The sequence below is a fragment of the Gossypium hirsutum genome, chromosome A06 (genome assembly GCF_007990345.1).
Source record: "Gossypium hirsutum isolate 1008001.06 chromosome A06, Gossypium_hirsutum_v2.1, whole genome shotgun sequence".
NCBI lineage: Eukaryota > Viridiplantae > Streptophyta > Magnoliopsida > Malvales > Malvaceae > Gossypium > Gossypium hirsutum.
Genome location: NC_053429.1, coordinates 116,429,551 through 116,501,479, shown reverse-complemented (window position 1 = coordinate 116,501,479; position 71,929 = coordinate 116,429,551). Strand labels below are relative to the sequence as shown.

At 31.8% G+C, this 71,929-nt stretch overlaps 5 protein-coding genes, 2 long non-coding RNA genes and 1 pseudogene across 9 annotated transcripts; 3 read left to right on the top strand and 5 right to left on the bottom strand.

Annotated features, from left to right (window-relative positions):
* The first annotated feature begins 3,002 nt into the window (after positions 1–3,002).
* On the top strand, positions 3,003–5,046 carry LOC107961983 (probable serine/threonine-protein kinase PBL23). Its single transcript, XM_016898180.2, has 5 exons — positions 3,003–3,308; positions 3,485–3,663; positions 3,779–3,965; positions 4,049–4,440; positions 4,521–5,046. The coding sequence occupies exons 1-5, from the start codon at positions 3,167–3,169 to the stop codon at positions 4,782–4,784; spliced, it is 1,164 nt and encodes a 387-aa protein (XP_016753669.1). The 5' UTR covers positions 3,003–3,166; the 3' UTR covers positions 4,785–5,046.
* A 125-nt stretch (positions 5,047–5,171) lies between these two features.
* Positions 5,172–5,818, bottom strand: LOC107961984 (uncharacterized). Its single transcript, XM_016898181.2, has one exon. It carries the CDS (start codon positions 5,713–5,715, stop codon positions 5,329–5,331), a length of 387 nt encoding a protein of 128 aa, XP_016753670.1. The 5' UTR covers positions 5,716–5,818; the 3' UTR covers positions 5,172–5,328.
* A 9,316-nt stretch (positions 5,819–15,134) lies between these two features.
* Positions 15,135–23,035, bottom strand: LOC107961982 (phospholipase A I). 2 transcript variants are annotated; one of them, XM_016898177.2, is made up of 18 exons: positions 22,258–23,035; positions 21,856–22,003; positions 21,612–21,690; positions 21,371–21,524; positions 21,075–21,287; positions 20,744–20,989; positions 20,514–20,676; positions 20,175–20,435; positions 19,970–20,091; positions 19,258–19,419; positions 18,426–18,618; positions 18,212–18,348; positions 17,764–17,902; positions 17,378–17,584; positions 16,819–17,293; positions 16,517–16,733; positions 16,326–16,415; positions 15,135–15,810 (listed from the first exon to the last, which is right to left on the bottom strand). In XM_016898177.2, exons 1-18 carry the CDS (start codon positions 22,771–22,773, stop codon positions 15,373–15,375), a joined length of 3,960 nt encoding a protein of 1,319 aa, XP_016753666.1. In that variant the 5' UTR covers positions 22,774–23,035; the 3' UTR covers positions 15,135–15,372. The 2 variants fall into 2 exon arrangements, with proteins under 2 accessions (XP_016753666.1, XP_016753667.1); XM_016898178.2 differs by having other exon boundaries at positions 21,612–21,687.
* Positions 23,036–23,625: 590 nt separating this feature from the next.
* On the bottom strand, positions 23,626–26,267 carry LOC107961981 (N6-mAMP deaminase). 2 transcript variants are annotated; one of them, XM_016898176.2, is made up of 11 exons: positions 26,084–26,267; positions 25,901–25,971; positions 25,549–25,640; positions 25,413–25,472; positions 25,132–25,335; positions 24,976–25,052; positions 24,822–24,891; positions 24,605–24,718; positions 24,381–24,447; positions 24,117–24,221; positions 23,626–24,036 (listed from the first exon to the last, which is right to left on the bottom strand). In XM_016898176.2, the coding sequence occupies exons 1-11, from the start codon at positions 26,173–26,175 to the stop codon at positions 23,912–23,914; spliced, it is 1,077 nt and encodes a 358-aa protein (XP_016753665.1). In that variant the 5' UTR covers positions 26,176–26,267; the 3' UTR covers positions 23,626–23,911. The 2 variants fall into 2 exon arrangements, with proteins under 2 accessions (XP_016753665.1, XP_040971894.1); XM_041115960.1 differs by having other exon boundaries at positions 26,104–26,258.
* Positions 26,268–39,277: 13,010 nt separating this feature from the next.
* On the bottom strand, positions 39,278–41,215 carry LOC107961980 (cytochrome P450 77A4-like; annotated as a pseudogene).
* A 2,739-nt stretch (positions 41,216–43,954) lies between these two features.
* On the top strand, positions 43,955–45,298 carry LOC107961979 (uncharacterized). The gene is made up of 3 exons (XR_001701493.2): positions 43,955–44,001; positions 44,094–44,162; positions 44,584–45,298. It is a non-coding gene; the product is annotated as an uncharacterized lncRNA (long non-coding RNA).
* A 972-nt stretch (positions 45,299–46,270) lies between these two features.
* On the top strand, positions 46,271–47,609 carry LOC121230707 (uncharacterized). Its single transcript, XR_005928835.1, has 2 exons — positions 46,271–46,416; positions 47,424–47,609. It is a non-coding gene; the product is annotated as an uncharacterized lncRNA (long non-coding RNA).
* A 7,453-nt stretch (positions 47,610–55,062) lies between these two features.
* On the bottom strand, positions 55,063–61,965 carry LOC107961978 (beta-glucosidase 46). Its single transcript, XM_016898174.2, has 12 exons — positions 61,667–61,965; positions 61,517–61,583; positions 61,370–61,428; positions 58,113–58,188; positions 57,940–58,014; positions 57,765–57,852; positions 57,420–57,672; positions 57,209–57,324; positions 56,860–57,115; positions 56,055–56,157; positions 55,865–55,973; positions 55,063–55,717 (listed from the first exon to the last, which is right to left on the bottom strand). Exons 4-12 carry the CDS (start codon positions 58,171–58,173, stop codon positions 55,492–55,494), a joined length of 1,287 nt encoding a protein of 428 aa, XP_016753663.1. The 5' UTR covers positions 58,174–58,188; positions 61,370–61,428; positions 61,517–61,583; positions 61,667–61,965; the 3' UTR covers positions 55,063–55,491.
* Between the last annotated feature and the right edge of the window lie 9,964 nt (positions 61,966–71,929).

Sequence of the window (71,929 nt, the reverse complement as noted above, 5' to 3'; positions counted from 1 at the left end):
CTATTTTCCTAGAAAGAAACAACAAAATGATGCTTGGGTTCAAGAGAAATTCCCATATTCCTTTCTACTAACTTTTGGACTTCGAGATAGACTCTGTCGACACTTTGGAAATGACCATATTAATCTTAGGCTCATTATTAAATTCATTACACTCTAAAGTGAGGACTAAGCTTTGGGGGCTTTTATTTTCTTGGCCCGAATTTAAGACAGTGGCAAAATCCTTGTTGGATGAGCCTAATGATGCAGATGCCATATAATGTCCTTTTTTTTTTCATTTTTGGTCAAGGTTTTCGGCCCAATAGAATTGTTAATTGATTGGCATGCCTTAACCGAATCTGAACTGGATGGTGTAGAAGTTATCATATTACTTAATGAAATCTGACTTTGGGTTTTAACATGGATAACTTTCAATTTTTCCTCAATCTGTTTAGAAAGAGATTCCTTTTCAACAAGAGAACTGCCATAATTAACAATCCCATTTTGTTGACCACTACCATGATTCGTGGGATTTGGAATATGATTTTCCAAGATTTCATCTTCATCATCTTGTAAATCACGCAATACATTGAACCTAGACGCATGTTGGTTCATCGATTGCCACACTCCTTTCACTGTTTTAGAATTCCATTCATCTTTCCATTTTTGGCGCTCAAAAAGCATCCACGGCCCATACTTCTCTTGAGTTGCCTAATAATCTAGATTGGGACAAGAAGGAGTTAGTACAGAGACATTTTAAGAATTTTCTTGTTGATCAATTGCAACCTTCATGACAGTATATGCTTCTTATTATGCCTATACAAACCATAGAAAAATCAAACATTAGGAAAAGACTCGTATTCAATCTATTGAACTCTATCATCAATTTTGATCTTGGAAATAAGAGGCTTATTGAGGTCTGAAAACACTGTTAGCTTGTTGAACTGAACTAAAAAACTATTATCTATATTATCATTTAGTCGAACGACTGGACCAATCTTCTCACCAATGACTTTAACCAATTTCTTCTTATAGATATATCTTGGGAGACTCAGAAAGCGTATCCAAGCAACAACATTATGTGGATACGGTTGTATTATTGAAAAATTTTGTGCCCATGGTTGTATCGTCAAATATTGTCCAAAGATCACCTACAAACCCTTAGTCAAAGCTTTAGTATAGTCTTCTATTGGTCGAAACTTCACTAAGAAATAATTATTCTCTACATCCATCAATTTCAGAGGTTGAGAAGGTTTCCGAAGGGAAAATAGTTTGCTAGAAAGCATATTAGACCTTATCTTCCTTCCCAATAACTTGACGATAACTGATAAAACCATGCTTTTCCTTAGGATATAATGAATATGATTAGAAAATTGAATCAATGGCATACCATCCTCTTTGCCTGTGATGATATCTCCATCAAGCAGTTCGAAGTCATCGTCATTATTGAGGGTGCTTGAATCTTTGTTCTCCCCTCCTTTTTTACCAATTAATGTATCCTTGAACGATCCTCTATTCGTATCTAATCTAGCAGTAGGGGAATCAACAATTATCACCTTGTCTCCATCCACGATATCTTTTCTAAAACGAACTTTCTCGGTGGCTTTGTTTACTGCTGACTAGATAGAAAAATTTGAATATTCTCCTATTATACCTATTATATGTTTTATAAAGATTGAATTTTAAATGCACAAAAAAAAAACACTTGATAGTAGTGGTTTTCAAGGTTACATTTTTACACATCCGTAGCGTAGTTGGACAAGTGGTGGAGTAGAGTATGTCAAAATTGTGGACTGTTGGTGGATTTGGTAACATACACTCTTGCTCAATTACCATCTATATATTGCATAAATAACTAGAATACAAAATATAAAAAAAAAATTGTTAAAATTTAAAAGGATTGTTTTTTACACATGAGCGGGGTGAGTAATGTAGGCACACAAGACCTTAGGTCCCTTGGTTAAATAATACAATTACATATTTAAATTTTAGGCCTATTTAAAGATTAACCCTTAATTAAATAAAAATTAAAATTTTGGCCCAACTAAAATTAATATTTTAATAAGTCATTTTACACAATTTTTAACTTTCCTCCCAAAATTTTTAAAATTTATCTTAGTCCCCTAAGATGAAATTCCTAATTTCGCTCTATACATCATATCTAAGTTTCTATACAATAGGTACACACATATTTATAATTCGATCAATATATTTTAAATACACTCCGTATTATATTTGAACTGACATTTAATACATTATATTATAAATAGATAGATCGATGAAAAAACTTGATTGAGACGATATTGATATTTTAAGAAATCTTTTAAAACTTTTTAAAATTCAATAATCACTTTATAATTATACCATAGTTCAAAGTGTCTAGTGAAGTACCATAAAATTACTTTTAATTTTTGTAAGAACAAAAAAAAATAATTTGTTAAATCTTAAATTTTAATATTTATAAATATATACTCTGAAACTCAATTTTTTAAAGAAATTATAGGCATTTCAAATTTAAAAAAAAATTAAAATCTTACAGCTGAATTCTACTGGGAATAAAATGAACACTATTTTTTTTCTCAAAACTAGTGTAAATTAGGATAAAAAAAACTGGAATATCAGTGCAAGAAAATTAAAATATTTTATAGTAAATGGATAATTCTCAAATTCATCTTCCTATTTATAGCATAGTTTTTTTTTCTCTTTTTATTGTATTAAATAACCAAAATTATGGAATGGAATATTTGTTGGAAAATTTTAAAAAGTGTTAAATGGAATTAAAATCCTACACTTTCTTTCGACCAACCTATTAAAGCAATTTTAACTAATTTTTCCCTTTATTTTTCTTGTTGGGACTGATCTTTATCCACGACTTAAATTAAAACAACTAAATTTAGCTAACTGAAACTGATATATTTACTAACCAAGTTGATAAATCGGTGATAAATAGAATTAAATTTTTAAATATATATATATACTTGGCCATTTGCTATATATGAACAAAGCAAAAATTCAGTTTCTTCTATATTTGTTTGCTTGGATCAAAAATCAAACTACCCTTTTTCCTGTTTTCCTTTAATTTTTTTTGGAGCATAGGGTTTTCATAGAATTCTTGCAAGGTTGTTTTTGGTCTTTGGCAAGAATTCTAACAAAGGGTAAATCAAAGAAGATAAAAAGAAAAAAAAAAGACATGAGCTGGTTGTCTTGTTGTAGGTCGGATGCGCATCACCGCAATGTTGCCTGTAAGAAGAAAACCGTCGGCGTCGGTGGTAATGACAACAACAATGGCAAATCATTGAGGTCTTTCATGCATACTTTGTCTCTCAAAACAGGTACATATTTTTGTACCTACCATGTTATGTTTTTCATAGTTTTCATTCTTTTATAACGTTCTGCAATAGGAATCTTGTTCATGTTACATACATATATATGTATTTATATAGTATCCCTTGAATATAACCATACCGGATGTTCATACCTGAATGTTGCTATGTTAATGAATGTGCAGATGGAGGCAAGCAGAAGCTAGATGAAGAAATTCAGAAAATCAGGAAAGCTAAAGTTTCGGCTCGTATCTTCACATTTCGAGAACTAGTTGTTGCAACAGATAACTTCAATCCTGATTGTCTGATAGGCGAAGGCGGATTCGGCCGGGTTTACCAAGGATACATAGAATCCATTGATCAAGTATATATATGAATGAAACTGTTGTTGGTGACTACATTTAGCATGCATTTTTTTTAAAAAAAATGATGTACTAAATTTAAGCTCTTTTTTTTTTTTTTTGATAATTTTCATTTAGGTTGTTGCGGTGAAGCAACTTGATAGGAATGGATTGCAAGGAAGCAGAGAATTCTTCTCAGAGGTTCTAATGTTAAGCCTGGTTCAACATCCCAACCTTGTCAATCTGATAGGATATTGTGCTGATGGGGATCAAAGGATTTTAGTTTATGAATATATGCCTAATGGTTCCTTGGATCATCTTCTTGGTATGTTATACATGATTAAGCACCCAATATTGTTCTTGTCTGTAAAACTGTGTGTATTCTGATTATGTTATCTGTTTATTCAGATTTACCTCCTGGCCAGCAGCCATTGGACTGGAACACAAGGATGAAGATAGCTGTAGGAGCAGCCAAAGGACTAGAGTACCTACATGACTTTGCCGATCCACCGATAATTTTCCGCGATTTTAAAGCGTCCAACATCTTACTAGATGCCAACTTTAATCCGAAGCTGTCTGATTTTGGACTTGCAAAGTTAGGACCAACAGAAGGGAAGGAACATGTTTCAACAAGGGTGATGGGGACCTATGGTTATTGTGCTCCGGAATATGCGATGACAGGGAAGCTGACCGTGAAATCTGATGTTTACAGTTTCGGTGTGGTGTTTCTGGAGATAATCTCGGGGAGGAGAGCTATTGATCTCGAAAGACCGACCGAAGAACAGAACCTGGTTGCTTGGGTATGCTCATGTAACAAAGCTCCATTGATTTCTTTGATTCAAACTTGGCACTTAATCTAATATTATTGTAAATCTGGTAGGCCGAGCCATTGTTCAAAGACAGGCAGAAGTTCGAATTAATGGTGGATCCCCTGCTCAAAGGGAATTACCCTATAAAAGGTCTTTGTCAAGCTCTTGCAGTTGCAGCAATGTGCCTTCAGGAGGAAGCCGAGAGTCGGCCGTTGATTGCTGATGTCGTGACAGCCATCGAGTTCCTTGCCAGGCCAAAAGACACTGAAAACAATTATGAAGATTCACAAAGAAGCGGTCGCTTGCACGATAAATCCGCGCGAGAAGAAATGTGAGTGAGAGCGTGAATTGTAGATGCCGTAGCTCGGTTCGGCAACGTCGAATTTTGGAACAATCGCATAACCGGAGCAGCTAAAAATCGGGACCAAAACTATCAATCTACAAAGTCATTATGATGATGTTTGTGCAATGAATCAGTCAGCTATTTGCTTTCAGGCCGTAATGGTTTGAATAGCAATTGGTGTTTTATTGTATTCGTAGCCATTTCAGTTGACTTTGAGTGTACTGTTGTCGATGAAATTAAATGCCATTTTGATAGGGGATGCTCTTAAAGACCACAGGACATTGTAGACATCATTCATTAAGACCTGGATAGATTTGCACGATAGGTAACAATATTTTCATGAAAGATGTAATAAAAAAGCATCAAGAGACAAGAAACATAATAAAAAACCAAGTTTAAATTCTTAAAATTTCAAAAGCTAAAAATCCAGAAGCTCAACTAAATAACAGATTATTAACAATATTTGTTGAAGCTCTAGGCTTGAACCAGCTTAGGACAGCGAGAAACCCAAAGGCTGACCCGTCCAACAAGATGGACTAAACATGAAAGTTGTGGACATCATTTTGAAGGATCCTGTAATTGAAACCAGGGATCCTGTTAAACTGTTCCTTTTCGGCAACTTCTATTGCAGAACACATGCTTGGCAAGAACCCAGTGTTGCCTTTTCGTTTCTTCCTTTTCCAACCAGTAATCAAGAACCAGAAACCAGGCCTTGAATGGCCAGTTCTGCAATCCATATCCACCATATGGGCATGGGGTTTCCATGACCCACCTCGTCCTTCTAGCTCAAACTTGGTGAAGTACTCGATTTCCTTCTTGAGGAGTGATCCTACAGTACCCCTAGTGCCAATTGCAATAGGAGCTGAAGCAGCCATTTTGTGAGGGTAAAAATTGGGGTGTTTGAAGCTGGTTTTATACTGCATTTTGATGTTGGTTTTTAAAGTGGGTAATGGAGGATTTTAGGTGGAGAAGGTGGTGGGGTCAAATGGTAAGGTAACTTGGATTTTAGAGCATCTCATCAGTCTGACCTTAAAAAAGCAAGCTTTTATGGAAATAACTTTAATAAAGTGGAGAGCATGAGTTTCTGCATAATTGGAGCGTAGGATAGGGCTAAACACCATCATTTCCCTTGTGTTTTGCAATGAAAGCATGCAATGCTTGTTTCCCGGACAGTTCTTTGACCCCTTAAATCCATGTCCTCCCTGTACTTATTTAATTCATTATAAATATAATTACACTTCCACCTACTTAAATGGTGTCTCAGAACGACTAACATAAGAAAAAGATCTGATCATACTATGACCCTCCAATAGCAAGTATGTGCCTCTCATGCGGAGCCTATTAACCGCGCTCCTCAACTCTACACCAACATGATATAACAACTTGGTTTCATGAAGGGAGTATTTTGGGTGACAAATCTTCAAATCATTATAATTTTGAGGGGTTCCTACATACGATAATATTAAATACATATCTTAAATTTCGAATTTTTTTTTTCTGATACCAGAGTTTAGGGAGAAAGTAAGGTTGTAATTATAGGTCGGGTCTGGTCGGGTCTAAAAGTTTGTTCAAGTTTGGTCCGGATAAAAATCTTAAAATTCGAGTTCAGTCTGGCCTACCCATATTAATTTTTTTTATATAATTTTTAAATATTATATAATACATTAAAAAAACTAAAAACATTCATTCAAATAAATATTTCCCGACAAATTGAAATTAAATTTTAAAAAATATGTCTACTTTGTAATGCCCCTAACCCGAATCCATCATTGGAATAGAGTTACGGAGCATTACCGAAGTTACTAATTTATTTATCAGATATTTCATTTCATTTGAAGTTCATATTTGGAACCAATTAAAATCAAACATATTGTCCCTTAGCTTACTTATTTTTCTCGATATGTTGTAATTGAATTTATTACTCATCTCAATTTACTTAATTTCCTTGTATCAACGTATCAAATATAATCACATATTTACATGTCATGACAAATATCAGTCTCTTGCCATTTCTTCATAAACATAAATCAAGTAATTCATTATATCGATATTTCATGCATTTAAAAATACAATTCAAGTTACACTAACTTACCTCGTTGCTTGTTCATGTTTATAATTTTATTAATCCGATATCTTTTCTTTTCCACATTCAAGTCTCGTATTCGAGTCATCCGGATCTTTATAAATAAATTTGATCGTCGTTTTCATTTATTTCATGTTCTAATACATTCAATTAATGCTCTAAACAAAATTACTATTTTACCCCTAAACTTTTAATTAATGACGATTTCATCCTTAGGCTAAAAAAATAAAATTCTTGCAATTTAATCCTTATTTTCAGTTTTTATTCTCATACAAATTGATAACAACCTATGAATTCTATAAAATATCAGAATTTTCCATAATTTCAACACTTTTCAATTTAATCCTTAAAACATGTTTTTTCCCGATCTTGAGCTAAATTAATAATTTCATTCAATTTTTTAATTTTAAATAATAAAATAATCCATTTCATGCAAATTGGTTATTTCTAACATTTTTACAAAATTACCCATAAAGTTTTACTTTTATTCAATTTAGTTCCTAAGCATAAAACATACAAATTAGCCATGCTAGCTGGATATTCATACATATTTTCCTCCTCCTCCTCTCCATTCCACTTCCTTAATTTATATAACATGCTACAAGTAAAATTATCAATAATTTCACTTTTTACATAAATGTATATTCAAAACTGTCCATTTGTGTTATAGTCACTAAATTATTTATATCTTGAGCTACACAACTCGAAATTAAGATCCGCTAATTTTAAATGAAACTAGACTTCTCCATTCCACTTCCTTAATTTATATAACATGCTACAAGTAAAATTATCAATAATTTCACTTTTTACATAAATGTATATTCAAAACTGTCCATTTGTGTTATAGTCACTAAATTATTTATATCTTGAGCTACACAACTCGAAATTAAGATCCGCTAATTTTAAATGAAACTAGACTTGAGTATATTCTTATCATAAAATTTTCAGAATTTTTGGTTTAGCCAATAAGTACAGTTTATTCTTTAAATCACCCTTATTCTGCTGTCTGATAGTTCCGACCCTTCTTTACTAAAAATTAATTATCTGATTGTACGGGATTGGGATGATGTTCTCGTTTGTTTCTATTGAAAATAGACTCATTCAAGATTTTAAACATATAACTTTAATGACCTAATTATTTTTATCTAATTTTTTATGATTTTTCAAAGTCAGAACAGGGGAACCCGAAATCATTCTGACCTTGTCTCACAAAATTTGTTATATCTCATGATTCACAATTTCATTGCTTACACGGTTTCTTCTATAAGAAACTAGACTTAATAAGATTTAATTTAATATTTTATTCATTCTCTAATTCGATTTCTATAATTTTTGGTGATTTTTGAAAATTAGACTACTGCTGCTACCCAAAACTGTTTTAGTGCAAAATGTTAATTATTAAGTTTATAACACCCTTATTTCCTTTATCTACAATATTTCCCACCACTTTCTCTTATTTCTCTCACTAATATATCAAGAACATAGAACCATATATAAGAAAACTCTACTTTAGCTTCATTTCCATGCTTTTTCAATAATATCAAACTTAAAAATACATGGAAATCTTGATGTTCTTACCTTGTCTTATTATTTCCAATCTTTAACTTGATTTTCTCTCTCCTCCAACTTCTATTTCTTGAATTTAACTTGATATTCTAGCTCCCCATAGTCTTCTTGTCATCTTTCTCTCTTGATGGCTACAAATTCTTTTGATTTCTAAGTAAAAATGATAGATTTTTTATGAAAGGATCAAATTGTAAAGAAAAGAAAGTTTCTTTCTTTCTTTTCTCTTCATACGTTTGGGCGCATGGGAAAATGATGATGATTCTTCATCTTTCTTTCCTTATATATACTAAATAAAATAATTAATAAAATAATAAAATATCATTTAAAAATTAAATTAAAATATTAATAAACTAATATTTATTTATTTATTTAATCTAAAATATGTCAAACATCATCGTTGCTTTCTAAATTTCTCTCTCTTCCAATTGACCATTTTGCCCTTTGTGATCTTTTAAAATTCCATTCTTGAGTCATCATTTAATTTGGTAAAATTACAATTTAGTCCCTCATAATTCTTCACCTATTCAATTTGGTCCTAATTTATCAATTTTCCTTGGTTTCTAGATCATTCCACCTTAAAATATTTGCACTATTGGTCCTTCAACTTTTTCATATTTACACTTCAACCCCTTAAATTTTAAGTATTTACTCTTGGGAAGCAAAACTTTTCTCACTTTTACAATTTAGTCCTTTCTTGAATTAATATGTTATAATATACTTCCCAATGACATAACTCAAATTTCCTCTTCTTGTCACTTTATTTCCTTATTTTACTATATAAAGGATAATATCTTACTGTAAAAATTTTCGGGGTGTTACATACTTAAATAACACTAAGATAGATGAAACTTAACAAACAAATGTCTCTAAAATAATAACAAAATTAATAATAAAATAAGCGTTATACAATATTCAAACAATAAGAACAAAATAGCAGTAACATAATAGTGAAATGGTAGCAAAATAGGGAGAAAACAACAAGAAAATAACATTAAAACAACAAAAAAAAATAGCAGTTTTTTTTTCATTTATCATTTTGTGAATTCGGGCCAGGCTGGACTCGAGCAAAAAATGCCTTATTCGAAGCCTGATCCGTTTTTTAAACGAGTCTTATTTTTTTGCCCTAGCCCATTTATACAATTCTCCTTAATTTATAAGAAATTGAGACTTGCTAACATACTATATCAATTACATTCAATCTTCCCATGAAACCAACAAGACAATAAGCATAAAAAAATATCTCCGATGAGCTTAGGATATGTAACACTCTGAAGTTTGGGCTAGAAGAATTAAAGTTTGCAAGTGAGTCGTTGGTTGCTGATAGATTTTTATGTTTTCTTTTGCGTTTGATAAACAACAATGAGCCTAGTGATTTGGTGGTTAGATGTTCAATTTACTTTGGTATTATGTTTGAATCCTTTGTGTGCAAAGTGAAATTTTATTTTGATTTTTGGATCCAATTTTAAAGGAAATATGATAAGTTAAAATTTTGTTAAATTTTATTTTATTTAGTTGTGGTTTTAATTTATTTTTATTAAAAAAAACAATAAAAACAAAACAATTCCATAATTTCTCTCACGTTACCCTAATTTTCTCCCTCATCAATTTCTCTCTTTTCACAATTCAATTTCATATCGGCTCTTTTTGTCACCATCTTCCTTAATCTTTGATTTTACCCAATTGTTCCACAGTTTTTATAATCCAAAGTTAATCATTTGAGCCGCCTCATTTGTTCTCTAGTTTTCATTAAATCAAGTGTTTAAAAGAGTGCAGTGTAAGTGTTGTTCTTCTTGGTTTTATATTGGTTTCTTTAATTCTTTTATATTGGTATGATCACAATTCTTACAGATTAAGTATGGTTGTAAAATTGAGTTTTCAGATTGATTTAATTGAGGTGCTGTAACGACTCGATAGTTAGGGGTGACAGAAAGTGAGGTTCAGAACTCTATTTCCCTAAATCGAACTCATAAATATTTAATAAAAATATTTACGAAATTAGTTTAGTAGTGAATTATTTTTTGGATAAGTAATTGCATGAATTAGGAACTATTATGGTATAAGGATTTAAAAGTTAAATTATAGAATGAAATAAATTAAAGGGACTAAAATAGTAAATATACATTTACTTAGTGGTAGTGGACGGCATTAATGATATGTGTTATGTTATAATAAATAAATAACATGAAATGTATGTATATTATATAATAATAATAATAGAAAATATAATAAAAGAAATGATAAGAAAGTGGAAAGAGATGAATGCATGCAAAAAAAAGAGAAAGAAAGAAAAGAAGGAGAAGCTTACGGCATTAAGGGGTCTTTAACTTTCAAACTTAAATTGGTTATTCAATTTAATCTCTTTTCTTATAAATTTTACGTTTTTAGAATCTCGGTACTTAGAGTTACTCAACTCATATTATAATTTTTAGTATTGTTTAATCTTTTAGATGTTGTCATTGTTGAATAGTTTAAGTATTAGGGGTTAAATTGATAAATTTTTAAGTTAGATGTGGAAAAGGACTAAATTGTGGAATTATTGTAAATTTTGAGTAATAGAGACAAAATTGAGAAAAATTCAAAATTAAGGGGAGAATTGAAAATAGGGAACTAAATTTAACTTAGAGTGAAATTAATATAAAAAATTGAGGTTAAATATGAATATTAAATTTCATCTCGGTTGAGGGACTAAATTGAGGATTAAGCAAAATATAGTAGAAAAAAATAAAATTTTTGTGAATTGAGTGGTATGTTATTAATTAATTGTAATTATTTTATTCCTTAGCAAACGTCGTTCTGGAATCCTCGAATAAGAAGGGAGAAGACAAGGTCGACGTCGAGTAGTTCGGAATATACTGTTTGTGTTTCTATAATCCGAAATTAAGTTATAAACTATTACACAGTACATTTTTATGTATAGTGAGCATTTGAAGTGAGTACTTTTGTACTTTGAGATTGAATCGAATTCATAGTTGATTTGAAATGGACTGATTTTGTATATTATGAAATGTATTAATTATGTGAATATTGAATTGACTATATATGATAATGTAAATATATATGAAATTGAGACCTTTGTTGTATTGAAAAGTAAAATGAAACCCTATTAACTGTTTTGGATTGAGTCGGATATAGATGACATGCCATAAGATAGAAAAAGTTCAGCGATTTCTTCGACCTCGAGTCGATAAGGCACTGAGTGCCAAACTGGTGTGTTGGTTGAATTTGTATATCCATCCGAGTTCGAGTCATGTTAATAGGGAAAATAAATTATAAAATCGATGTGTTTGATATTGAAATGACATGGTTGAGAAATGAAAATGAGATGTGAAATGAAATATGAAATGGTATATTGTTGTGAATATCGATTGAATTATGAGAAATGAAATCATAAATTGGAAGTAGAGATGAAATATGCCATTGAATGGATTGGTTTCTCAAATGCCATATGAAATACTATTGCCATGTACTAAATTTGTGAACTCTATTGATTGTGAATAAAGAATAAGTAAGTTGGCATTATGAAATATTGTTGCATTCTTACATTTTAATTGCTTATATCAAGTTTAAATTGTTTAGATTTTAGAAATACCACAAGTTATACTCAGCATGCGGTTTTATTTTCCGTACGCATGTTAGGTACTTTTCAGCTTACCATTGACTCAACATCCAATAATGATCCCGAGCTTAAGTGTGGTGATGTTTTAAATTGTAATGGCATGTACCTAGGAAGTCTTTGGTTAATAGTTGGCTTGATGATGTGATGTTATTTTGGGTTGAAGTGAAATAATGATTACTCGTATATATGGTTGTGGTAGAAGTTAGGTTATGGTATGTGTTTTTAACTTAAAGCTTGATAGCCTAAGTATCTAAGTGTTAGTTCAATATTGGTAAAATTTGTATGGATGAAAGTCTTGAATGGATGATGCCTTGTTGATGTGTTTGAATATATAAAATGTGGTACCAATGAGGATACATTGGTTAGGCATTTAAGATGGTTGTTTTGGTATGATTTGAGCATGTTTAATTGTGTTTTGAATAGGCTAAATGACTGGTGAATTGATTGTTTGGTTTCAATTCCTTAAAAACTTTATTCTCATGCTGCTGCCTAGTACCAGATTTTTATATAATCACAAACACTATACACACGTATTCCACAATTATATAATATAATATTTAAAAAAAAAAACTTAAAATTACTATACTCTCATTCTACCAAATATTAATCCATATATTTATTGGGTAAACTATACAAATAGTCATCCAATTACATTCATGTTTCTGTTTTGATCACTCAACTTTAAAAAATTTCAATTTAGGTATTAACATTTGAATTTGTTCCTGTTTTGGTCATCCGCACGAGATTTTTTTTAATTGGTATAATAACAAATTTAGTCCTCAATAGTTACATATTGTTTCAATTTGATCCTTTTTTAAATAATTCAATAAATTTAATCCTTTACATTTATAAATTCTCTCAACTAACGAGTCATTTTCTAAGCCAATTTCTGATACCAATATGTTTATCTTGAAACTTTATTTCTTTTCTCTTTTTTTTTCATTAGTTTTCTTCTAAATATAATATTCTATAACTCTTTGATTTGATTGATAAAATCATTTAATTTTTAATAAGAAAAAAAATGTGAAATAATTATTTGAATTACCTTTTCTTATATTAATAATAATTTGTTTTAATTTTATAGACTGATTAAGAGCTTATCATGTGTTTGTTATGAATATTTTATTATTAAGTAAATGTCCATCAAGATTAATATAAGTTTGATGTACTTTAGAACTCTAATATTCAGTAGAAGCAGGGTTTTATATCATTATACTTCTTATTCCCATAACTATAGACTTTGGATAAACATTCTAAATCATTCTCATTGATCAATAAAAATACGTTTTTTCTTTTGCTCTCTTATTTCTCTTGCTTTTGCTCTCTCTATTATTTTATTTCATAACAATTTTCTATTTATTTTAAAATTTTAAATCCAAAATAAGCAATACGCATTACTAATAATCTGATTTTAGTGTAAAATTATTTACCAAGTTAATTAAAAATTGAAATTATACGAATTAGAGTGAAAATTTATTTTTCAAAAATATTAAATTGTTTATAGAATTTTATTATCTATTATATTTTTAAAATTTGTATTTTTTTTATTTTTAATGGTATTTAGTTAATTTTTAACACTAACTTCTTAAAAATATAAACAAAAATAGTTATGTACCGAATTGGATAATTTCAAATTTTCAAATTTTAGTCTTGATCAAATAGAAGTAGTAGTTAATTCTACTATTAGTCTTGTATTATGCTTAAAATGTAAATTTAGTCCATGTTCTTCAATTGTATCGTTCTTAGTTCTTATATTTTTGAAATTTCAAAATTTTAATCCCGATGCAAATGATATTCATTAAATCTATTAATGAATTTTTTTTTATGAGTAATATGATGAAATAGCATGCTGATATATACATGTGGTAGTATGTTAGCTATATCAAATTTTGAAAACAACAAAATTTAATTTAATGAGTTTAATAATTATTATTTGGTTAAGACTAAAATTTGTAGAGAAATTAAAGGATGAAATTAAAATCCAAAAACTAAATTCACAATTTACATAATTAAAAAAAGAAAAACCGTGTAAAGTGAATTAAGGCCAAAAATTCACTTTCTCTCCCTCTCTGGATTAGTGATAGAAAAAGTGATGAATGAAAAAGAAAGAAAGAAAAAAAGGGGTTATAGTGTGACCAACAACTCAATTATAAGAAAACTGAAAAAGGCATTCGAAAAGCAAATTCAGTTTGGATCAGTGTTGTGTTGATGATCCGACCGCCAGACAATGGTGCCAATCTCACGCGCTATCCACGCCTTTACAGTTGGCTAATCGAATATAAATCTATGCCCAATAAGCAATTTATATAATAATAAGACATATTTGATTATTTATTTAGTATGTGGGTGAGATGCAAAGAGAATATACAAATCTTTTTAATATTATTAGTTAGATCATCATTTCCTTATATTAATCTTTGATTTAATAGATATTATTTACAGAGTTAGTTATGCATAATAACATGATCTAAATATTTGATCAATTTTTTTTCTTAAATCTTTAATATTAAAAAAATACAAATATTAAACCATAAATATTTATTATTTGAATCCGCATATATATATATTTCAAAAATTGATATTTACTCTCCATTAATTTTTATAATAATTTAACTGTCAATAATTTTTTATATTTGCTATAATAAATTAGCTTTTATACCAAAGCATGTTAAGATAACACTTAAATAAATATTTAAAATTTTATATAGTGTATATGTTGACTGTAATTATATTCTCTAAATTTGATAAATTCAATTATCAAAACTATTAAAATTTATTACTTCAACATCTAAATAAATTTATGTACATTACAAATTACATATAAAATTCAATTTCAAAAAAAAATGATGAGGTGTAATTTATTTAAAAAACATTTTAAGAAAATTCTTAATGATACTTGAAAATAATACATGATTATCTAAATAGTATATATAACGTGTTTCATTTTTCATTTCTTTTTTGATAGAATATAATATATTTAAAAGGCTATTTTAATCAATCACTTTTAACAATTTTAAGGTTGAGCCTTGTACATATATGAATCTGCTTTATTTTGCAGAATTCAATCCCATTACCTATTAAAAAAATAAATTTCTATATTAAAAAAAAGAAAGAAAAGAGAATTGTAAATGTTTACACTCTTTGTTCATGCAATGAATGGTTGACAACAAACGTTTAATTATAAACCTCAAAACTGATTGGTGCCCCCCACATTGTCTAATTATTCATGCACACCCTATACTCTTTTTATCTCCCTCTCCCTCTCTCTCTTTCTTTGCTTTCTTATTATAATGTTTATGGGATTTATTTCACATCCTATTTTACATTGGGAAGGTGACAACAATACCTCAGCTTCCGATTAGAGGCAAGTGCAGTTTTTAGTGCAACGTCAACTCTGGCGCCTTCCCGAAATATCAAGTCATACACCTGACACACGAACCTTGATAGTTCCTCTTCTTCATCGCCAAAACCTGTACAATGCTCCTCATTCTTCTCCATGTCACTATCCCAGTCACTCACCGGACTGATAGTTTCCACCTCAACCTCTTCATCTTCCGCATCTTCTTCACCAATCTCAAACTTCCCATTTTCCAGAACGTTATACTCTCCTGATATATTAACTGACACATCATGAGGCTCAGCTGCAGGGCATATAACAGCTTTGGCCCCCGAGTCTAGAAAGGCCTTGATCAAATTTGCATTGGGACCGTAAGTTCCCGTGCAGATTATGATCCTATCCCTCCAAGCTCCAACCTAGCATTATTCAACGAAGTATCAGCCACACAAAACCAAATCAACTTTTCATGCAGGAATTGCACTTCATGTAAATAAAATAAAACATGTTAACAAAGATTTTGGGTGTCACTGAAAGGGAGTGGGCTTGTTAAATATGATGACACCACAGCCCTAAGTTGACATGGAAAACATCAACAATGAATGCCATTTGGAGGTTTATACAAAATAGTATCCTTGTTGTCTTGGTAATGCATTTCTATTAATTCAAGATTGGAGTCAATGATTAGAGGTATTTGAAGTTATTCTTATGTTTGGCACAATCACCTAGATCAATAGAAGGTTAAGCAACTGAAACAAAGAAAATTAAACTAATCCTGTGAATGCAATATTGCCCTAAGAAGACAAGCAGCTCAGGTTAACGATCAAAGTGAAGAGTTAAAAACTGGGAGAAAAAATAAATCAGCCATAACATTCGTCAGGTATCATGTACTTTGATGCTCAAATCTGATAATCAAACGAGAGACACTACGTACCATCCAACGAACATCATCAGGTGTCAAGTGCAAAGAAGGGACTGTGCGGCGAAACATGTATGCCCCAATTTCAATATCATCTTCCATGACCTTTAAGAGTTGTCAAGAAAATAGAAATAGAAGTTCATTAGATTTGATAACATCAAACTAACAAAAAACAAACTGAAAGCAAATGACAGACGAATGCACACTTGGGTTTGGCGTCCAATATATCTATGGCCAATCTTTCCAACTTGGAAGTATGGTTTACAACGGACCAAATCAGCAATAGTTGTAATATTGGCAAAAGGTGATACACACTTTTGACGCTGGCTCTGTAACACCGACAACATGCTCAACTTAACGCTTTGTAGAAACTTATCAGCCAGTTCTCCAGGTTCAGCCACAACAAACACGTCATTTTGCCAACTAGAGAAAAGAAGCATCTAGCAGGTTAGCATGGGGCAAAAGATACACTCAAAAGTAATTAGGCAAAAGAAAGGATCATTTAGACCTTAAAACCGAACCAACAGTGTCATTTTGAAGGGCCAAATGTATAATGCCCACTTGTGGTAGATTCTGTAACTTCTCATGCAATGACCGTACAGGTAAAGAGAGCTGCCTGGGTGCAGAAGGGGATGTAGGGGGTGATATAGCTATCTTTACAGATTGTAATCCATCCAAGCTTAAAGGTGGGACTGTGTCAATTCGGCCAAGCCTCTGCAGGCCAGTATCAGTACTGAATAAAAGAGGGCTTGAAGGGAAACTTCCAGTGATCAGAGGAGAGGTAAATGGTGTTGGAAATGTTGTAGCTGGTAATGCCTTCGAAAGTCCAGATATATCATGCAAAAGAGATAATCTAATTCCATTTCGTGCACAAAATGACTCCAGTGCCCGAGCATGGTGCACAATTCTTCCTGAATCAGGACTATGCAAAGCTTCAACAAGTAGAACATTTCGCCTCCAGCCTAAAGAAGGGCTATTCTCATCTACCAATGCAAAATAAATTAAAAAGATTCAGCAGAGCATCCAGAAAGCTAGAACACATGAAAATTATTGAAAAGGACTACTACCTGCATCTGATGCCTTTGCCTTGGCAAAATGTTGAGATTTCAAATTCTCTGTCCACTTCTCGTCATGTGCAAAGGGTAGAATAAGTCTTTCGCATGCATTCTTGAAGGACTCAGAATTGTTCTCGATGTAGTCCTTTACACAAGCTTCCAACTTCAGCCAAACTGTTGGATCAGTCTCATCAAGCTCCATGTCACAACGTTCATCAACTGCAAGGGCAACCATATAAAATAATGAAGACTTCCTAATTATTCCACTACAAAGATATTGCAAAAGGATGAATTCCTAGATGAAATTTAAAAGAAAAAATGGTTGGAAGAAGCAACTGATGGAGACATAAAATGGGGTTGAAACTTCCAACCCTCATCAAGGAACCAAGACTCAATACCTGGATTAAACCGAAAATATTGAATCTCAGGAAGCATAGGTACCAAAGTACTCAAAGCTTCCTCAGTTCGGTCCACAGAGCATGCACTCTCAATCAGAACTTGCCCAGTATCTAGATATCGCCAACCACCTTTTCGTGCCTACAACAGAATAATCCAGGGTATGATGTAATGGATCTTAAACCTCAATATGATCAGCTATTGAAAAGGTCAATAGAAAATTAAAAATCTCTAGATTTTTTTCTCCAATTAGCCAAAATATCAGAACCACTTAGAAACATATTAAACTTGGAACATGATACAAAGCGCTTGTGGACTGTCCTGTTATTTTGCATGAATTTACAGAATGAGGATTTGCACTTCAAATGGTCATGGTACTAGGAATAGTTTTACGGTCAATTGAAACCAGAAACCACTTGGATGGGGACAAACACAAAATAAAGCAGTTACCTTTGTAGGCACAGTACCACAGCCAATTGAAACTATACAGTCAATTTTTGTATCTGGCCACAAAAGTTGTGCTTCTCTTATTGAGAAGATAGTTGGATTGTTTGCCACTATAGCACCATCTTGCCAGCGGTTTACATCTATATAAAAGGTAAAAATATAAAGGTTAAGTTCAAACATTCTTAATAAAATAGTTAAGCAAGCAGAAGAAAAATACCATCTGAGAAGTCATCAAGATAATATGGGGCAGCAGAAGAAGCTCTTATAGCTTGCCATATATGGTGTTTACAACTTCCAATAAAAGCACTTCGTTTGTAGCCAACTTGAGCACCTGTAGTTGGAGATCCTAGAGTGGTAATTCCAGCACTTTCTGATATCGAAAGAGGCACCTCGGGGGTTCCCACAGGATACTGCACATTAAGAAATTTATAAATGTATAAACTCACTCTTAGAGCTGCCAAGATATTACCAAAATAGATTATAACCCTATGTTTGGATTGGACTAAGGGGAGGGAAAGGAAAGTAGACTAAGGGAAAATGAGGACCTTTCCCCTGTTTGGATAAATATTTTTGTTTAAATAAGGGAAAGTACGGGAAATTGAGTATTCCTTGCTTTCCCTTGAAGTACAATTTTTGTTTACCCCAATTTGGAGAACAAGCTAGGGAAAGGAAAGTGAAAAAAAAGAAAGAAATATATAAAATACCTATTTTATTATCTTCATGTTTTCATAAACTTAAAAAGGTTATAATTGGAAAAAATTATTATAGTAAATCCTTTCCTTTCCGCTCTTTAACCAAACAAAGATTGTTAAAATTCCTTTGCTTTCCTTTGCTTTACTAATTTAAGCTATCAAAACAAGATACACATGTATCTTTTCCTTTACTTTCCTTAACCTTTCTGTCTTTTGCTTTCCCTTTCCTTCCTTTCCTTTATTACACTTATCCAAACATAGTGTAAATTGTTCTACATAAATCTACATGAGCAATAATACATGAACCCAATTAGAGTTCATATTGCATGATAGAGAACGGAAATCTTGACCACAAACCTGATAATTGCGGAATATAAAAGGCTGAGCTGGCATAACGCTCACCAAAGTAGACACTACAAAAACTTTCGGAATGTTTTTCACAGCAGATTCAATTAGTAGGTCACCATCCTCATCAGCACACATTTCCTTTAGCAACCTTTCAAACTGATCTGCACTGTGCTGCAATACTCTATGTTATACTATACAGTTAAAGCAAATAATACTTTGAAAAGTAAAACAGATAGGCCCATTTAAATTACTGATTTAAGTATAGCAAAACACCTTCAAAATGATGATAAGAACAATGCAATAAGCAGATGTGATTGTGAAGTCTTATTGATTAAAGGAAATATATAGAATGAGCAACCCTAAATAAATTATAGTAAATCCTCTGAAAATATCTTGGAGAAACACAAAATTTCTCATTTGCTTGAGTTATACTTTCAAATAGTTTAATACCCCTTCATGCATAAATAGACATACATTTTCAACCACGTTGCTACTATTCTTCATTTTTCTTTAAGTATCCCAGTCAACCACATGGGCATGAAAATATAATCCTCCAAGGATCCACCAAATATATGGAAAAACATAAAAAAGAAATCTGACCATTTCCATATCCAACACTCACACCCCAGTCCAAGCAACATAGTTTTCAAGGAAAAGATGAAAGCAGCTCTAGCAGTATGAAAGACAGAAGCACAAGTTTGCATAAAAGAGAAATTCATACTTTAGATCCATGTACAACAACTCTGAAGCTCTGTGAAGAACTTTTATAAAGCATATCCAACTTCTCTCTCCAAGTTGCAGCTTCATTATCCTTTGGCACAGGTTCAGCGAAAACAAGTTTTCCTACAAAACAGCATAGAACTAGATAAATTAATTGAACCCTAAATTAAGTGCCCACAAATAGAACCTTTATACAGCACACTAACCAAGATTTTTGTATATTTCTTCACATTGGTCCAAGGTCAATAACTTAATACCAAGGGCAACAGCAAGCATTCCTCCAGTTGATGTCCCACAGATAAGGTCAAATAGCTCATGTATTCTCTTCCCAGTTCCCTTCTCAATTTCTTTAAGGATCTGCACAGTTGCAAGACCTTTCATGCCACCTCCATCCATTGACAGTATGCGTAGGCCTTGTTTTGGTATCTGTCTTCCTCTTATAGCCCGTCGCAAGTTTTCATTTTCTCCTACAGAATAACATAATCAGATGATCCAAGATCCAAATATTCTAAAAGAAAGTAAAAAATCAAATGGCAGAAATATACCAAGAATTGCTAAAGCACGAGCAGCAGCTTTATTCACACGTGGTTCAGGTCCAACGGTCAGTCTCATGAGAAGCTCCTTCAAGCTTTCAGAGGTCACAAGAATGCAACGATTCTCCAAACAGAAAGCCAAATTTCCAACAGCTAACAAAGCAAGCCTTTGCACCTGATTAAATATAAAGGTTTAATTATACATACATTTGATATAAGAATCATTTAGATCAGAATATTACCTCTGGGTTTTTATGGGCACAGAGTAATTTTAATGATCTCAAAACATCCTTGGTTAGCATCTTCTGAGCTACAATATCAGATCCAATGGCCAATGTGACCACAACTTGTAGCACAGAAACCAGTTCTACCGGGTCAGGAGACTTCATAACAGTTTCAATGGGTTGCATGATGTCACATTTCATCAACTGCATTGCTACGGAAACATCTCCACCAAGAGTTGATAGAGCGGAGCAGGCTTGTTCGACCTGACACAAGATACGAACCATAATGATACTGCATAAAATAAACATGTCTGATGTTATTCAAGAAATGAAAGTATATGCAACATACCACATGCCGGTCTTCACTACTTATCATACTTATGAGCTGTCTCACTGCATTCTCATCTTTACCAATAACTACACGATTCCCCTGGTCTTGTGTTATTATCTTGACCAGTGCAGAGGCTAGCAAAGGGTGATGACAAGAAGAAAAACGGAATATGAGAGAGAAAAAGGCACTCAGCTTGTGTCTAGATGCACCAAAGTAAGAGCTATTCTCCATCTGTAATACAACAAGAGAAGCAGTTTAAGCATAGATTTATTCATCGCACGAGCATACAAACAGCTAATTTTTGTAGCTTGTACCTCTATTTGCACATTCACTGATCTTAGATTTTCATCAGCCACAATCCTGATATTTGCAAGGGACAAATGGCGTAGCTTGTGTAAAGGCAAGATTTCAGGAAGGAATTCAAGTGGATTACCAAATAACCTAAGAATCTGCAACTCGGCCATAGCCCTGCAATCCAACTGGAGAAAAACATTAGACTAAAGGAAACTATATATCCACGAGCTTAAAAAATATGTTGATTGTCAATAAAGTGACCTGAAGTCAAGAAGAGGCCGAACAAGTTTGTTATGTTCCAATGACAATTCCACTAGCCCAACGCACTGTCTCAGCTCTGCTGCTCATAAATTACCAACATGGTAAAATGGATAAGTGAGAAAGCAATGGCCTAGTACTTGCAAAATCATGGGAATAAATGTTTTCCCTCCTTAATATGGGAAGTTACGAGCTTGATCAGGTAGTACATTAGGGAAGATAGATGTAAAACAAGATTTACTCTTACCAGGAACTGAAATAAGCATGTTGTTGTCAACCCTGAGTACTTTTAAGATTTTTAGTTCACCAAGCTCAGGTGGTAACACAGAGAGCTTGTTGTTATCAAGGTATAGTTTCTCAAGAACAGGCAATTGAGTTAGCTCAACGGGCAGTGTCTGTATCAAAAAGTACACAACCAATGAGTGTTAAACTAACGGAGCAGAGGAAAGGAAACATGCCTAGTTTCTTCATAGAGCTCAATCCAAATTGTTAAAAAAAGGATCTAGTACAAGTTAAAATTAGCATAGGTCCATGCTTATACTTTCTCGCAATCCATCGCTCCACATTTCTCAATAAAATCACTTCAATAAAAAAAAAAGCATAAATATAGAATCAAGAAAAGCAAGGAAAAGAAGAAGAACGAAATTACCGTTAAACCACAACCACAAAGGCTAAGCAAAGTGACACTTCTCCAATGGTCACCGCAGGCAACCAGACCACTGTCACCAGAAGGAACCAAATTTGACCGTAGCAATCGAACCAATACTCCGACCCCATCACTCTGCTGACCTGAGCCGGCCGCCTTAGCCATCGTAACCGCCCGCAATGGCTCTCTCCTCTTCTCCACCTTCATCTCCACTCCCACTAATTTCTCTTCCGTCTCCCTCAATTCCACCGAAACCGTATCTTGCGGCTCCGGAAGCGCCACCATCAATTTGGATTGCAGCCTTATCGCCACCTGATCCTCGTCATCCCCCGCAACCCAATCCAGATCAATCCTAAACCCTAGCTCTTTCTGATCTTGCGGCGTTGAGGATTCCGGTGAAGACAAAGAGGAACTTACCGGAGATGTATGGTCTAGATCTTCCGCAGATTTTTCATAACCGTAGTTTAGAGACAAACGGAAGATCTCCGAAGGCCGTTTCCATCCTAGTCCCCAAGACATTGTGATCGGACGGTCAAAATGCGCGAGGAGAAGACTCTGATCACGATTCGACGGTTGATACGATGTTTCACATTTGAATTTTCTTCACATATAGAGAATTGCACACAAAAATGGCGACGACAAGAACGATAAAGTTCCTCCCTTTAGGATTAAGCTTCGGGAGGTTTGGAGAAATTAAGACAGGGAAAAATTGAAGCAGTATTATCTACGAGCTCTTTCTTTGACACAGTTTTCTTTGTCTATTCTTTTCCGTCGTCGGAGTCTTTTATTCTCGGTTTTAACATTTTATTCATCAAGATAGCCCATGGAACGACGTCGTATTGTTGGCGGCTAATCAACCCAGTCCACGCCGTTAATGAGGAGATTTTTGGACAGGGTTATCACATGTGTGACATAACATTTCATTAATTCAATCCAAATCAATGTAGGCACAATAATTCAAATTAAAATAACTTACATAAAAAATTATAATATTAAAGATGAGAATGAAATAATACAGTTTAAATTCGTATTAAATTTGAATTCAAGTTAAATAATATTATTCGTCAATCTTATTAGATATCTTAATATAATGAATATATGAAATTAATAAATCATAAAGTAAAAAATATGTATTTAATTTTATATACAATATTAAAAGATGAAGTAACATAGTCTAAACCTGTGTGGGTATCTACATTAGAAAGAAAACCCACACATCATATTATCATATTTACATATAATGAGATTCGAAACTCAATCTTGAGATTGAGTCCTAGGAAATTTCTCTTTTTAGACCCCAAACATTTGTAAAATTATGTTGATCCAAATAGTAGTTGTAATATCTAAATCGGAATATTTTGCAAAATCAAATGTCAAATCAGCATTAAATTATTTCAGTAAGGGCCATACATAAAAGGCCAAGACTTGTGAGAATCTCAACAACCATAAAATGCACATTGCAAACACAAATCACTTGGTTTCAACATAGAAATTGTAAGCATGAATGTCAGCCTAAAAATCAACAGGAGTCATGTATCAATGATCGACAAGCCGGTCTCGAATTGCTTGCAACCGAAATTGGATCGACAATGTTGCTACTGGCTTATAAAGTATATTCATAACAAGTACAATTCTGCTTTCGGAATGGATACCGTCATCATGAATTCAGCTTCTTTACAGCTTCTTCGAATGTTGCTCTTAAATCGGCCTTTACTCCATCATCAGCAAATATAAAATTGATAGCGATTTCAGCAAGCTGAAACATTTCAGTCTTTCCGAGACCTGGGAGAAAAAAAAAAAAGGGGGTAAAATCATCAAATTGCATAAAAATGATTTGGTTGTGCTAGTTATATTCCACTTACCGAACGAAGAGGAAGCAAGATTGTACTCCCTGGAAAGACTGGTAGAGAAAACCCCCGAATCATCCGTGCAGAGAACCAAAGGATGTTTTGCCTTGTATAGATCAACTGCATCACCATTTCACAAACCAATTCGTCTAAACATCAGGATGAAGAACAAAAAATGAAGAATCAAAAACATGCTCAAATCCTTTGAGAGAAGCTGATTAAATATACTTGTAAAAGTAATTTCTTAAAAGAGTTGAAAGACAAGCAGAAAAGCCTGACCGAAATGATGAATATCTATTGAAGATATTGTTTCCGTCCGGATATTGGATGTCAAACAAATCTCAACCTGCAAAATGAAACAAAAGAGAGGAACAGACATTAATGAAACTTTATGAGAGGAAACATGATTTTCAACATCGAACAAATCACTTGAAATCAGTCAATCAAGTAAATTGTCTCGAAAGTCAGATATCAACCTACGTACTAAGGGATAAATATCTTACGGGGATTTTTGCTGATTTCAACTTTCTCCAGTTTTCCTCATCAAAGCAACAAGCATGACCAATCCTATGTGGAAAGAAGTCTATCATTGCTTTGATTTCCTCTTGGTTAGGTACCTACAAGCACTAAGATATGACAATAAACAAGTCGGTGTTATTTAAAATACCATAGCACACACTAGTTGCATGACAAGTTTGAGAAGTAGCAACAAAAACGCACCTCTCCACAGTGAAGAGTGATATAGAGACCCTTCTCCTTTGCAAATTTTAATGCAGGCAAGAATGTAGACCTATGTCGGATGCCAAGAAAATTAAGAATTATGATAGAATTATAACCTTCAAAACACATGAACAAATAAGGGAAATATGAGTACCAATTGCCAACAATCGGGTTTCCCGAGAGATCAATGCCAACTACACCTAAATCCCTCATTTCCAGTGCAAGCTTAACCTAAAGAAATAAGGGAACTATAAGGACATTTATCGAACAAATAACAAGCTTTTTCCACAAACTGCAATCTTTAACATACAGTTTCCATGGCAGCTTCAGTGCTCTCACGACGATCAATGCTGAGAAGAAATCTTACATACATCTTCTTTCTCGTAGATCCATTAAATGTATTGGTCTTCAAACCAGCGGGAGAATAATCAACGTCAACCGAACTGACAGCTCTTAAACCCTCCATCACAGCGTCCATATACGAACGTTTGCTCATTCCTATGGAATCATTTCTCTGTACAATGTTTCCATTTATTCAAAACTGCATATAAAACGAACCACCACAAAACTAAAACATAGCAATGAAAGTACCTTAGGAGTGGTTCTAAGCTCTAGATATACAACATTCTCGGCAGCAAAATCTTCAATAACCTGTAGATCGAAAAATAGAAACAAATAACTAGAAGAATCAATACAGACAAAATCTTCGAGTGGAAAACTACATTACCTCTTTAGTAATCCTTGTAACAGTGGAGTGATCAGTAGTGAGAATGTGGATAAGGTCAAATAGCTTGAATACTTCGTGTAGCGTACGGTCGTCTGAATCGGAAAAAAGGAAATTTAGGAGCTCCTAAATACCAATCTTTAACATACAGAACACAAATACACAATATAATGAAACCCCATTTCCCTAAGATGTGCAAGGATTAATTAAATCAATCAAAATTTCCAATCTCAAAGTAGTCAAGCTCATGTTTTTTCTTGGGTTCTCAAGAATACAATGTGCAGTATTTCCTCTCTTGATCTTCAATGATTTTTAAGCAATGAAATAAAGGACTAAAGCATTAAAAAACATATACCTTTCATTATAACATTCTCCACATCTGAGAAAACAATGACACCCTTATCACCCAAAACTCTTGCAAGTTCACTGTCAACAACAATACATCTAAGTTAACCTTCATGATTAAGATTGGGGAGGGGGGGGCACAATTGAAAGGTTAAAAAAAAGAGAGGGGGAAAAGGGATAAAAGTAAGCTCACAAGAGAGTAGAGTTCCTAACTGAACCATTGAGGTGAGCATGAAGTTCAACCTTTGGAACCGAAACACACCACTCCAGCTCTTCTCTGTTCATCTTTTGCCTGTCTGGATTTTCCGACCGGCTACGTTTCGCGGTGTGATAGATTGAGTTTTTGAGTACTTTGTCCTAACCAGACCAGATTAGTCAAACAACAAAACATAATAAATACTAAAAAAAACACACAAGCAGACAAAGAGAGGAAAGAGAATTGTAAGATTGGGCCCTAAGAGAACAGAACCTGCGGTTTGTTAGGCTTCAACAAATGTCTGCTACCAGACTTTGGGCTCTGAGGACCGGAAATTAAGACCCAAATTTCTTGGCTAAAAGAGAATGGTTCTATGCAAGTCACTAAACGTGTCCATAAAAGCAAACCTTTGTTCACCTTTCACATTTGTGCCTATATCAATCTCGGGCTTTGACAGCCTAACACAATATTTGGCAGCTCATAGTTTAATTATTTGTTTTCAAAATTTAAAAGTTAAAATAAGTTAAAGTCTTTATCATTTCGGAAGTTTGAAATTTAGTCTTAGTCGTTCTACTTTTCAATTTTAAAAATTCAAGTCCAATTGCAACTACTGTTAAAATTCTTCTGTTAAATTTATTGGTGTGATATTTTCAATTTTTTTAAAAAAAATTCACTTTGTAGTAACACGACAAACAAATAGAAACGTTAATAATGCTTATGTGGATTTGTTTTCCTTAAAAACATCAATTCAAACTTGTCATAATAAATTTTTTTGTTGGAATAGTATTCTTATGAGAAAATTGACATTAGCATTGTAATTGAAATATTAGACAGTATTAACTATTTAGATTGACTAATGACACTATAAAAGTAGAGGGATCAAATTATGTAAAAAATTAAAGTATATCGATTCAATCTAAGTGTCAACATAGTATGGTGATCAAAATTGAAATTTGACCATTGATTTATAATGTCAATAAAGTAGAGGTGAGTAAAATCTGATTCGATTTGAAAAACTCGATAAAAAATTCAAATTTTGGATTAAATAGTTCGAGTTAATTGAGTTATTTGAATCAACTCGAATAAAAAATCAAGATTTTTGGTTCAACTTGAATATGAATTACGAAAATCGAGTTATCTGAAAATCCGAATAAGAAAAGGCAAAACTACGCCGTTCTGATAAATATTTACCTTTCCTAAAGTTAAAAGTCAAACCATTAAGTTAAAAGGCAAAACTACGTCGTTTTGACAAATGTTTACCTATTAAGTTAAAAGGCAAAACCATTATATTGTTTATGTAGTTAAATAATCTTATACTTTGTCAACTAGTTATATAATCGGTTCATGTAGACGCAACATTGAGTATAAATAATAGGATCCGTTAACTCGACTCGAAATTTTTTGACTCGATTCGATTCGAAAAAAATTCAAATTGAATTCGGTTGCTAAAATAAGATTTGTCAACTCGACTAACTCGAAATTTTTTTACTCGATATGGCTTGACTCAATCGAATACTCACCCCTACAACAAAGACAAACACATGCATGATCCTTAAAGCATTCAAATTATATATAACCATGTAATATTATAATAAAAAGATTAACTATATTAATTATTTGGTTTAACTAATAACATTATAAAAATACAGAAACCAAATTATGTTATAATTTAAATTATAAAGATTAAATTAACATTTTCTTATAGTATAAAAGTTAAAAAAAATCATATACCAAATGACGTTCCTTCTATTTATAGTTTTAAATTATTAAATTAATAAAATATTTTTCAATTATTATCTTAATTAATAAATAAATAAATTAGAGGCATAAACCAAATTCAACATTCTAAAAATGTAATCAAGCTTCTACTTTTTTTTTCACTCAATTAAGTATTTAAAATTTTCAGAATATATCAAAAAAATCTTTAAACTTTAAAAAAAATTAAATTCTTTTTTTTCACTCAATTGAGTATTTGAACTGTAGAAATGCATCAAAATACCCTTTAATCGTTAACTTTAATAGTTAAATGTTAATATTAATTGCTCTTAATTATTTCCAGTTAAAGTCAACCCTATAACACAATCACGACGTGACATGTGGCAAAAAAATTATTAAAATATCAATAAAAATTATAAAAAATTATTAAATTTTAATTAAAAATATAAAAATATTTAAATTTCATTAAAAATTAGAAATTTTTTATAGAAATTATAAAAAATATAAAATTTTATAAAAATCATAAAAAATATAAAATACATCAAAAAAACCCTTTAACCATTAACTTTAAATGTACGGTCAATTTTTTTTTTAAATTAAAGCCATCACGTGTCGCAAGACAACGTGAAATATAGCGAAAAATGATAAAAAATAAAAATCAATAAAAGTTATAGAAGAATTATAAAATGCTTCTTTTGGTACGATAATTTTTATAATTTTTTTATGAATTTTATATTTCTTTACATTTTTTATAATTTTCTTACAACTTTATAAAATTTTGTGCTTTTTTTCTATATTTCTATATATTTTATATTTTTTTACAATTTTTAAAAAAATTTACAATTTTTTATAATTTTTTAAATGATTTTTCTGTTTTTTTATTTTGCTATTTTTAATTAAAATTTAATAATTTTTATAAATTTCATTTATTTTTATTTATTTTTATCATTTTTTGTCACATGTCACGTTGTGGTTGTGACACATGGTGGCTTTAACTGAAAAAAATTAAAGATGGTTAACTTTAACAACTAAAAGGCCTTTTCGATGTATTTTGGTATTTCAAGTACCCAATTGAATACAAAAAGAAAAAAGAGTAAGGGCTTAATTTTTTTTTTAAATGTTGAGAGCCTTTTTAATAAATTTTAAAAATTTAAGAATCCAATTGAATGTAAAAAAAAATAAAGACTTAACTGTTGCCTTAAACTTATAAAGAATAATCCAAGAATATCTGATATAAATATATAATGTATTATTAAATATTTATCCTAAATGTATAAGAAAAAAAATGATAACTTGAGGAAAACAAGCAAATATCAATGTTGTTTCATAATGTTTAAGATAGAAATTTAGAATAGATTTATTTGATATTGGTGGAATGATTGGGATATACGGTCATCTTCCCAACATTTTGGTTCAGACGCATGTAGGAGAGCACAACAGTTGAATATGCCCCCAACAGGAGTGGCCAATGGCCTCATATTCATTGCCTATACACAACTGTATTCAAGAATATCAATCAATCCGTGCCATCATTACTGTATGAATAGTTTCCATTTGCTTTTTACGCCCTTCTTTGCTCCAACTCCCCATTTACTTGCTTCACCTGCCTTCTGTCTCGTCTTTCAATGCTACCTACCTGCATGCTCAAGGCTGAAAGTTCATTTACTTTATATCTATCTATCTATCTGCCCTTTTGCAAACCATCTCCATTGCCATTAATACATATAATGGTAATTTCATTTATCTTTCATGATAAGACAGGTTGGACTTGGACTATACCATTAACTTTTGGGTAATCCAGAAGTCAATACTGTCATAGGCACTTCAATTATCTCATTTGACTAAACTCTCAAAGATTTACCAACGAATTACAGCCATAGCTTAAATAATTGTATAGTTTGATTACATCGTGATTTTTTATAATAATTTCATTATAAGTTCTGATCATATCTATTTTTTTACACAATATTTAAAATTATTCATAACACATCCCCAACCCATCAACAAGAGGATAATGTGCTTCAGCGCATTCAAACCCATATCCTCCTATATTGACAATAATATCCATACTAATCGATATCACCCTTTCTTTTTATACAGGAATAAAAGGTTTGAGTTGTTTACGGATTGAATCCAATATTGGTGTTTGAAAAAGCTAAATGGTTTGTCTTAGGTCCTATTTGATAAAGTGTTGAAAAAAATTTAATTAACTGGAATTTAATTTTTCAGCAACTTAATTTTTTAAACACGTTTCATAATCTACAATGAAAACTATTAGATAAATGTGTTTCTACAAAAAAGTGTGAAAAATGTTAAATAGGTAGGAATTTACTTATCACTTAATAGAAAATAAACTCAATTATTTGTATTTTACTCTATTTTATTTAATATTATATTATCATTTATCAAACAATTTAATTATCTTCAGTATTTAATTTTAAGTAATGTACTAAACATATTTTATAACTTAAATTCAACACTTAATTTTTTTAGTATTTATTTTTTCAATACTCAAAATTTCAGTTTATCAAACATAGCCTTAGTTAAATTATCTTTGACAAGTTTGTTGTTATAATAAGAAATGCGACAACACTGGTGGGGGAAATAAATAAGCAATCAAAGAGTAGCAAGACACCAAATTTGTTAGCACAGTTCGAATTCAATAATCTTACTTCTACTAAGCTTATCTAAGAGAAAATGAATTCACTCAACAATTAACTTGGTACAACAATTGAAAGTTCATTCTGCTCTTATTCTAATGGATAATTGTAGCCTCTAAGTTTTTCTCAATTTTTACGTTCACTCTCCTCAAAATATTCACCTTACATATAAAATACCACTCTAAAAAAATGCCTAAATATACAAAAGGTGTAAATCCACAAAATCTAATACAAGAACAAAATACTCTAAAAAGTTCACACATTTTGCATCTTCAATAGCCTATATAAATAGGCCCGATAATTATCCATGCTTTCAAAATGAGATAAGTAACTTGTAAATTTGAAGTTGGATGAAAATTATCTCCAAATATTATCATTGCATTTTTGAAAATATTAATTATTTTGAAAATTCTTATAAACTTGATTCTTTGAAAGCAATAAGATAAAGTACTTTTTTAAATTCTCCAAAATTACCGCCAATAGATAAAGGATAATACAAATTAATTATTTCTAATTCCTTTTGTCCATTAAATATCATGCATTTGCTGCATAAAAAACATTTAATTAATATTATTGAAAACACCTTAATAGATGTTTTTCCTAGTTTGTTTGTACAAGTTTTAGTATATTTTGTCACATCGTCGTCCATGCAACTGCTTTGGAGTGGCTGTCTCACGAAGATGTTGCATACAATTTAAAAGGTGTGACAAAGAGACTCGTTGTTGCCATACCTCTTTGTGTTAAGGATGGAGGCTAATCAATCAGACGATCGAGGGCCAGTAGTGGGAACCCATGTTGCTTTCAAGAAGGAGGCCTACTTTGTCTTATTTCTTATTTGCGGATAATGTGATTTTGTTTTGGAAAGTAGATTGCTAGCAAGTATATTGGGTTAATGAAATTTTGGATACCTCTTATCGAGTTTCAAGCCATATGATCAACAAACAGAAGGATCAGATCTTCTTCTCTCATAATACCCCAGAATTGACTATTTTAACTATTTTTAGTCATTTAAGGTTTACTATGGTGACTGATATGGGAAAATATCTAGGGATGCCAATTTTCTAAAAATGCATTAGTGGACAAGGTGCAAGCTAAGCTTAATGGTTGGGATGCTCGTCGTTTCTATGGTGGGCAAAATAACTTTAGTGAAGTCGATACTTCTATCCACCCCTAATTATTTCATGAGCACAACTTGTGTTATTGTCTCTGTGTGTTAAGAAGTCAAGAAACTTGCATGAAACTTAATTTTGTGCTCTAATTCCACAACTAAGAAGTTCTCTCTTGTTAGTTGGAAAGATTATTGTAAAATGATTGATAAGGGAGGTATGGGAGTTCGAAGTCTTCGGGTTCAAAACAAGATTTTCTTACTTAAATTGGACTATAATCTCCTAGCAAATTCATGTGCATATATTATGTAGTAAGTACAATGTTAATAGTTTGATTTCAATTTCCGTAGATCGTAGTAATTGTTCTTATATGTGATGTTCTTTCTCTCTCTAATATTTGCAATACGATGATAGAAGGTGTTGTTTGGTCCATTAATGATGGGCATTTGATCATACTATGCAATGAATGATGGCTTAGGATATCGGGTTGCTCAAGGTTTTCCACACAGACAGTGAAAGGTTAGATGTGTAACACCCCATACCCGATCTGATCGCCAGATCTAAATTGTAAAGTGTCACATTTGTTTCCGGAGCAACTACAAACAATTTATAAAGTAATTCATATTATTAAATATTCATTTGCAAGCAAATTAAGTATATAAGTGTTGTACATTCATTTTCGCGTACCTTTAATGCCAACCCGAGATCAAATTAGGACTAAAATGTAATGATTACAAAGTTTCAGGTTGACGTTACGATGTTAGAGGGTGATCATGCTCAACGTCACATTGTGGCATGGTGACCTAATTCTCATCGCGACAACATGCATCCAACATCGCGACGTAACATCTTATTTATGAAATTTCCAAATGAAATTTCACCCTACGCTTTCTAAACAAATACATATGCAAAATCAAACCACATTTCCAGTCAAAGCATGTAATCTTTAAGTCTTAAACATAACAAAACACCTTTGACAATGGTCTAGTGTCACATGTAAATAATGTGCGAATTGTGTAAGTATATATGTCGATTCAAGTAATAAAGTGATGAGCGAGTATCATTCCTACGAGGATCAGATTGAGGCAAAAAATTGGTCAAGTTATTGTAATATGATTAATGTTATGGCAATACTAATGAATAAGATGCTATGGTAAACTAAGATAATTATGCAATGATAATTCAATGGAATAATGATGTATGCGATAGATGGAATTGATGAATAATTGGAAATGTTATGGCAAAAGTGAGAGTAGAAATGTAATGGCAATAACAAGAGTGATTATCCAAATGAAATGTAAACAAAGAAATAAACAACTAAATATGATGTGGCAAAGATACTACGACAAAGTATAAGGATAGAGTGATGTTGATTCAGAAGGTCGGGTTTACCCAGAATTGACCCTTACTGTCAATAATGCCTTGGCAAAATCATATGTACTTTATTACACAGAAGAGTTTTTAAATGGTCTGCCTCTAGCGAAAGCAAAATCTCAAGTTACCTTGCCCGTGTCCATAGGCTTTTTAAATATCTTGCATGGGTTCCTTCTGCATGACCATGACTCTATATCTAGAGTCTACTACAAGTGTCTATCGAGTACTTGCTCATTTCATTAATTTTAATCCAACCAATTCAACCATTTCGGAATTAGAATCATTTTATAAGTATACGAACAGTCTTCTATGTCTAAAGGTCATTTGTATTTTAATTAAGAAATAAGAACAATAAAATGAAACAGTAAAGTAAATTAGATATACACTGCATCCATAAAAATAGTTTAAGGTTTCATCGAAAGTAATCCCAACCCTATGAGATTTAGCTCATAGGCTAGGAAATAAAATTCCAAACAAAAATATTATCCGACATTGTGTTCAACTACTTCAATTTAATATTTTGAAGGAACACTAATGGAAATAACAAAAGAACTTTGGGAAACAACTTTCGCTTGCCTAGTCCACACTTCAGTGGCACAATATCCTGTGATGGCTAAGAAAGACTGCCTTCAACTTCTTTTCCTTTGCGCAGTCAAACCCTTATTCATGCCTAAGGATCTCTCCTACTTTTTTTCGCCATTTGTGAGGTCCACTTTATCAGCTTTTATAGATAGATTAGGCTAGCTTCGGCTAACAACTCGTGATTATCTTCTCCTCTTTTAGGGGGATTTATCTGGTACAAGTTTGAATTTGAGCTGGGACTGCTGCACGAAAAATGTTGACTTGATCTTCCCAGCATTGCCACAACATTCGTGCTGGCAAACTGTCTGCACTTTGCCTTGACAAAACTTCACTCATTTAATTCCTCGTTCTAAAACTTGTTCCTGCCATACCAACACACAAAAAAACTCCATCGCAAGCAATTAAAAGCACCTAATTCTAACATTGTCCAAGTCTTAACGCAATATTAAAAATGCTAACTAAAATGTCCTAAAATGCAACACATTGTACTTAAGTACAAGAGATTAGTTAGGTCTAAAGGCATGAAATATAACTCTTTTCAAGAGTTATCATCTAGCAATACCATGATACCTATAAGTTAACTAATTGGTATAATTCATTCCAAACCTTTAAAAACATACTTATTTAGCAAGGCCATTGGCATTTACAACATTTCATACCATTTCCAGCCATATTTGAATCCATTTACATGTTATATTCAATTAACCAAGTCCATACATCAACCTTTTAGACCAAAAGTGTATATAAACATAGTTTTGTACCAATCTGACTCAAACTAGGTATATGTCATACTTGACACTAAAAAAAAAAAAACTCATACAAAGTTTGTTGAGTTGGGGATTGATTTCGAGATACTGGACCAACTGCTCAAACTTTCGGGAATCTACTATACCTGTGCATGGAGAAAATAAATCGTATGGTGAGCAAATATGCTTAGTGATATTTCCATGATTCAAGACAAAATAAACAAATTAAACATATGCATTCAACCATATCAATTTCAATTCATAACTTAATTTCATGCCATTTCATGCCACAACACTTTCATTTTCAAATCACCGTGTATATAACCAAACTTATAACCAATTCATATGTATATTCATGCCAAAACTTACAATGCTACTTAATTTGCACAAATCCATTTCATTTTTTCCATTTAATACATAATTACCTAACATATCTTTCATACTTATATACAATCATCAGTTTGCTTACCTGTATTTATGCTAAATTTTCATCTGATCGTTTCATTCATTTACAAGCCTAATAGCTCATTCATGTTCAATCGACCCCTATGACTTGTTTTCAATTTATTTCGCATATTTTCACATATTTCAATTCAATGGCATTTATCAATTTACATATTATTTATCAAATCTCATGTTTATAACCCTATTAACAAGACACAGACTTGAAACGGATACATGGATCCGTCACCCCAGGTTGCCCGGCAACGATAACGCTATACATGTACATATTACTATTGGAAAATGTGCCCATATTGTAGTAAACATGTAACTCTTTTCTATTTATTTGAACGATGAATAAATAAATAAAGTTAATTTCTCATTTCACTATTATGTTAATTTCTCATTTCACTATTATGTCATTTGTATTTATGTCTTTTATAGTTTGCATGCATAGTGAAACTGTGACAATCAAATATTAGCTCATTGATTGTCTAAGTTCAAACTGAAGATAAGTGCATTGTAAGAACGTTTACATTATGAGAAAGACAACTTACTTCAGTAGATAATCCAAATAAGTTCGTAATCCCATAAAAGAATTGAAGTAAGCATTTGATTCAAATATTGAGAAGAATTATTATGTCGTCTACAATTCCAATTGGGGAGATGGCTAGTCTTGGCTGCGGTTGACTCCACGAGTAGAGATATAGATGTATTCAATTAGTAGAATGATACATTGGACTGGAACCAAGATGAATTAATTTTGAATCCGTTTGTGAATTAATTCACTTGTGATGTTCAGTGTGATTTACCTAAATCTTGAGTTAAATTATTGACCATGTAGTTGCTGTTTCAACCCATGTTGCTACCTTTGTCGCTGCTAGTGGTTGGCCACATTTTTTACTTAAAAATGGCACCAAAGTTGAGCTAATTTGGGTTTCTAGTTAGGGTTTTCTTTCAAATTAAAGTTCATAAAATTGTATTCGAGTTTAAATCTTTTAAAATCCCTGGTTTACTCCATGAAATCAAGCTTAAAAATGCTTAATTGCCTAAAAATTTGAATTTAATTTCGAATGATTCAAAAAGCAGAGCTTTGTGATGGGATCATCGTTAATACATTGCAAATCAAAATCAAAATTGAAACTTTGTAGCCATGGCTTGTCTCTGTAGTACTTAACGATGGAGAAAATCATAATCCCAATACAAAATCAAAGCAGAGACAACCTAGATAATAAATGAAATCCTAATAAAAAATGAAAACCAAAATCAAATTCACCCATTGGAGGGAAATGGAATCAAATCCCGAAAAACAAACCTTAACCGAAACTTAGTTCTGCAAACCCAAAAAAAACCCCAAAATATCTTAGATTGGCAAATATGTTTATCATATGAGATTAGACAGTAAAGGTGGCGGTACAAAAAAGAAAAGAAACAAGAGGTTGAGTAGTAGTGCACATTGACCGGGGGCAAGGCCATTGATGATGGTGGCTCAATTCGACATCAGACAGTAGATGAAAAATAGTAGGAAAATTCATAGCCAACTATCTAGTGTTCAAAACTCCGGATCTTCATTCGGCGATCCCAACGGTGGTAATGCTAACTACAACATGATGTACCACATACCATAGGCCGATGGTAATCTGACGATGTAAAAGGGAGATCAGAGAAAGAAAGAGATTGAAGCTTTGGCTTTTGTTTCATCAAAATTGGGTCGGATTCTTGGAAAACTAATCGATAATTTGAAGAGAGGTGGTGGAGAGGAGTGTTTTAATGGTGTTCGATCGGAGCCTAGACGACGATGACGACTAGGGTTCATCAAAGGAAGAAAAAAATAAAAGAAATGGAAATTGGAAAGAAGAAAAGGAAATAGTTTTTAAAAATATTGTTTTATTGATTTTTAATATATTTTTAAATTATGACATCACGGTAATGTCATTATGCCACATGTCACAATTCTATTCTGTCACCTATCTTAGACTTAATAACGTTTAAAAAAAAGTACCAAATTAGTTGACAAAGAAAAAATTCGGTACCAATTTAAAACAAAAAAAAAACATAAATACCAATCTAAAAGAAATGAAAAAATTAAAGTACTAATTTTATATTTAATCCAAAAAAAATTGACCCATCCAACTATTTAGATCATTACAAAAAGTTAAACAATCAACTTCAATAAGCAGAGTTAACATAAATGTGGTAATAATTGCATGTATGTTCTCAACTTCTTCTAATAATATAATTTGTGGGAGAGGAGAATTGTGTGGACGTTGGAGTTTATAATTGTAATCATAAACTTCCCATCAAATTGGTGCAACGAAGCCAGCGAATCAAATGAGACAGCGATTGGCCGTCTTTAATTAGTATTATACTATTATTGCATACATGCATTAATTGAATTTATGGAAATAAAATCATAATCAGAATTATTATTTGGAAAAGCAAATCCCTTTCATTACTGTAAAACCCATGCCATTTTTATAATTTAAGAGATTTAGACCCCAGTACATTTTTGGTTCCAATGAATCCAAAAGCAATGATTGTTGTATGCATTATTAGTTACTAAATGGGTAATATAAGTTTTAATTTTAATCACTTAATTAAAAAAAGTTACAGTAATTAAACTGTTAAAAAGTTTTTATTTAAGTCATTGGGGCTAAAAAGTAATGCTATATGACTTTCTCTGTTTGCATTTCTTACACCAATCGAAATCTCTTTTTCTTTTCTCTTCTACAATTCCTTTTTTTTTCCATGAAACAGCTTTGGATGTCATAAATTTTGTGAACCAAAATTCAAATAATTTTTTTCTTTGATATTTGACACTGACTGTTAGATCAACTTGGATCTAAGGTATGTTCTTATACTTGTCGATGGGTACTAATCCACTGTCTCGATCACTGAGTTATCTCTTGGAGCTTGCTAGCAAAACCTAAGAAAAAACTTAATAAACCAGTGACTTAAATAAAAACTTTTGAATAGTTTAATAACTAAATTATAACTTTTTTTAGTTAAGGTAAGTGACCAAATCAAAAACTTGCCCATAGTTTAGTGACTAATAGTATATTTTATCTTTGTATTTTGTGGTCTAATTATGAATTTTTATCTCTCTATTTTATAAAAATTGAAAAATTAGGCTCAGGTTTCTCAAAAATATGTTCTATTTTCATTTTATATTGAAAAAAATTAAAAATACATTTGGTAAATAAAAATAAAAATTTGTTTTCCATGATAAAAACATGAAATCATATTTGGTATTTGTTTTTCTACAATAGAAATATGAGAAATAAAATTAACATATACATTTATATGGATTTTGAATCACAATATCATATTTAAAAATTTAAAAATTATTAAAAAAAATATTTTTATATTTATATAGATTTGAATCATAATCAGTTGAAAATTCTTATTTTCATCATTTTCAATTTTAAAAAACATTTTTTCTTAAAAACAACCTTTTTATTATTTTCTAACTTTTACATATTTTTATTTAAATTTCCAAAAAGTGATTTTTAAAATTTTCATCCGAATGCATTATCTTAAATGTTTTCAAATTTCCAAGAAAACAGCACCAAACAGAGCCATAGTCAAAGATGATGTTTATATTTCAATTTAGGCAACTGATTTGTACTAATTGTTTACTTATAAATTGATGAACTATAAACTGTTAAGGCATTGAGTGATTCAATGGTAAGATTTAATAGTCATTTAATTTCTTAAATTACATTAAATTCATACTTAAACAATCCTTTATCAATCTGTTTGATAAGGCTATTAAATATTAATAAAGACTGCTTAAAATATTGTCCCCACCGATTTTACCATTAATGTTCAGACAATGCTAATTTATTTGGGTACATTATTAGAAAATACTAAATAGGAAGGCTATCGCTTTACTTGCAACTCCATCTGGGAACAATTTTTTATTTTCTATTCAGAATTTAGTTATGCAAATAAAATTAAGAAATAATTTTCCATACAATATTAGGGGTGAGGACTGAGGATGAGAGAATACGGTTTCAACCCGCGTTAAATGAGTGTCTGACAAGAGTATTAACCGCCGTTCTATATAAGTTCAATAATTTATATATAAAATCAATATGCAATAAATTATTAAACACAATAATTCAAGTACATGTGTTTATTAGCAAGGCATAATGATAAATTTACATTTTAATGTTGCTTTGACCTTAATTCTTTTTTTTTAATTACTTTAACCTTTAAAATTTAGTTAATATTTTTTAAGATAAAAACCTTAACAAGATAAGTAAAATTTTAATGGTGGCTACTTGCCTAACAATACAAGTATACTTCATAAAAATTTAAATAAATCAATAAAAATAATTAAAAATTCAACAAATTTTTAATTATTTTAAAATACGCAGACGGTTGCACAAAATATGACATGAATGCCATTACTTTTTGTTTAATAATTTAATAAAGCAATTTGACTGCCAAATTATATAAAAGAGCATGGGAGAGAATTTATATCTAGAAAGAAAAACAAATTATTTACCTAATTATCAAATAAATTATCATTTTTATATATAGCCATCAATTGGTGAAGCATTAAATTAAAACTGAAAGTGATTGATAAAATGGTTGAAAATGGCATGCTTGAAATACATGAATAAACACTCAAAACAATGAAACAAAACATGTCAAAAGTATTATTAAAGTAAAAATACATATATATATATATATATATATATATAAATTGCCTAATTAAGCTTTCAATTTTCTCACCGAGGCATGATCACGGCCTTGAGAGGGTTCTTCATCACAACTGTGAAAGAATATGTCTCGGTCAAATCCGGTGGGGCACCCGGAACTGGAACCCACTTGAATGCTTGAACCATCTTTCCTATCAACAAGTTTATGTGCAAAATGCCTAGGTTCCAAGCCGGACAAATCCGTCTCCCTGCCCCAAACGGCACCATTTTCACCGCACGAGTCCCGGTGACGTCGACACCGACCCCGTCACCGTGCAAGAACCTCTCGGGTCGGAACTCACCTGGATCCGACCATATATCTGGATTCTCAGTGATCCATGCAGTGTAGAACTCGACGTGAACCCCTGCGGGGATTGTGTAGCCGCCAAGCTCAGTGTCTTTTATAGCTGCATGAGATAGGAGGAAATGGCCCGGAGGGTGTCGCCGGAGCGTTTCTTTAACGACGGCTTCGAGGTAAGGCATTTTCTCTATATCTTCTTCTTTGATATCACCATCTTTGCCTACACAATCCACGATTTCTTGGTAAAGTTTCTCTTGGATATCTTGATTCATTACCAAATTAAGCATGGCCCATTCAACTGTCGTGGTACTCGTATCGGTACCGGCACTGATCACCTCTGAACATAGGGTAACGTACTCTTCTTCCCCAACGGACCTCGGGTTGGTGGCTCTAGTCCGAAGAGTGAGTCTATATAGGCTGCACCGATTGGACTCACCATTTCTTGGTTAGGGTTTTCACCTTTCTCAACAAAAGCTCTCCGGTTCTTTATTAATGGAGCCAAGCAATCCAATTGCCTCTTTCTTAGTGCTTTGGCCTCTTTCATTTGCCGACGAAACAACGGAGTGAGGATCGGCAAGAAATCCGGTAGCTGCGGCGATGTTACCAGCATTACATCTTTGAGTATGCTTTCGATTTTCTTAATCCGTTCTTCGGAGATCTTTGCACCAAAACATAAACAGATCAAGATGCTACATATAGTGAGCCTGCAATTGCTCATTACCTCCACGAACCCATTCTCAAAAGCCTCACTTTTGATCCTTTTCATATGGTTTTCGATTGCCCATTTGCGGATCCAACTACATTGCTTCACTCTCGTAGGGGTTATAAGCTCGGTGACGAGGTTCTTGCGCAGGGTTCGCCAGAGAGGTCCGTACTCGGCGGAGTTGATAGCGCATTTTCCGACGCTAAACACGAGCCGGATCGGGGAGTCCGGTGGACGGGAAGCGAAAGTGTGGCCTTTTTGAACCAAAGCTTCATGGATGAGACTCGAATCTGTAACAATCACCATGGTCCGTTGCCCCATTCGCAAGGTGAAAATTGGACCGTATAGTTTACGTAGCTCACCTACTATAAAGACGAAATGTCGACGTTGGAGAATGATTTGGATCAGGTTTCCAACGAATGGCCAACGAGGCGGTCCTGGAGGGAGGTTCTTAGGGCCACCGCCAGTGACCGACGAGTACCGCCACCATAGACGGATGAAAATAAGTGCCAAACCGATAATGAAAAGGTCCATCAACTCCATTTTTCTCTAAACAAGGAAAAAAGGGCCCGGGGGGGGAGGAGGAAAGGGAGTGGCTAGTATGTAACAAGGGAATGAAAATTTCGTGGTAGGTTTTATAGAAGATGAAAAGAGAGTGAGGATTAAATGAAATCGTTCCACCAGCTATCCGTATATTAATTTCTTCTATCTTTTTGAATGTGAACAGATACAAGTCAAGTTAAAAGAGTCAACAGTCACTAAAATATAATATGGCAATGGCAAGTACATATTTTATAATTTTACAGCTAATTTTATCAATCAATGGCAATAGTTTATCATATATATTTGTGCACTGACAAACGGTTAAAAAAAAGCGAAAATAAATTACTTTTCTGAATATCCGAACAAAATTAATGTGAAGACGAAGATAAATGTGATAATACCAATATTTGTGCTAATTGCTCGGCCATTTAGTTGTGCAGGTGCTGATTTAGTTAGTTACTCGTTTGATCATAAATAGAGGGAATCCGATAGCAATAATGGATGGATGCCTACCTACGTGGGATGTGGGTACGTAGGCTATAAAGGGGATTAGTTGGTTTTTGGAGTTTGTTAATTAACTAATAAAGTAGGTGTTAAATATAGATAATCCTCAAAACTTAAAAATCCTAACAAGTATGTATTATAAATTTGTAATAAAGTTGGTGCATGTACATGCATTTAAGTATAGTTTGATTGCATTTACGTACATATATATATTAAAAAAAAGTTAAAATAGGGATTAGGTGGGAAAAGATTATTGGTGTGACATTGTAGGCAGTGGGTATCAGCAATGTAAGACGACAACCATTGGTGAACTTGCCTGACCTAAAATGGTAACCGGGAGTTAATGTGTAAGGGAGCTGCTTACCTGTAACTTTTAATGAACCATATGCAAAACTTTCAAGCTTTACTCATTTTATGTATTCATTTCTTATTTTCTAAAACAGTACGTAGTACTATATTTAGATATTAATGAATGTTTTGTGATAAGAAAGAAAAATTGAACTTCGGAGATATGGGACCAAAATGAAAGCACATGGCTATGCCTAGAGGTGTTCATGGGCCGGGTCGGGTTGGGTTTGAGCTGAGCTCAACTAAAAAATTATGCCTATTTATTGGGCTCCGGCCGGGCCGGGCCCAAAAAATAAGCTTAAAATTTTATCCAAGCCCGATCCGGATAAAAATACTAAAATTCGAGCCCGGTCTGGCCCGCTCGTATTAATTTTTTATATTATTTTTAAATATATATAATACATCAAAAATACAAAAAATATCAAAATAAATATTTCTCAACAAATTAAAAACAAATTTTAAAAAATATGTAGACTTAAATAACACTAAGATAATTGCAACTTAACAAGCAAATGCTTCTAAAATAATAAAAAAATTAACAAATGCCTTTCAAATAATAAGAAAATTAAAAATAAAATAAATTTTATACAATATCCAAACAATAACAACAAAATAATAGTAACATAATAGTAAAATTGTAGCAAAATAGGGAGAAAACAACAAGAAAATAACATTCAAAAATAAAAAAAATATGCAGATTTTTTTTATCCTTTAGTGATTCGGGCCGGGCCGGGCTCGGGCTAAAAATACGTTACTCGAGACTCGGCTCATTTTTTAAACAGGCCTTATTTTTTTGTCCAAGTCCATTTATCGGGCCTATATTTTTGCCCAAACCCTCTCACATTTCGGGCGGGCCTTTGGCCCGGCCCATGCACACCTCTAGCTATGCCCTCTTTATCTGCCATTTTTTTTAGGAAGTCATTCCTAATTCATTTTAAGCAAAAGGTTAAACAATTATATATATTTTTAATTAAAATTTACTTACTTCAATTATTTTTACTTATAAATCATATTTAAACTATATTCTATTATACAAAGTGGTTTAGGAAAAACTCATAACCAATCATTCACACATATATGTTTAAAACAAAACTAAATTAAAAAAAGAATAGAATAGAATTAAATTATAAAAAAATCAAATTAAATTAAATTAAAACTTTTCCAAAAAATAATTTACACTCTTTTCCTCCCCATGATTATTTCATCTATTCTAATTCCCTTTTTTTATATTGCTAGATAATATAACGTCCCAGTTTGACTATCTAATCGGCGAATAAGGATGGTACTGGAAAACAGAAAACATTTCATAAACACAAAGACATTGGTTTTGGTAGTTAAGTCAACCAATATGATTTAAATAAACAATCTTAAAATGACGTTTGGTGAAGTAATATATTTTAAAATAAAACTAAAGAAAAATAAAGATAAAATTTTCCAAACTGTCGCTCAATAGATTACAGCATGTTTGGTTCAATGTAATAGCATAGCTATTACAACCCTATTTCGTGGGCCCACCCTAAACACATGTTTGGTTTAATGGAATGCCCTAATACGGGCTTATTCCATTGCAGGTCTATGCAGTAAAATTGCCTAATTTCTATTCTGTTTCCTCACCATCGAATACTGATTCGGTGTTTAACGAGACCATCACCACAATAACTCTCCCCACTTTGCCCTCTCCCATTTTCTCACCTGAAACGCTCCCCACTTTCTCCCTCTGTTCCTTCCATATTCCTCTTTTCCAATTTTTCTGCCTCTTTTTTCTGCTTTCTTTTTCTTTCTCTCAATAGAGTTTTTCTTTTCCTCTCTTCCATTTCTTGTTTTTGATCTATAAAATTTCATCTATTGCTGGAAAGAGCAAGAGGGTTCTTAGAGGGGGAATTGAAATCTAAATCGAAAACTAAAAATGTTGAGGGTAAAATGAGTGATAAACTGGGCACGAGCTTCGATTTCAAATTGTTAATACCTCCTAAGTCATGACCCAAAGATTTCCCCTTCACCTCCTCAACATTTCGCTTCAAAATCATCCATTCGCTTCGTCGATATTTACAAGGCAATTCCTCCATCTCCCCCTTTTTAACTCTAAAATATTTGATTTTTTAAGTTATAGTTCTTTCTAACTTTTTTTCTTGTGTGTGCAGCTTGCAAGCAAGGAACAAGTCGAGAAAGAACGAGCATGACTGTAAGTTTAAGCTTTGTTTCTTTATTGAAATTTTGTTAGGTGCTCTTTTTTCCATGAAATTTAATATAAATAATTGTTTTAATTTAATTTAGGGCAGTGCTGATGAATTGAATAGAGGATATTTTGGTGATATGTCTGAGCTAAAACAACACGGTGGTAAGGTATTAACTGAAATGGCTCATGTATGTTATAATTTTGTTTTCTTCATTACATGCCATAATTTAGGTGCAAAATATTGTGAGGCTTTTGTCCTTAGATGATGATTTATTCTGATATTTTCTTCTCTCCTGTTAAATTTTACCATGTCGAAGAGATAGCTGTTTGTATGTTTTGAATGCATTCTGTTTATCTTTACATGATTCTAACAAAATAGAGACACGTACACACGAAGAGACGCACATCAGAGTGCAATTTCCGTATTCCAGTTTCTACTTTTTGTTGTAGATCATTTGATCAGGCGTGTAAATGTTTAGGCTTATAGCTTGTTTTTATTTCTAATGCATGAATTTCTCAGAAGTTTTATGTACATTGAGGCACTTTTTTTCTATATGGTTGTGTGCTTCATCTTTTCCTTTCTTACAGGGGATGAGCGATCTGCTATCTTCAATTTTGTTTGTGATGAAGGATGAGTCAGAATCATTTTGGTGTTTTGTGGCACTAATAGAATGCTTTGGGCCCAATTTTAATCGTGATTAAAACGGCATGCATTTTCAGCTTTTTGCATTATCTAAGGTCTCTCTCTCTTTCACAGACGCACACTCACACACACAAACATGCTTAAGTGATGGATTTATTATGGTTTATGTCAAAATGACCAAGACCTTTTTCCTTGTTCTAAACTTTGGGATATGACTGTTTAATGGTAATCTCATGCTTTATATAACTTCCAACAACCTTCTGCCCCTGTTGTCCTTTTTGGCATGGGGTTAAATTTTCTCCTCATCTATTGTAGAAAAGGGCAATAGTGTTTATGTTCAGAATTCTTGACCATAAGTTTCTGTATAATTAAGACCGTTTAACTTTGTAAGTGTGTCAGTTGGTCAGAGAATTCTGGCAATTGTTTTGAAGACTTCTTTAATTATTAAAATTTTTTATTCTTCTTCATCTTGTGCGGCTCCTTGAAATTTCAGCCTTTGCGTTGGTGTAAAGTTAAAAAGCAATAGTAGTATTGATATGATATGGATCCAGTTTGAGTTTGTAAAGCTTCAAACTCTAAATCAGAGTTTGTGGTGCGGCTTTTTGGGAGACTTCCATATAATGATATAGCTTGCCTCAGAACTTTTGTTTTATTGTGAAAGATTACATGTTTTGATGAGAATAGAGCATCATATTTCCCATTCTTTTCTTGAGTTAACAACTACGATATAGAAACTGGTATAATATGACCACTTTTGGTTTCATCAGTCCTTAAATAGAAGTCATCAAAGTAACGTTTCTTCTTGGAAATCTTTGGATGTCATTTGTATTCCTGGGAAGGAAACAACATAAAGTAGTTTATAACCAGCTAACCCACTTCTCCCTTGGCCATAAACAGCATAAAGAAGATTAAATGGTATCATGACACTATATTTTCTGACAAAGAATTTATAAATGGCTAAACCAAGTAAATCAATATCATGAACAGAGATTTGGTCTCTGATTTTGAATATATTTTAAAATAAAACAGTTAGTAGATAAGTATGATGATTCATCCATGGAAATTTAATTAAAGAAAATGATGAAATTGGAAGGAAAAAGATGAAAAGATGACAAATTAATAAAACAAGAAAATATCATCATTTTTTCATCATCTTTCCCAAAATTAAATCCATGGAAACCCTAGCTAAGAGAAAAGAGTTCAAACAAACTTTGTTGGCTTAATTAGGTATGTATCCTTGCCCCTTTTTAATGATTTTTACATTTCCGAGATCGTAATAGCTTAATCTAGCTATCTCGGGGATTAATTTGTAAAGTTACCAAAGTGTTAAACTTTTTATATGAATGAATATAGATGAATTATGAAATTTATGGTAGAAAATGAAAGGTTGTTAATAGATAAATAACTTTTGTAAAGGAAATTTTGATTAAATTGTGATTTAGGGACTAAATTGAGAAGATGTAAAATTTATAGAAAAATTCTAAATTTTGTGAAATACATGGGCTATAAATGTTATATGTAAAAATTAGCTAGGCTTGGAATAAGGATTAAATTGTATGAATTTCATTTTCCGAGCCTAGGGATGAAATCGTAATTAATCAAAATTATAGGGGCAAAATGGTAATTTTTGCCTTAGATGTGAATTGAATGGAATTGAATGTGAACTTTATTAAATTGAGTTATATTTACTCGTATAGATCCGGATAGATCAAATACGGAGCTAGATCGAGGTAAAAAAAAGTAACGGATTAGTAACTGTGTTTACGAACATTGTCGAGGTAAGTTCGTGTAACTAAATTGTATATTTATACGTTTGAATTAAATGTTGTGTATGTGATTTGTATAATTGTTAAGTATGAAAATAAATCACATATTCGACAATGTTTGACAAGAAATAAATCCTATTTGAGCAAATAAAATGACATGGATATAGGGTTCCCGGAGTGGTTGTGGTTTTGCATCACACCATAGCTTGCAAGAATGTCCCGTTATAGCTCACCTGAGCATCCTGATATAAGCTCTCTTGAGCTTTCCAATACACGGTTCTTCCAAATTTCTCGTTTATATGCTCCTATAAGCATTCTAATCGGTAGTGATCCTGCATGTGTTGCGGACACACTGCAGCTCTTATGAGCATCCCAATATAAGGCTATCCGGAGCTTCCTGATTAAAATCTCTTTCATGAGCTTCTTGATAATAGTTCTTCGGAGTTACCCGTTAAGCTCGCATGAACTTTCTGATTTAAGCTCTTATGAGCTTTTTTTTATTAAGTCCGGATAAGCTTCCTGTTATAAGCTCACATGAGCTTTTTGTTATTTGGCTTGGAAGATCTTACCGTTTAAATGCTAAATAAGCATTATTGAATATGAATTGACGGAATATAGTATGTACACTTTGTGTATACTAACCATGTATCCATCAATATTATATGTGGTTCAACGGGTAAAGTTATGATAAATGACAATATGAGTTTGTGATGAAAGATTATGGATATATATATTTGACTACATGAATATGACTTGTATATGAAGATTAAATATATGTTATGGAAATTATATGAATAAGCAATCTTGATTAATGATAAGTTCATACTTGTTTATTGATATTCAAGTGAAATAAATGACTAACATTTTTATAAGGATATGTGTATAGGCTATTGGCCAACTTGCTTTGAATATATTAATTATATTTACCTTAAATGCAACTAAATGGTAAGTTAACTTCCCGTTATACGAACTTACTGAGCATTAAATGCTTACTCTATTTCACTTCCTCTATTTTATAGTAATTTGGAAGCTTGTTGAATTTGGAAGCTTGGTAGAGATATCTCATACTATCCATCGGCTTGTGTCAGTATATATATATGTAGTAAACTATATTTTGGTTATAATAGCATGTATAGGCTAAATTTGGTCAATGATGGCATGTAAATATTGAGTTCAATCTAGCCATTGGCATGGCTTGTGGTTGATATAGTTTGATATATATATATATATATAAGGTCTTAATATGTTTGATATGGATTGAAATGGATGAATGATAGAAATTTACATAGGCATATTGAGGAGTGATTTGAGATAACATGATTGATGAAAAATGCATATATGTTTATATGAACAACTAGGTAAGAATGATTACTGATTTTACATAGACTTACCTGGAAGACAACATTATCACAAAATTAGCTGGAATTTAACAAGAACACAAGTGAAAGGAACTCACCAGAGATCACCAAAAAAGCTTTGCCTATTCTACGAGTTCTTTTCTTTTGCACTCGAGCCTTCTTCTGTTTCTTTAGCTAAATAACACTCTATTAAATACATAAGCAACTGAACTTTAATGTAAAAAAAAAGAATTGAAAACATGCAAATGTTAACCAGAAGGGAGTTTCCTTCCCTCCGACCTCCAGTAGAAGCCTGTATAAATGGTTCATACAACCCTATCATTCACTGGATATTAAACTAAGGAAAGATTCAAGAATTTACCAGCAATTGGCTTGAAAAAGTCAGTTACTAATCAAGTTGAAGGCTGGTACCTTCTTCATACAGCGAAGAACGCACTAGGTTTGTTCTGAAAGAACAATGATGAATAGAGAAACGAAAAATAAAGTCCTTCTCTATAGGTAACAAAGTATAATTAGGTACTTGTGACCAAAAAAACTTTTTTGGTACCAATTTGGAAAAATGGTATAGTTTAGGTACCACTTTAGGTAACGGAGTATAATTTAGGTACCACTTATGAACCAAAGAAAATGTTTGATTACTAATTTAAGAAAAAGGGTATAATTTAAGTATCATTTTGTAATTTAAGCCTAAGCAAAATAATTAAGTCATCCGCTCCTTTTTACCTAACAGGTAACAATAGAATAGCATAGCTTATTATTTTAGAAATATTTGTGAGAGTGATTGAAGAGTTTCTTTTTACAAATTGAAAAAGAAAACGAGTGGATGTTTTGCTTATCCTCTTTGTATAATTTTTTATTACTTTATTATATCCTTCTTTAATGGTGGTATTTTGTTACAGTGAAAATTTAAAATTTTAAAAATCGGATCGGTTTGTAATATTTATAGCAATAATTTTTTTTGAAAAGTATTTTTTCTTTGTGTGAGATGGATCCTAGACGCTGTTAGCTTTCAATCGAACGACCTTTTTTGCTATTTTCGTACTATGAATTATTTTAAGTGCGGGATCAAACAATCATGAATTAAACAAAGAATTAGAAACAATCTCTTACTTTTAGTAGGAAAGTAATTCTCTTTCCATAGAAACCAATATAATTGTCATTATCAGGAAATAGAATTTATACTTAAAAAATAAATTTCTCACTATTTTTGGGTAGAATAATAATATCTCAAAGTTGTATATGTTTAGTCTTACCAATGTCATCTATTTATAGAGAAAGATAGAAGAATTCTAGGTTGAATTGTAAAATACAAATAATATTATTTGATAAAAAAAATAGTCTACTAGTTTAACTAGGAAAGGAGGGGCACACACCTAGTTAAATATACTAAGTTTGTCACCCCTTATATTTATTATGAGAGGTTTTGAGCCTCTCCTATATTGGGTCTAACTATATGTGATTCCTGAACTTTTAAGCCAACATTTTATAATTTAATCCAACTCAATACATGTTGTTTCTATTTTTTTCAAAATAAATATTATTTATTAAATTAATTGATTTAGATAAATCAATTTTTCTAATTAAATAGTTTTCTCAACGCAATTATAATTCTGTTAAATTCATGACAACTTTACCATAAAAGAATCTATGAGAAATATATTTAATTTTCTTATTTAATGGATTCACAATGACTAATTAATTTAATTCTATTTTTGAATTTCAATTATTTAATTAAATAATAATTAAAAAAATTAAATTAATTCTCAAGTCATTTCCATATTTAATAGGAAAACACATTCATTTCCAAATGCAACCCATTTCTTCAACTTTATCATTTCCATCTATTTTTGTTCGTTTAATTGTTTATATAATTCATTTATGGTTTCAACAAGCTAGTAGAGGAACCGATTAGATGTATATAATTAAAGCTTAAATGATTTATAATTAAGTTCCAACTTTTCACGTATTAATCATACTTATTTAGTTACGAAGTTATTTCATTATAAAATTGTTACTGAATTCTTCCTAATTACATACATATAAATCATTTTCTAGAAACTCAATAAACCTACATTTTCTCCTCTTTTAATATGCCTATTTAACCTAACTGTTTTCTATTGCATTAATATAAAAACGTGAATTTCCCACTTTTAATATGCCTATTTAACCTAACTGTTTTCTATAGCATTAATATAAAAATGTGAATTTCCGTCTAAGAAAATGATTTTGGGGATTTGAGGGGTACTTATTTAATTTTAAAATAAATTACTTTTAACATATTTTATATTGTTTCTGAAACGATTGCCGTTATATATAAATTCAATATTAGGAAGCATAAATAAAAAAATTGCAATTGAAATTTTATTTTAAATATTAATGCCATTTCAATATATGAAACTTTTTTTTAAGCTAACAATATTAAAATATAATATTATTGATAGGGCAAACTATAAAAATAATCATTTATGTATGGTTTAAATTACATTTTGATCATAGAACTTTAATTTATTACGTTTTGATGACCGACATTGTCGATTTATAATATTTTGGTCACTGTGTTATTATCCAAGGTTAGCGGTGTAACTAAAGCGTGACATGACATAAATTATGTCGTTAAATATTGACGTGTCATTCATGTCATCCATATAAAATTTAAATACATGTTTAAAAAAAAAACTTTTTTATCTTCTTTCTACTTCATTTCCTTTTTATTTTTTCTTATACTTTCCATTCTTCTTAATTTTCCATGAACTCACCATCTCTAAAGCACACTTCTTCTCTCAAGTTTCATCCCAACTTTTTAATTGATCTGATTCAAAGAGTTGATTAAATATAAATTTTAAAAATAAATCTCATATTTTTCTTGAAACTAGAAAAATAGAAAGTAGATTTAATAAGTTTCTCATCTTCTATCAAACCAAACAAGAGGAAAACAAAATAATGGCAAATTTATCATAGCAACACAGTCACAAGCCCAACTTCTCAAAATTCCCCAATATCTAATTCAGGCAAACCTATCAAACAATGTCACCTTCACCACTACTCCTAATCTCATTCACCACACTCTATCAACATCATTCACTTATCAAATAAACCTATATTCAAATCAACTAAAAACCCAAGCAAACAACAACCGATAAGCACAAAAAAAAAAACACGTACACACATTGATCTAAATATCAGACTTCTAACAAAGAAAATGTGTCAAAAATAAGGGAGACTATCGATGCAAAAATAAAAGAGGATCAAATTCGGGTCAAACAGTTGGAGGTACTTCGGCAACTTGCTAGTCAATCCCAACGGTCAAGAAAGAGGTATTGGTGAGGAGGAGCACATATGAAAAAATTGGAGTCGAAGATCCAAGCTTGGGTAGTACAAAAGTTGGGTTTTATATTTAAGGATTTTTAGTGGGTTTTGAAGAAAAATTATTAGAGATTTGTGGAGAGGCAGTCGATGGAGCAATTCAATGTATCTTTGTTGAAGGCAACACTGATGACAACATTTGAGTAGACGACAAGTGATGATGAATGAAGCTTTGAGAGAGGGAGAGTTGGGAGAGACGAGAGAAAAATGATGAGTCGAAGAAAAAATAAGAAAAAAATGGAGAAATAAAGAAAAAGGAAATAAATGAAATAAAATGATTTTTTTAAAAAAAATATGTTTAAATTATGTGGTGATGACGTGGATGACACATCAAAATTTAACGACATAATTTATGCCATGTCAGACTTTCGTTACACCACTATTGTCAGAAAATGACACAATGATTACAATGTTACAAATCAATAACATTAATGACCAAAACATATATAAATTAAAATTTAAAAACTAAAACATAATTTAAACCATACATAAATGACTATTTTTGTATTTTACCCTCATTGATATATGTAAACATTCTTCTTTCCATTTGCAATTTACATATGATAAATTTGCTTCGAATGAATATAAAATTTTGAGTTTAATCTACACCTCATCTTGAAGTTGCTTCATAATTACAGATTCTTCATTTTATAAGTTACTGTAATGCTTAACTTCTGCTTGCAATTTCTTTTTCTTTTTCATGAAGAAAATTTGATTTATTTTGAAATGAACTTTGTAACTAATTTGTCTGCACAAATTCAAACTATTCAAGTATAATAGGGAACATCATAATGTTAGTAGAATAGAATATTTTACATACATATATAAATAGTTTTGATATCCAAACATTTTAAAAAACCTTCACTACACATTTAAATCAAAATGTATTAACTGATCAAGTCTTAACTCGATTGGTATAGATATTATTGTCAACGTAGGAGAACGTGGGTTCGAATGCACTAAAGCGTATTATCTTCCAATTTATGGATTTGGGGAGGGGTTATAGGTAATTCTAGATATTGTATAAAAAAGAGCAGATATAATTAGAACCTATAAGTTTAATTTCTTGAGGGTTGCAAATAATAAATTTAATTAAAATTTTAATAATATATACCCACTCTATTTAACAGTTACAACAAGTGATCTTAACCTCTTACACATCCCGTGATGATCCTCCCCACTTTCAAAGAAATATTACTTACTTAAACAAAAAAGTGCTAAAAACTCTTAGTATAATAACTTATACAAGTCTCTCTCTTAGATAGATTTTGGAGACTTGTTAATATAGAATATCTATAGCAATCCCATTAAAACAATAATACAATAAACAATAAAAAATAAATCAAACGTGGACTCTTGGCAACTAATCTCATTGAGTTTCAATCCAATCCAAATGTCCATGTTGTAAGTGATTGTCTCTGGTGATCTAATTTGATCCAAACTTCCATGTGAGTTTTTCGAGTAATATGACCTTTGTTGAGTATGACTCCTATTTCAGTCAAATTTGAGAAATAATCTTCCAGTTGAACTCTGTTTACTTGTTTTAATCAAACTCTGATTAGTTTAGATTATTTTATTATTATTTGACCTATGAATTTAGCTTATAAATCGGCTTTTTTACAACCTTAGAAAATAAACCCATTAGAAATTAGAACTCGTAACACTTTTAGAGAATTTTGTGTTTACATTTTGAGAGTTTTTTGTTTTCGAGTTTTTGGGGTTTAGTTTTTATCTCCATCTTTTGTACTCTTCTTTCTTTTTCCATTATAGTAAAATTATCTTTGCCTATGGTTTTTTATCCTTTTTGGAGGGGTTTTCCCACATTAAATTTGTGTGTTCAATTTCTCAATTTCTTCTACTATTTTTACTTGTGCGTTGCTTAATCGGGTTGATCCCCAACAAGTGGTATCAAAGCTAGTTCAATTTTCGTAGATCAGCCCATTCAGAGATGGCAGCAACAAGGTTTGAAATTGAGAAGTTCGATGGTGTCACAAATTTCAATTGGTGGTAAATTCAGATGATGATAATTCTAGTTCTAACTGGTTTGAAAAAGATTATTACTGGGGAAAAGCTTGAGAATCTAAATCAAACAAAATGAGAAGAGCTTGATGAAAAGGCCTTGTCTGCAATCCAATTGTGCCTCACGAATACAATATTGCAGGAGGTATTGATGGAGAAGACCTCATCTGCATTGTGGAAAAAGTTAGAAACTCTTTATGCGACTAAGTCTTTGGCTAACCAGTTAGTATTGAAACAATGTCTATTTATGTTTCACATGAATGAAGGTGAGCTTCTTAGAGATCGCATCAGTCAATTCATTACTTTTTTAAATAATTTAAAGAACGTTGAGGTTCAGATTGACGATTAAGATCAGGTTATGTTATTATTATGCTCTTTATCCCATCCATACAAATCTTTCAAGTAGACCTAATTTATGGCAGAGACAAACTCTCATTCGAAAATGTGAGGGGTTATTTGTTGAGTAGAGACAAACTCAACAATAAGTTTGGTTCGGATAACAAAGCAGATAGGCAAGCTTCTTGTTTGGTAGCATTAAAGAAGCGAGACAAAATGTGTCGCTATTGTAAGAAGTTAGGTCACGTCAAAGTAGATTGTTATAAACTGAAAAATAAAGGATTGCTGAGAGTAACGAGGAAGATGTAGCTGGTGCTAATTTGGCCGACAAAAGCGGTGATGGTTTCTTGTTAAAGCCAACGAGCAAAATCTTCGAGATTACGTCCAAGTGGATCCTAGATTCGAGATGTTCTTTCCACATGTGTCTCAATAGAGAATGGTTTTTTACATATAGTTCGGTTGAAGGTGGAGTTGTGCGCATGAGAAACTATTCATCCAGTAAGGTAATTGGTATTGGTATTGTTAAAATTAGGATGCATGATGGGACGATTAGGACACTCTCAGATGTCAAGTCTATACCTGATTTACGAAAGAATCTCATCTCCTTGAGTATTTTAGACTCGAAAGGATGCAGAATCAACATCGAGTCGAGCGACATTAAGGTATCTTGTGGAGCTCTCGTTTTGTTAAAGGATAAAAGGACCAGTAGTTTTTATATTCTGGAAGGTTCTATAGTGACCAGTGAGATTGGACGTCCCTCGTCCATTATGGAGTCGAAGTCAACTCGTTTGGAGCGGAGGCAACTTGGTCATAGGAGGGAAAAATGCATGACCGTTTCATTGAAGAGAGGTTCTCTTTTGAATGTAGGTTATGAAAAGTTAGGGCACTGTGTTCGTGAAAATTAGACCCGGGCTAGTTTTGATTTGGCAGTGTACAAGTCGAAGGCTATAAGTCTTCCAGTTTCTAAGCACAGATTCAACTCAATTAATTCCTTGCATAGTTCAAAATAGGTCCGTGGCGGGCTTTAGCAAAGATGTCGTTGTGGAAATTTGAGTTAAGGTGGAGATTTTTTCAGTATGACTCCTATTTCAGTCAAATTTGAGAAATAATCTTCCAGTTAAACTCTGTTTATTTGTTTCAATCAAACTCTAATTAGTTTAGATTATTTTATTATTATTTGACCTATGAATTTAGCCTATAAATAGGCTCTTTTACAACCTTAGAAAATACACCATTAGAGATTAGAACTCTTAACATTTTTAGAGAATTTTGTGTTTACGTTTTGAGGGTTCTTTGTTTTTGAGTTTTCGTGATTTAACACTTTTCGTTCTTTTGCCATTATAGTAAAATTATCTTTGCCCGTGGTTTTTTATCCTCTTTGGAGGGTTTTTTCACGTTAAATTTGTATGTTTAATTTCTCAATTTCTTCTGATATTTTTACTTGTTCGTTGCTTAATCGGGTTGATCCCTAACAACCGTCATTGATAGGTTAAATATCCTTCAAATAATCAAGACATCCTATTTAAATCATTTAATCAATTGACAATACTCAAATATCGAAATTGTCACTTAACAACTCCAATGCTATGGAAATAGGAGTATAAATTTCCCCGGTCTTTGGTTCCACTGAAAGGTAACCATTCATAGTACTATACATGCCAGCAGCTATAGGTGAGATGGCTAGTCCTGGGCTTTAACCCATACAAGTTCAGTAGTGAGAATGATGAAGAAATGGCCATTACAGATGGAATGATTGCCTAGCATGGAAAATAGCCAAGTGTTGCCATTGGTCTCCAAGCATGTCAAATTTCATGGGATAGTGGTCAACACTTTTAGGAAGCCATATATGGCGGCATGAGGAGATGAAACTGTAAATTACAACTTTTCCCCCTTATTGTTCCACATTTGGCTCTTGCTGTAAAAGATCTCATTAGATTTCTAAGAAACAATTTGTATGGACAAATTTTATATTGACTGTACAAAATTAAGGGAGCAAAGATAAAGAAATTTGTTAGTAGAAGTAGTAAGATCGTTTAGGAAGATGATCAGCTGTCTGGTATTTTACTTTGCCATGTTCTGCAATGAAATTTTTGTACCAAGTTGCTGAAAACTTGGGGGTTCGCTTCAGTGTCTTGAAGTCAACATGGTGAAGTCCGAATCTTCTTGTGAACCCATATTCCCATTCGAAGTTGTCTAGCAAAGACCAGGCAAAGTAGCCCCTAACATCTGCTCCTTTCCTGAAGGCATTCAATGGCAGACACAAACTCATCAGTTACACTCTCACAATTAAAGAATCAGAGAAGTATTTTAGAACTTGCAAAATAGGCGAGAAACATAAGCAATGTAAAAGATGGTTTGTCCTTTGTTTGTTATTTGCTTTTCACCTGATTGCTGTTGACAGGGAATCCAAGTATCCAGCCATGTACTTGGCTCGGTTGACGTCTTGTAAGGAATCTTCAATGGTGGAATTTGCTTTGGTCACCTCACCGTATCCTACATCAAACAAAATATAATTATGAATGTGGAAAAATGCTTTGCAATGAACCTTAAACGAAACTTTTTGTCTCTTTTTACCATTTTCTGTAATAATCATTGGGGTGTTGTTGAATCTCTTTTTAACATAGGTTATGATCTTCTCCATTCCTCCAGGGTAAACATACAACCAGTCCACATCAGTCTGCATAGCAAAAAGATTTAGCTTCTGGTTTAAGTTGCCAAGCAAGTAAAAACCATAAAGTCCTTTTACTTTAAATAAAGATTAGGAGTCAAATTACATTTTGTTCTCTCTACTCAAAAAATGAGACAAATTAGTCCTTGTACTTTAAATAAAAAGGTAAATTGGTCTTTTCTCTTAAAAAATTCAGTCATTTATATTGTTAAAAATTGGCATAGCTGATAGAATAATCAAACAGTGACACATAGCATGTCATGAGTACCTCATCTTGACATACTGGGACTAGTTTTTAACAACAAAAATAGATGGAATCTTTAATAGGAGGACCAATTTAATCTTTGAATTAATGTACAAAGACTAATTTACCCATTTTCTGAGTAGCTTATTATACTTTTACTCCAAGCAAGTATCTCATGACCAACCGACCGGATCATGTAAACAATTCAATATTGTTGTCTTTAGACACCCACATGTTTTCAAAGTTTTGTTACCCAAAACTACACCACTCCAGGTTTGAATCCAAGAACTCCTGCATATAGGAGTCGTTACCGAAACTCTTGTACCATTTGAACAATGATGAGAGACATATGGATGTCCAAAGAAGACAATAACAGATTGTGGCCATGACAAGTTGCGGAAAATGAGAGTACCTGATTGGTCAGCCGGTTATGACATTTCAACAGGCAAAAGGATATGGATACATACAGGTTCTCCAATAGGGATGCCGTTCTTTTGGTAACTTTGTGCCCATAACCCTTCAGTCTTTGAGGTTCCTGTTCCTGGTTCACACGCAGTGAACATACAATCCTGGACATAATAACTTGAATAATGGTTGATTCCAATGAAATCCAACCCTTTCTTCAACATTTCCTTCTCCGTTTGCGAAAATTCAGGCAAAATAGATCCTAATATGCTTTGCATTTCAGGAGGATATCTTCCGAAAACAATCGGGTCTAGAAACCTTAAAGTTACAGTTACACCAGAATCTTTAAGATATCAATTGGAAACATATAGAAAAGTTGAAGTAGAGAAGGGTTTATAAGAAGAAATATACCAATTAGTAGTGAAGCATTGAGCTCTTTCTTCTGCTAGCTTGCCAGCCATGGAGCTGCTGATGGGTTCAAACCATGCTGCATTGATAATGATTCCAATGCTGCCTCCTTGCTTTGCCTAAACATTCATCGCTCTAAGTAAGAAATATGTCCTTAAACCTTCTAAATCTACATTAAGCCAATGGCATTTAGATTTTATAATGTCACTGATACCTGGTATTTTGATCTGTAAATATGAACAGCGGCTGCATGTGATAAAATAATGTTTTGAGCTGCTATGAAAGGCTCCTTCTCTGAATCTCCATTGGTACAATTTCCAAATGGAAAGGAGCATCGTGATGGTGGAAAATTCCCTTCTCGATACCCAAACTTGACTTGGAAATTGGGTTCATTGAAAGTGACCCAATACTTCACCCTATCCCCAAAAGACTTGAAGCAAATGTCTGCAAAGTATGCAAAATCCAGTCTGGAAATGAAAGATCAATGCCATTAGTGAGCTCGCCAATGGTGTGCATAAACTACCATTTCATTTGAAAACAAGAAACAGGATAATTGTACTGTGATTCAGGACTCAGCCAACTTCCATATCTGTCCTCAATTTCTTGGGGAAGATCAATGTGTGTCAAAGTTACAAATGGTTTAATCCCTGTAGAAAAAGGCCAAATCTGCAATTATTTATGCAATGTTTTGAAGAGAAGTCATTCAAGAAATGCCAAAATATAGAAAAACAAACCTTTGAGTAGGAGAGCATCAATTAGATTGTTGTAGAAATCGATGCCTGCTACATTGACATTTCCAAATCTCCCCTCTGTCAGGAAATTGGCGAACATATTAGTGAAGAATAGATATTCCAATATTGATAACTCTTGGTTTAAACATCAAATATCCTGTCATTCAAAGGCTTACTTGGTAAAATTCTTGCCCAAGAAATAGAGAATCGATAGCTGTTGACCCCCAGTGATACCATTAGATCAATGTCTTCCTATATCAAATTAAAATCTCTTAATTAGTTCCAAAAAAAAAAAGTAAAAATTTCAATTACTTATTTTTTCCCTAATTGGTTTGTAATTTATCATCATCATCATCAAATTCTATGTTATCCTTAAATGAATCAATTTAGTGTGTTTTTTTTTTGAATTATAGTGTTTAATAGAATTAATATTTTAAAAGTTTTTATGGTTATGCAATTTAAATATTTTATTGTCAATTTTCAATAATAAATGTTAACTTTATTAAACTTTTAGTATTCTTTAGTAGTAGTAGGATCAATTTGAATCAATTTCTATAATACAAGTATCATATAGATACTTTCATATAGGTTTTAACTTTTTCTGTAGCCCCTCCCTAACTCATGAATAAGAGGATAATGCACTCCAGCACACTTGAACCTATATCCTTCTACATTGACAACAATGCCCATAGAGGTGTAAATGAACAAAACGTTCGATGAACTATTTGTAAAACGTTTGTTTATGTTCATTTATTAAACTAAATAAACGGGTATGAACAAAATTTTTATGTTCATTTAATAAATGAACGAACACGAACAAAGGTGTGTTCGGTTGTTTATGTTCACGAACAAGCTCGTTTATTGGCTCGCTTATAAACTCATTTATTGACTCGTTTATTTATTAATGATATTTTCTTATAAAAATTTAATTATTATATATTAATAAAATTATCTTAAAACTCATTTATTGTTCTGTTAGTATATATTAATAAATTTATCTTGGTTTTTATTTGTTTTCATTTATAATATAATTATTAATATTTATATTTGACTATTTTATATCTAAATAATATATGTGTGTGTATGTATTTATGTATTTATTGTTTGTTTGTTTATTATTTATTAACATTATTAGTGAAAATGTTCAATTATATGTTTGTGAACATGTTCAATTAAGTTAAATAAGCATGTTCGTGAACATTAAACAAATGGACATGAATGTACATAATTTTAAATAAACGAACATGAAAAAAAATTGAAATTCTTAACGAACACAAACTGAATACGAACAAGCTTAAAAATAAATAAACGAACATGAACATAAGTTTGTTCGTTCAAGCTCGATTCATTTACAGCTCTAAATATACATACCAATTGAGTTAAGATTCAATCGACAGAGAAATGTATAATTGTTAAATGAGCTAAGACAGTAAACAATAGAACTTTTTGCTATCTAAATATGTTATAGCTATATTGTGGACATTAGAAAAGCATTATAATTAAACGTTACTGATTACATAATACATAATATTTAATTTTCAATAATATAAAAAATATCAAAATAATTTGTTTCTATTTACAAATATTATAAATTATTTTTGTGATTAAATATCTAAAAGAATTATAATCTAAGAAATCAAAATGTCATTAAAATAATAAAAATATGTATAAAATTATTTAATATTATAAAAGAAAACATAAAATTATATTAATTTATAAAAAAATCTAATTTGTACTCTATATATTAATAATTTTAATTTTTTTAATATATCTTTTTGTTATGAACATAGGATGAAAAATATTACTAACAAAAAAACTACCACAAATATGTCCATTTGATTAATTAAAAAAAAGTAACAATGATATATAATTAAAAGTGTTATAAAATTGGTTGCATTAAATTACAAAAATATTACTTAGACTAAATTATTTTATTTTTTTGGAGAAATATAATTTTACATTATTTTTAATGGTGATGTGAAGATAACAAATGTTAAGTACTAAATGTAATTTTATGATATTTAAAAAGAATGCTTTAATTCATATTTAACTCCCATTTTCTTAGTGCCAAAAAAAAAACCTATTTAAATTATCATTTTATCCTAATTTATATACAAATATTCAGTGTCGACTAATAAATACATGTAAGGTAACACATGATATCATCTACTTTGGAGCTTTTTGGAGGTAAAATGTGACAACGATGGTTTCAATACTACGGTAAGAAAACAAGTATAATTTAGAGGTTAAATGGGGAATAAAGCCTATAATTTTAAAAAGGTAAATTACATTACTGATTATCCAATTATGAATTGGTTTTTTTTTATCTAATTATAAAATTTTTAAAATCGTCGCTTAATTAATTAAGATTATCTCTTCTTTTTTTTTATCATTTTCTTTAATCAAATTGAAAAAAACCTTTTTTCCAATTTATTTGATTTTTCTGGTTTAATCGATTTTTATGTTCGATTTAATTGGTTAATTTAATTGATTTTCAATTTTAATATTTTAAACCGAATAAAACATTTAAGGCCATAGTACATAAAACTATAAGCTTATAATTTATTTATATACCTAAACCCAAATACCCATTAAAACTTAACACTTTTAAAAGTCAGAACCCATTAAGATTTAAAACCCAATACGCTTTAATATTTAAAATCCAAATTGATAGTTTAATTTTTTATTGTATTCCTTTTATTTTTTATCATTTAATATATTAAAAAAACGCAAATTAATATTAAGAACGATAGAAGACTTGGGAATTGTATGTTGGCCATGCAAGAAAATAAATATTTTTTGAGTTCATTAAAATTTATTTGATTTAATTTTTAATATTTTGTAATGAATTTTAAATAAAAATAAAATTAAAAGTAATACAATATAATAATTTGAAGAAAGAAGAAAATTATTTGAAAAAAATTAAAGGAAAAAAATTATAACTACCTCAATTAGATTTTTTTTTACAATTAAGAAAAAAACAAAATTGAAAATTTTCAATTCGGTTTATTCGATTTTACTCATTAGGTTGGTTCGATTTATTCGACTTACATGGATAATTCAATTTATTTGATTTTTGGTATAAAAAAATCAAACCATTTGAATTGATTGAAATTACACCTCTACCTTTAAATGTTTGACGAAAGGGTGATATGATAGTTAAAAAATATATAATAATAATAATACATAAAATTAGTGATTTTATCGATTTTTGAACCACTATATTACCTTCGAGTTAAACACTTAACGGCACTAAATGGAAATGGATAACAAATCTAGTTTAGTTAAGTGACAGAAAAAAAAAAAACAGACCCATAGTTGGGTGACCTATGGAGAAATTTACCCTTTTAAAAGAATTGAGGGGTGAACCTCAGCTAATTGGAAAAGAACGAAACGCGGTGCAGAAGGCTACATGGATGTGAAGTAAGCTTACCAAATAGCGATGATAATGATCCACTGCTACGTCTCCATTGCTTCCGTCGATGACCTTTCCTGCAATAAATTATTTGTTGTTGTTGAATATGGGGATATCATTTTAAACAAAAAGCAAGTTTGAAGGAATTCGATGTTGAATTATGACCTGGTCTGTGGGTTTAAACATCCCAATTGTTCAAACCTTTCCCATCACTCAAGTAACCACCTTCATACTGCCCAAAATGAACAGACCATTCATTACATCTGCTTGTTTTCAATAGGATAAAAAAATTGAAAGAATGGTGGTGAAGCAAACCTCGTAAGCAGAGGAGGCCGTTCCAAAGAGAAAGTTCGGAGGAAATGAAGATGGATTGTTATTATTACCATTACCCAAGCTTTGTTTCAGCGTTAACAGCTCCGGTGAAACCGGAAGTGGCAATAACACGAACATCTGGAAGGCAAAGAAAAGAATGCAAAGCGTGGAGAATCCAATATACCAAATCTGCTGCTATGACCAAACACAAGAGATGCAGGATATGGAGAAGAGAAGATGAAAATGTTGGTTGCATGCCGTCCTTGACCATGACAAATAAATAATGGAGTTTGTACCGTATACCAACTGGAGGGTTGAATTGTAAAAGTATTATAATGTTTGATCTTTCATTGATTAATCAACTATTTTAAATTAAAGAAAGGTTTTAAAATTCCGAACTCTGAATTCATCAACATTGAATCTATCTTCTTGATGATTTAATTTGGTTGTATGAACAGTGTAGCCAAACAAAGTTTCAAGACCCACAAATCATAAAAATATTATTCAAAAGGTTTTTTTTTTAAATTTGGCCTTCGAATTATGTAGTTTTTTCGTTTTGGTATTTAAACTTTTTTATTTCAAATTGGTACTTAAATTGTCATTCTGTTACCCAGTTCAGTCATTTTCTTAACAATGTTAAAAAAAAATTACCACATGACATCAATTAGAATGAGTCGCGTGGCACCTTTCAACCAATTAGAATGTGCCATGTAGTACTTATATTTATTTAAAATAAAAGCATTTACCCACCATTGACAAGATGTTGCCGACCTTGATTGTCCATGTCAAGGGCAAAGTCAGAAAAATAATTTAGGGAGGACCAAAATTAAATTATAATTTTTATGATAGTGAAAAATATAATTTCACCATTTTAATAGCCTATATACCCCTAGCTACGCCCCTGGTCCACGTGGCGCTACTAGAACATGACACATCAAAATATTATTTAAAAATTAAAAAATTCTAAATTCTAAAAATGCAAAAAATAATAGATATATTTTGAAAATTTTAAAAAACTCTAAAGTCATTCTTTAAACAATTTATGATATATTTTAAATTTTTATATAATATTATATATTTGTATTTATATATTCTAGAATTTTTTTACCTTTCAATTTTTTTAAATTATTTATATATTATTTATGATTTTATTTAATTTCTAATCAATATTATATATAATATTAATAAACAAACCAAAGTACCATATGGCACATTCTTATTGGTTGAAAGGTGTCAGTGACAACTGATTTTTTTAACACCGTTTAGAAAAAAAGTTGAAGAAGATAACGGAATAATAGTTTATGTATTAATCTAGGACAAAAAAAATTTAAATACATAATTGGGAAAATATGCCTACTTCGAGGCTTAATAATATATGATTTCTTGAGAATGTACTATAGAGGCCTCTATATTAAGAATCGAATTGTATTTTTCTCCGTTTTCAAAAAATAAGTAAATTAATTTTTGTATGTTAAATTAAAGAGCAAATTAGACATGATATTAAAAATTTAATTAATTTTTATAGTTTAAAATTAATTTTTATACATTAACATGAGATATACGTAAAATGTTAAATAATAATAAAAATAGATAAAAATTTTAAGTCGAAAAAGTAATTTACTATTTAATTTTATGTGTAATAACTATTTTATTATTATTTTAAAATAAAAAAGACAAAAGAGAATCGCACTCCTACGTAACTCAACCATACTTTACTAATTTCTTGCTAAAACAATATAGGATTACCCCAACAATACTGGAGAAAAATTTATAGGGCGGTTTTGGACATATTCGCTGACAAATTTGGCGTTTTCGTCAAGGTCTGAACCCAACAGTAAATTCAGGATCCCATTAACCACAATAGATTCATCCCTCATATATTTGTTACCATGTAACAGCAGATTTTTTCTTGGGGGCTTCAACATAAGTTAAAATATATTTTAAGTGCCCTTTTTTCTTTAAATGTTCGCTTTGACTTGTATTTTAGAAATTTCAAAATTTAAATTTTAAGTCTATTTGTTATTATAATTGAAATTTATCTGTTAAATTTATTAATGTTTGAAATTAAAAAAGACTCATTTAGTGAATATGTTACAGAAAAATAACATTATAATAAATTTAAATTTAATAGAAAAATTTTAATGGTGTTCACACTTGAATTTTTTTTTAAATTTAAAAAATAGAGAGATTAAATTCATTAATATAAAAGTAGAGAATTAGATTTTAAATGTACAAAGAGTACAAAAACTTAAATATATTTAAAATATAAAATAAAATATTATTTTTTATTTTTATTTAAAGTATATTATATATTTATTACTAGTTTGTATATTACGAGTTTATAATAAAATGTTTTATTGTGAATAAAATAGAAACAAAATTAAGGTGAGTGTAATTGTCTGTATATTTTGTTTATTGGTTATACTAATTAAATAAAATTTATAAAAAGAGTATTGTGAATTTTATTGTCAACATCACTTCATGTCTTATATTATTATATATCACATATAAATCATATAATAAATAATTAGTGTTTTATTTTAGTTTAAATTCTTAAATATAGATTTAGAAGTGAAAATACAATTGAATAAAGAGATTTGTATTTTCTTCTTTAAAAAAAAGAATTCTCGAAATTATTCTTTTTTTTTAAAAAAAAGGTCAACTTTTTATTTTGAAAATGAAAATGGGAGTCGCCACCAATCTTTTTTTTATGAGGTGTGATCGGGTCACCTTATGATTGATCGTTTTAATAAAACATCTTGATTTACTAAAACAATAATTTTGGTCTACGAAATTCGAGAAAACGGGTTTGGGAGTCGATTACGCACGAGGAAGGATTAGTACCCTCGTAACGCCCAAAATTGGTACCTAAGTGATTAGTTAATGTTTTAACGTCGAAAGTTGAAAACCCAAAAAAATTTAAAATACGATCCTTTCCTTTTTATTAATGTTAAAAATGCTTGAATTGAAATGAAACGAACATCAAACGCCCACTCGTCTCGTGATAAGAATATGCCACATCCTTTAAGTTAGGATGTGACATTTGAGTCCTCGAGAATAAGTTGGCCTTTAATTCATTAAAGACTTAGGTATTTTAAGTTTAGAAGGATGTTCGGTTGTTTAGATTTAACGAGAAAATCGAAACCCCGTAAGTTAGGGCACGACTTCACGAATTCCCAAAAAGATGAAACATTGCCTTACTTTTAAACTTTTGAATAATAGCGAATACAAAACCAAAATGATACGTGCTATTTAGTCGAAATATAATAAAATGGCATGTTATGGATAAAGGAAAAAAAAATTAAACGCTACTTTTGAAGTGGTTTTAATGAAATATGATGGAATGATAATATACAACATGGAGTGATAATCTACGAATAAAATGTTACAATAATGAATCACAATGACATGAAAATGCAAGTAAACGAATTATAATACACATAATGGCAATAATCACAACACGCGTTATTTTAATATCAATATTAGCAATCAAAGAAAATGAAACAAAATAATATATAAAACAATTCGAAGTAAATAATTTATAAAAAGTTTGAAATAAATAATATATAATTTTTTTTAAAATAAATAACACAAAAAGGGGTTCAAAATAAATAATAAATAATAAATAATAAATAAAATTAACATAAATAAAATACAAAACAGTTTGCAATAAATAATCTAAAGCAATTTAAAATAAATAATATATAAAGCATTTTTTAAAGGAAGTAATATGTAAAAAAATCTAAAATAAATAATATATATGAAACAGTTTTAAAATAAAATAATGTATAAAGCAGTTCAAAATAAATAATATATGAAACAATTTAAAATAAATAATATCTAAAACAGTTTAATATAAATAATATATAAAAATTTAAAATAAATAAAATAGTTTAAAATAAATAACATATAAAACTATTAAAATGAATAATAAAAAAATAAATAACAAATTAAAAAAGGGTTACAATTCAACAGATTAGGGATTAAATTAGAATAGAAATGAAATTTAAAAGTAAAAATTATAACAGAATAAATAATGAGGACTAAAATAAAAAAACGCGAAAAGGCAGAGGACCAAATGGCAAAAAAACCAATTCCTAGACACGTGTCCATTTTTCAAAGCGTCAGTGGGTCAGGGACTCAGTTGAAACGCGCTGTAAATTCTGGGGTTAAATTTATAAAATAAATAAATAAGCAAAAACGACTAAATCAGAATAGCCCAAAAAGCAGGAGAACCAGGGGGATAAATATCCCAAAAGGCGAAAACACGCGGATCCCCCTTGGAGAGGGTCGGGTAGCACGCGGATAGGCCCTAAATAGCGTCGTTTTGGTGCCTGGGTCCATAGCTCAAAATGACGTCGTTTTGCTTCTTTATTTAAATCAAATTTTTTTAAATTCATTTTCACTCTTCTTTCTCAAAAAAAAACCAAAAAACCAAAAAACTCTCTTAACTCTCTCCCTCCCCTCCAAGTCTGGTCGAACTCTGGTCGTTACTTCGACGCCGGACCACCGTGGCGGCCGCTGGTAGTCAGCGACAGTGCCGTCGTCTGCGGTGGCTGAAAAATAAAAAATCCTATTTTTTGAGGTTTTTCTACTTCTCGGCTTGTTTTTGCACCATCTTTCCTTGGAGATGGTCACCTCGGCCACCCACGGTGGCTCAAACGCAAGAAAGGTGAGATCTCTTTTTCCTTTTTTGTTTTTTTTTGTTTTAAAAAAATAAAAATAAAAATAAAATGCACAAAAAAAAACAAAAGATGTAGAATAAAAAAGAGACCTTTGCAAAATTTTGTTTTCGATTCTCTATTGTCTGTAAAAAAAATACATTAGTTCTTCATGGATTTTATAGCCGAAAAAGAAAGAAAAAAGAAAAATACAAAGTTTTTGCTATTGTTTTCTTTGCTTGCTATATCTTGTTGTTGTCCTTTTTTTTGGTCCTTTTTTGCAGGTGGAAGAGGCCAGCAGTGTATGGAGGCCGACGTGGAGGCGGAGGCGGCGGCTAGTAGTAGCTACGATTTTTTTTGTTCATTTGCTCAAAATTTGGCTTAGTTTTGGGCCATTCGGGCTTGTATTTTTTGTGTTAGGGTTTTTACATTTTGGGTTATATTGGGTTTGTAAATTGGACTTATAAATGGACTTTGATAATTTGGACTTATTTAATTTATTTGAATTTGGTTTTATTTTTGTTTTTGGTTTGTGTATGGTTTGGGCCCCGGTCAAATTGGGCTTTATACAGCTGCCCCTCTTTGCTCGTTGTCGTGTAACGAGAATGGAGCAAAGACTTTTAAGAAATACAATCTTGCCCGGTATTGTCAAGCCTCAATTTGTCTGGTACTCATTTTTTCAAGTAGCCTCATTCCAGTCCACCGCATTTTGTTGCTTTGATCCACTCCACCGCCCCTTTAGAGAGGTAGGACTTTGTAGTTCCAATTTACTGTAACTTTAGAGGTATAGGATTCGTCGTTTTAATCCGCTTCACTGTAACTTCAGGGACATAGGATTAGTAGTTTCAATCTACTCCACTGCGATTTCAAGGGGATGAGATTTGTTGTCTTCAATCTGCTCTGCTACAATTTTAGGGAGATAAGGCTGGTGGCTTCAATTTGTTCCACTGCAACTTCAAGAACATAAGATTCGTCATAATTCATAGCGTTAATATGTTCCACTGCAACCTCAGGGAAATAGGATTTGCTGTCTTCAGTCTGTTCCGCTGCAACTTCAGGGAGATAAGGCCGGTGGCTTCAATCTGCTCCACTACAACTTCCAAGAAGATAAGATCTGCCATAATTTGTAGCTTCAATCTATTCCACAGCAACTTTAGAGAAATAAGATTTTCTGTCTTTAGTCTACTCTACTGCAACTTCAGGGAGATAAGGCTGGTAGCTTCAATCTGCTTCACTGTAACTTCAAGAAGATAAGATTCGCCATAATTTGTAGTTTCAATCTGTTCCACTGCAACTTCAGGGAAATAAGATTCGCTGTCTTCAGTTTGCTCGGCTGCAACTTTAGGGAGATAAGGTTGGTGGCTTCAATTTGCTCCATTACAACTTCCAAGAAGATAAGATCTGCCATAATTTTTAGCTTCAATCTGTTCCATAACAACTTCAGAGAAATAAGATTCGCTGTCTTCAGTCTACTCTACTGCAACTTCAGGGAGATAAGGCTGGTGGCTTCAATCTGCTTCACTGTAACTTCAAGAAGATAAGATTCGCCATAATTTGTAGTTTCAATCTATTCCACTGTAACTTCAGGGAAATAAGATTCGCTGTCTTCAGTCTGCTCCGCTGCAACTTTAGGAAGATAAGATCCACCATAATTTGTAGCTTCAATCTATTCTACTGCAACTTTAGGGAAATAAGATTCACTGTCTTCGATCTGCTCCACAGCAACTTCAAGAAGATAAGATCTACAACTTCAATCTGCTCCACTGCTATTTTAAGGAGATGAGATTTGTGGATTCATCGATCTTGCTACACTGTCCTTTGGGGGACATGACTAGTAGAATCGATTTCATGGGCCTATGCTTATACCAAATGATTGGGATGTCATGATCAAAGTGAATCAAATGCTCCTAATTGGATGTGTATGAATGATATTTGCATAAATGCAGAATGTCATTTTAAGGGAATGATCCCTTACTAATGCTTAGGTTATCATTGCTCGTTGTTCATCAAGGTCGTATAACTGACACAATGTCTTGTTTTATTGTTCAGCTGATATATTTGACAGAAAATCCAAAAAAATAGTCATACTTTAAATTCTTATTTCTCAAATATTTCCAACTTTTAGACTTGGTGAGTTCTAAATGATAGTCCTGTTTTAGATTCTTGTACTATTTAGAAGCTTCCAGAGTAATTTACAGAACTCCTTTTGTGAAAGTATCATTAGTCCATTAATCATTATTTTAATGCAAAATGCTTGAAAAAGATCATAATGATGGACAAGAAGGAAATTGATTGAGAGCGTAGCTTGAGACGAATAAGTTAATCAAAGATGGCAAATACAATAAGAAAGAAATTGATTGAGAGCATAGCTCGAAACGAATAAATTAATCAAAGATAGAAAACTTTGCTAAAATTCAAAATGAGTAAGATGAAAACAGGTGCCCCAAATATTGCATCATGAGCTTCTCTGCACAAACTTCTTGAGGACCATTTTGAGCTTGAGATGTGTCTAGGAGACCTAGAGTACTTTATTAATGCCCCAAGATGTAAAGTTCCTCCTCATTGTTAATTCTGAGAGGATAAGACTTTCACATGCCCTATCGTCGATCAAAAGTTAAGTTACCCTTTTTCGTATTTTCAACTCAAAACACATTTGGTCTTAAGGCGCCCTTTGCGGGTTTTCGCCCTGGCCTCTCCAATTTTTTCTCTGTCCTCTTTTTTTTTTAAGGTGAAATACCTATTGACTAAATGCCCATTCTTTGGTCAAAATTTGAGTCGCCCTTTTTGGGTTTTCAACTCAAAACTCCTTTGGTCTCAAGACTGCCTTTGCGGGTTTTGGCCTTGGCCTCTCTTTTTTCTTTTCTTTTTTGTGTTTGTTTTTTATTTTTGTTTTTGTTTTTTTTTATTTTTTCTTTTTTTTAAAGTGAAATATTTTTTGATTGAATCGGAATTTATAGGATTAGACATGTTCTTTCCATCCATTTTGGTCAACATTGACGCTCCTCTAGAGAAGGCCTTCTTTACAACATAAGGTCTCTCTCAGTTTGACGTCCACTTTCCTCTGAAGTCCTTTTGTATAGAAGGGATCTTCTTCAATACCAAGTCCCTCTCATGAAATTTTTTAGGGCGAGCCTTATTGTTGTAAGCTTACATAATTTGTTTTTGGTACATTTGACCATGACAGCTAGCTTTCAACTTTTTCTCTTAGCTCAAATTCGGCTGATCATATCAACATTGGATCTATTCAGCTTCACCTAACTTCAGCTATGACAAAACTCAGAAGGAAGACATCTCGACTTCAATGGACAAAGCCACCTCTATTCCATAGATTAATGAGAAAGGTGTTGCCTCGGTGGAGGTCTAGACAGACGTACAATAGGCATAAATGGTAAATGATAACTTCTCATGCCAATCTTTACAAGTCTTAGTCATTTTCCCTATCATCTTTTTTTTGCTGCACTTTCATTTTGGGGCGATATGGTATTTAATCTTGAACAGAAGGCAAACTTCTGATATTGTGCTGTTGTTCAAACTTAGTGCATTGTAATATATGATCCTCTTTGGCACTCCATACCGACATATGATTTCTTCTTGGCACTCCATACCGACATATAATTTCTTTTTTTCTCTTCTTTTTTTTATTTTGATGACTGTCGATTTTATGACATTAGCACCTGAAGCAACTTCCACCCACCTAGTGAAGTAATTGATAACCATAAAGATGAAGCGATGCTTGCTAGAAACTTTTGGAGAGATCGGCCCACTAATATCCATGCCCCACATAAAAAAAGTCCATGGAGAAGTTATGCCATGAAGGAGGCACATGAATCTTATCTCCATAAATTTGGCACTTATGGCGTTTCTTGGCATAACTGATACAATCCCTTTGCATGGTGGACCAGTCGTACCCGAATCTCACGATTTACCTGGCCATTGTAAAATCATTAGCATGAGTTCCTCAGATGCCTTTATGGATTTTTTCGAAGATTTTTTTAGCCTTAACAGTGTCCACACATCTTAGTAGCCCAAGCATATCTTGATGCAAATACATCTTTGAATTCAAGGGATAACTCAATGACGTTTCGCTTTGTCTTTGTGGTGATACAGGCTCCAATCTTCACCCCTTTCCTATCTCCTAGGCTCACAGTGTCTACTGACTCTTTGTAAGGTAGGATCTATTTTTCATCTTGTTCTATCATTCTTAACAAATCAGGAGATAGGTTACAATCTCTGTCATCTTCAAAGTCCTGAGATCTGTCTAGACACATATCTCGCTCAAAAGGAGATTCTGGGTCAGTAGCAGCGTCACCCATATCGTTGATGCCTAGAGACCTGTTGTAGGTACGAAGGAATATTCTAAAGAATAAATGAATCTAAGAATAGTTATTAATGAGTATGAATAAAATGAAACAATGAAAGAATATTTACTCAAAGTGCGATGCAAAAATGTATTTTTCATTGAAAATAAAGATGTTAGACATGAACCTATTTCACAAAAGGATTCTTATTGCTTCTAGGCTTAAAGAAACAAGCATTTTTTGAACATTACTCTGAATTAGCTCTAAAAATTATAGGAATCTCTTCCGCAATCCAATTATTCAGAACACTTCCAAGCTCATAAGGGTAAATGCTTGATAAATTTTCTCTTCCAATTCCTTCTTCGGATATAGCATTGATGCTTCAATTTCTGAACATTCCTTCCAGTCCTTTAGTATATTCAAAAAATTCTAATTTCTTATTATCCATCAGGCTTTGCACCAAGGCTCTGAATTCATTACACTTTTGAATCTCGTGACCCTTTTCATCCCCTGAATCCCGTGTGATTAATCCTCATTCTACTATTTTCTTCCAAACCTCCCTTAGCGGGGTTTTTGCTTCTGCTACATCTGTCTTGATTCTCTTCCCTGCACTCTTGATTATCGCGTTTACCCTTTTGTCAGAATGGTTGGGTAACATATTTTTTGCACCAGATTGATTATCGAATTTCACAATACCTATTTTGATGAGTCTTTCGATTATATTTTTTAAAGCGGTGCAATTCTTGATCGAATGTCCTGTGATCTCTGCGTGGTACTCACATTGGGCGTTCGTGTCAAACCATTTGGGATATGGGGGCTGCATAGGTTTTAGGTAGAAAGGGGATACTATATGTGCATCAAACAAACTTCGGTACAACTCCCTATACATGATTGGTATAGGGTGAGCCGGAGTTTTACTGAGTTGGATTGGGTTCTTGCCTTGGAGGATCTGATGTCTAGTAGTTGCTGTCCTTGGTTGGCTTAAGGTAATCGACTTTGAATAGCCCTTGTTATACATACGCGTTTGGTTGTGCTTGGGTGTTTGTTAGGGTAAAGCCTGGAGGATAAGCAGTGTCCTCGTTATCTTCCCTAACATTGACCATATGACTCTTTCCTTTTTCTAACCCTCCAGTTAGCAACTGGGTTAACTGGCTCATCATGTTTCTTTGGAATTCTAGCATTTGATCCCTCATATCTTGTTGAATTTTGGCCAATTGCTCTTGCATCTGTATTTGCATTTACTCTAATCTCTTCAACCTTTGGTCCATTGCTTCAGTTTTTCCTCGTGTATTGTAACAATGTTCTAG

Coding starts and splice junctions, on each gene's coding strand:
- LOC107961983 (XM_016898180.2), top strand. CDS start 3,167: ATGAGCTGGTTGTCTTGTTGTAGGTCGGATGCGCATCACCGCAATGTT. Junction 3,309..3,484: donor TACTTTGTCTCTCAAAACAG/GTACATATTTTT, acceptor ATGAATGTGCAG/ATGGAGGCAAGCAGAAGCTA. Junction 3,966..4,048: donor TTCCTTGGATCATCTTCTTG/GTATGTTATACA, acceptor CTGTTTATTCAG/ATTTACCTCCTGGCCAGCAG.
- LOC107961978 (XM_016898174.2), bottom strand. CDS start 58,173: ATGGTATCACTGGGGGTCAACAGCTATCGATTCTCTATTTCTTGGGCA. Junction 57,853..57,939: donor TGATGCTCTCCTACTCAAAG/GTTTGTTTTTCT, acceptor CTTTTTCTACAG/GGATTAAACCATTTGTAACT. Junction 56,158..56,859: donor GCATCCCTATTGGAGAACCT/GTATGTATCCAT, acceptor TTTGCTATGCAG/ACTGATGTGGACTGGTTGTA.
- LOC107961984 (XM_016898181.2), bottom strand. CDS start 5,715: ATGCAGTATAAAACCAGCTTCAAACACCCCAATTTTTACCCTCACAAA.
- LOC107961981 (XM_016898176.2), bottom strand. CDS start 26,175: ATGAACAGAGAAGAGCTGGAGTGGTGTGTTTCGGTTCCAAAGGTTGAA. Junction 25,972..26,083: donor GTTAGGAACTCTACTCTCTT/GTGAGCTTACTT, acceptor TGTTGTTGACAG/TGAACTTGCAAGAGTTTTGG. Junction 24,719..24,821: donor TCACTCTTCACTGTGGAGAG/GTGCGTTTTTGT, acceptor TAGTGCTTGTAG/GTACCTAACCAAGAGGAAAT.
- LOC107961982 (XM_016898177.2), bottom strand. CDS start 22,773: ATGTCTTGGGGACTAGGATGGAAACGGCCTTCGGAGATCTTCCGTTTG. Junction 20,436..20,513: donor TCGTGCTTTAGCAATTCTTG/GTATATTTCTGC, acceptor GTTATTCTGTAG/GAGAAAATGAAAACTTGCGA. Junction 20,092..20,174: donor AGAAATATACAAAAATCTTG/GTTAGTGTGCTG, acceptor GCTGTTTTGTAG/GAAAACTTGTTTTCGCTGAA.